The following is a 72089-nucleotide window of genomic DNA, read 5'->3' on the forward strand; positions in this document are numbered from 1 at the left end:
GGGCCACGGAAAATCCTCACTGGATGAGAGAAGAACACACTCAATACCCTCAAAAGGTTAATGTTTGGGCAGGGATTGTAGGAAACAATATCATTGGTCCCTTTTTCATTGAGGGCAACTTGAATGGCAACAATTATTTGGCACTACTTCAAAATGATGTCATTCCAACGTTGGCAAATTTATATCCTGATCCAGGAAACCCTCAAGTTCCAGCGAATACGATATGGTTTCAGCAGGATGGAGCACCACCACATTACCAACTTAATGTCCGGCAGTACCTCGATACAATATTTCACCATCGGTGGAAAGGGAGGCGAGGATCGATTGAATGGCCAGCCCAATCACCTGATCTTACATTATTAGATTTCTTTTTATGGGGATAAGTGAAGAGCCATGTGTACAAAACTAAACCTTCTGATTTAAATGACTTAAAAGAACGAATAACGCTTGCGATTAGGTCGATCACGCCTGTTATGTTAAATAATGTTAGAAGACAGTTTTATTTGAGATTAGGATGTTGTCAAGACGTTCGCGGTGAACATTTTGAACATCTACTTCATTAACATTCATAGTTATTTTTCGTGTTCTACATTTTTTTACGTTTTGCATTACATTTTAGTTTTTGATTGTATTGTAGCGAATTTCGGTAACCACATGATTTTAATTTATTTTATCTTAATTTATCTTAATAAACTTGAAAGTGACAACATTTTTAAATGGAGAATGAAAAGACCTTTCAAACGATATATCACAAGCCTATACTTCCTATTTTAAAAATTAGGGGTTGTACCTGTCATTCTAAGGGAGTTGAAGGTAGGGGTTGCATTTTCACGTTAAAGAATGTCAAGTTATAATTTAAATTTGACGTGTTTCGGGATTTTTTATAAATATGTACAGTAACCTAAATAATGAATTTATTCCATTTGGCTTTTACACACTGTATATATATATATATATATATATATATATATATATATATATATATATATATATACTGAAACCGTTGTAAAGAGGTTTCTTTGGGCCGCCTCTGACATGCAATAAAAAGAATAAAAAATCATTTCCAAGCACTTCCATCCACAAGAGCGGAATATTTACAAATAGCCCCTTTGACTGCCCTCACTGGATGGCATCTCTATCAAAACTGCCATAAAATGCGAGTGGAGTGCCAAACAAAAGAAAAAAAGGTCCAGTTCATAAAAACAGCGCATCACTATTATTCCTACCTTTCCGAAAACCTTTCCATCGTGTACCGCATTTGATATTCGAAAAAAATCTCCATTTCCATAACCTCGTAAGCGTTCAATGGCGTAGTTTGTATAGAGTTTTATTGTCCGGAAAACTGGCATTATATGGTTTCGCGTATTTATACGTCCGAATGCACAAGTCCGCAGTCATTGCCGTGGGTCTCTGACCGACCACGATTTTCAACATTTACATATTTCATAAAACTTTGCCGGAATCTAATCCCTTCCATTGTCACCGGTGTTGGTCGTGGAAATCGGGTTTGTTCTTTTGTTTTCATACTGGCCGCCGACTTGGTTATTTTACGTTACGAGAGGGTATTATTATTATTCATGGAGTTAGTTTTTGAAAATTTCACACGAGAAGGTTTTGACGAAGGTCAGGTGGAGGTTTTGGAGAAGAACATGATTTAGTATTTTATTTTATACTTACGTTTTATACTGTTTCATTTTGAATAATAAAGTCAAACCTTTCAGCTTTTCCCTCAATTCTCGATATATTATTGCTATTAAATTAATACGAAAGTTTCTTATGACAGAACAAACACTTTAAAATTAATTTGTACATTAAAAATGCAATAAATTTAAAATTAACTAACTAAATAAAGCATTTTTATGTATTTGCTACAGCATTTTATTGATTCTGTAAACCCAACAGTAAAAAAAGTTCTTTTAGTACTGGATAGCATACAACGCAGGCTAAACGCACACTTAAAGAATTAGGACACGCTTAGAGAATATTTAACCAATTTTAAGTGCTAGAGGGCACGGTGTAATAATGCTACAATTGCCTGGGCATACGACCCATCGCGTGCAGTCTTTGAATAGATCATTCGTTAAGCCTTTCAAAGGCTACTACACTCAATCAGTTAAAAAATCGCTTCGTTCTAACCCCAGATTATGTGTCACATTACTTCACGTAGCTGGTTTGATTTCTGCAGCTTATGGGAGAGCAGCATCTTCTTTAAAGATCATGACGTTTGTGCGGCTGAAAATTTAAATGACCATGAAGGCAGTGAAACTTGGGAAGACGGTGAAAATGAAGAGTCTAATGAGACAAACAAGGAACCACTTAGGTCTACCACAGGAGCTAATTTAGAGTACGAAATAATCTGGCCTGAACTACCTAGTCCTAAAGAGAGTTTAGCTACGACTACTTTACCTACTGGGCCTACTAATAAACTTCAGCAAGTCCAAAAATTAACATTTCAATTGATTCACTTTCCTCGATACCGAAGCCTCATCCAAAATCCAAAAAGGGAACAGCACAAATGGTAATGATTTTGACGGGAAGTCCCTAAATTCCTATAAAAATAAATTAGATATAGCTAAACAGCTACAGTTATTGCAGGAACAGATAAAAAATAAAAATGAAATTGGAGAAGGTTAAACCGATTAAACCGAAATCGTCCAAGAAACTTGTAAGTGCTCCATAAATAAAACTGAAACGTAAAACTAGTTTTAAAAAGAACAAAGAAGCTGTCAAGAAGAACTTAGCAAAAAGAATTGTGAAAATCCTACAGAGTCTGTTCTTTTAAATGCCGCATCAAGCTGAAATCAACCTGACGTTGTTATGGAGATGTATGTTGATGAATGGTTTTATTCAATTTGCGAGAAAAAAGAAATTAAGAACATAATCCAATGCACCCAATGCCTTTGTGCAGGAGGAAAATCTGGAACCCAAAATTTTCCTTGCTTTGAATATAAATAAAAATATTGTGTACGTTCAAACTGAATAATTTCTGATATTGGAAAATAAATTTTATTAAACAAAATATGATTAATGGTATTCACACTAAAATTTATTTTACTATACACTGATCCCCCTATATAGGTTAGTAGGTTACCACGGGTACAATTAAGGAAACCCATGGTACAATAGGTAGCGTAGGTGGCGTAGGGATGTGGCGACCCCACCGCCCAAAGGTGTTTTAACCTTTGCAGTCAGCCTAAGGTAGCAAGTAGATACTCTTCTACGACCCCGGTAGAAGACAGATCTGCTAAAGGGACGCAACCCTGCCTTAAGCAAGCCTTGACTTTCTCCACAGTCCCCTACCAAGGAGAAGTCATGTCCTAACCAAAAATTTCCATCAAATTCGTACATATCCATTACACATCCTAACCCACTACCAATACGCAATGGCCCGCGCGGTAGTGAAACGGCTAAACCCCCCTCCTCTATTCATGTATGCAAAATTCAGGAAACGAACGGCCCTCGGTGCCCGGCGACTCCACTACCTCCGACCAAGGTAGCGGTCGGAAGAAAGACGGAGTAGAGAGTGCTAAGAATCCCCGGGTTAAACTAGGCTACCATAGACGACAACCTATGCATATTGCTTCATATAATGTGAGAACAATGTCATCAGAGTCTAAATTGTTAGAAATGGAGGAAGAGCTAAAATCAATAAAGTGGGACGTAATGGGTCTCAGCGAAGTCAGCAGAAGAGGAGAAGAACAATATACTCTTAAATCTGGCCACCTATTCCATTTCAAGGGAGAAGACAATTCATCAAATGGTGGGGTTGGATTTATCGTACACAAACGACATGTACCAAACATATTAAAAATAGAAAGTGTAAGCTCGAGAGTTATCACTCTAATCTTAAAGTTAAGATAATCAAACGTGCGAACTAAGCCGCCGCATAGGACTCAATTGGGTGGCATTCGGCAAGCTAAGCTATGTTCTTAAATCAGAACTGCCTATGTGTCTTAAAAGAAAAGTCTTTAATCAGTGCGTGTTGCCAGTACTTACATATGGTGCAGAGACATTAACACTAACCAAGAAAGTAAGAAATAAAATTTGTGTTACCCAAAGAGCCATGGAACGATCGATGTTAGGCATTTCTCGAAGGGATCGGATCAAGAACAAGGAAATAAGACGGAGAACAGGAGTGACAGATGCCATAGAAAGAATTATGACCCTTAAGTGGAACTGGGCGGGGCACATAGCTAGAATGTCGGATAACAGATGGACATAGCGAATAATACAGTGGAGACCGAGACAAGAAGCATATCGAAGTAGAGGTCGTCCACCAACAAGATGATCTAACGACATAAAACGGATCGACAAAAATTGGATGCAAACAGCACAAAACAGAAATACGTGGAAAAGACTGAGGGAGATAGATCCGGGTTAAATGATGATGATGATGATGATGGTACAATAAAGACAACTGATTTTCTAAATTGTACCACTTGCAACCTACCAGGAAAACATACTTTTTTAACAGTAAAATCAATGATCAAGTTACAAAAATTATCGTGTGTATGTAGATGTTTACTATTTATCCTAAGACATCGTTCAGGTGAATATGACGTATATTATTCAAATTAAAAGTCAAAATATGTTAAGTGGTACAATATTGGCAACTCTCTCCTTTATTACATAAAATTTTGTTGTTAAAATTTTAATTCAATGTACCTGAAATAGTTTTTATATACTTCTTTTTGAGAACCTTTTTACTTGTTAACATTTAGAGTTTATCTAAAATTATCCCAAAACACGAAAACTTTAATGAGCAGTTGTTAGAGAAAGAAAATAAATTCAAATTCACCTACAAAAACTTCATGCACGTGCTGAAATAACTCTCAACTTTAATATTTCCTTTTAATTTAAAACTTGCTTGCGTGTTTTAGGTTCTCCATAGTTTTCCCCTTCACCTGCACCGGTTTTGTGGGACATTCGAGGTTGTTTCTCCCTCTGCTTTGTTGGTTCCTGAAGATTTTAAGAAGGCCATTACATTGCTGGTTATAGTATAGTTTTTTAGAGAAAGCCGTTTGCAAATGGCCGCGGAAAGTTTTCCACTTTTACGGGCTGTTTTCCGAGTTTAAATATTATGATACCTATAAAGTATGAGGACTAGTTGGGATAAGCATTTAGAAAATAAGTACCCAAGTAGACTGTATGTTTTGGTAATTTCAGGAAAGTTTTTATAACCCTGTTGTATAATGATCTTTATTGCTGCAGGCATAAAGATGAAATATTATTATTTTTTACACTGAACAAAAACGTTTACAGGAATTGTCGCATTTTCACATCAAACTACTCCTGAGCGGGGAGATATCGTTGATAAAGCGCACAAAGGTGCTAAAGTCGGTTTGCCATATTTACGCGGGTTTCGGATTAAAAATTTTATTGTAAGTACGCAGTTTTAATTACCTGCTCTTTGGGGAAATATCAACTGGTCAAATGAAATGAAAAATAATCCATAACTTTTTTTAATTAAATAATAATGGAAAATCTTTTATATAATTGACTGTATAATAAGGAGAATTACTTCATTAATGGAGTCTAATGTGGCTAATATAAACCTAATAATAATTTTATATTACACTTCACACAGAAAATATGGTCTATGTATTTGTTCCATGGAGAGAATTTCTAATGAAAAATAAAAAAATTTAACTTTCCAACAAAAATGAAAATCAGTCATTATCATCAAAAATATCATAATCGTCATCATCATTACTGTCATCACCATTAATTGTTATTATGATTGGACTTATTTCGTTTATTTTATTTTCACGAGTCCACCAATCTTCTATTAGTTTCTCGCACTTGAATATACAGTTGCACCACACTTCTGGAGTTACAATTGAAAGTGCCTTTCGCCAAGTTTCCCGAACTGCGTCGTCGCTATAACCGTTAGGCCCAATATGGTTGTCATAATATTGTTTTGCTATTCCCCATATATATTCGATGGGATTAAACTGGCAATGATACGGTGGCAGACGTAAAACTTGATGACCGTAACTTTCAATAATCTGATCCACAACAAAGGTTTTTGGTTTTGCGTGGATATTTGCCAAGCGTCATAATTCTGATTTAAAAATATGTTGTGTAAATGGTATATGTTCCTTTGTCAACCATTCTTTAATTTTATTAACAGTCCAAGATTTCGCGTTGTTGAACAGACATTACCGATTTTAAAGGACCGCCATTTTATTTTTCATCCGTAAAATACTTATGTACACTAAAAATTAGACTATCTACATCTAACACACGTCTAGGCATTTTTAAATATTTCCACCAAACATACAATGTCAACACTGGCAAAGAATCAATTCAACTGCAATATTGTAACAAATTTATACCTACCCTAATGTTATTTTAATGTATTTTAAAATATGACTATTAATGCAGTTTTTACCTAATTTTCTGGGAAGTCGTTTATTGCAACTGGTTATCAATGAGTCATTAGCATAATTTTGTTAATCCGAAACCCGCGTAAATATAGCGAACCGACTATAAGTGAAAAATCGTTAGTTCGCGTAGTTGTAAAAACAATGTTTATGATATCGTATAAAAAAAAAGGTTTGTTTTCAGCGATTTATTTGTTTTTGGTAAACTATACACAATTGTTTGATAATACGAGTTAAAAAAATTGGAATAAAATTCATCGCTATTTTAGAAAAAAACGTATTTTCAGAACAACAGTATCACTACAACTCATATGTGTTACTAGTTCTCTTCGGGAATAATTTTTTTATTGAGTAAATAAACAAGGTCTTTCTTATTTTTAAGAAATAGGAATAAGACCTATCTACAAGTGAAGAAGACATAGAAGATCTACAGATTGATGACAACGTAACAACCAAAGGAAAGGATAAATTCAAATACTTGGGGCTTATAATCACGAAAAAGTGCAACAACAGAGGAAGAAATTACACAAAGATTAGGACAAACAAGAACAGTAATCCGACAACTTAACTCAGTATGGTAGGATAGACACCTAAATATGAAGACAAAAACGCAGTTTTATAAAACATTAGTGTGAAGTATTATGACATATGGGGCTGAAAATTGGATCATAAACAAGAAAAACAGCAGTAAGATAGTAGTAACAGAGATGGAATGCTGCTGGAAGAAACGAGGGGAGAAATTCTTCGAATATCCCTAAGAATGTTCAAGAGAAAAACGCCCACCGTTCCATCCATCAGAATGGTCCTCTGCCCGACTGCTCAGCCCTGGGTTCGTTCCCTGTTCATTCTTTCCACTCGTTTCTTCCAGCAGTGTTGTTTTGCTTAACGTCCTGGTCTTAATAAGATTAAGACGTTACAAAATGGCGCCCCACGTTAGGCTGTCAAGATTCCAAATTTTTTTTCTCATTTTATTGACTTTTTTAATATTTTTTAGAAAAATACAGAAAAACCTTAGACTGAGAGCATAGCAACAAAGGTAAAATGAAAAAACAGTTAAAATAGGCTTTACCAAACTGACAATTAAAGGAAAAGTTTGAAAATAGAATATCATTTAAAATCAATGTTAGAAATATCAAAGAACTGGAACAGAGAGGAGAAACGGACGTAAAAGAAACAGACCAGACAAAGGAAAAAGACATGAATACGCATAATTCGGAAAGCAGAACTGTAACAGAAGATGCAAATAATGAAGATAAATTAGACTTCTACAAGCAACTAGAAGAGGCGATTCTGACACATATTGCCGGTACAGAATCCCGACATAAAAAATAACATAAGGTAACATGGATCCTTCTTAGCAAACGAGAAGTTAACCAGATAGATAATGTATTTATTAAAAAAAAAAAGGTTGAGACTAACATAAGATACCAGATTATACAAGGAAGCAAACGCTGACTCGGTTAGGCAAATGCAAACTGGACGAGGAAACCTACTGACCAACAGAACGGTTCAACTAACCGCGTATGCCGGTGATATCAATATTATGAGTAGAACATGAACAGAAGCACAGGAAACATACGCAGAGTTAAAACGTAAACAAAAAGGCTAGGTCTGGAAATTAACACAGAAAAAAACAAAAATAATCATACAGATGACATTGAAACGGTTGGAAAGTTTACATACCTGGAAGTAAAAATATATGCCGACGGATCAGAAGATGGAGAAATACGGAAGAGAATACCGTAGGCAAACAGAGCTTATTTTGCCCTCTCCCATATATTTCAGTCTAAAAATGTCCACCGAAATACAAAGATGAGAATCTATAAAACCTTAATTCGACCAATAGCATTGGTCCTATGGCAGTGAAGCATGGGTCCTGAAAGAAACATCCAAAAGCAAACTCGATACATTCGAAAGAAAAGTACTGATAGTCTAGGCGGGATCTGTTTTGGATTGGACATTTTCCATAGGAAGCTATTTTTTGCTGGAATCACTTCAGGATGTGCCCAATATCGATAATCATGATATGCGCCAGTCGCAAACCCTGTGCTAAATTTTTTATTTAACAAAATCTGAAAAAAATTGAAAATTTCTCATTTTTTTGCTCCTATTTTCGTTTGTAATTCGGAAAATATTGATCCTAGAGAAAAAATTATACGAAGTTAAAAGTTTCGTTATTAAATTTTACACAATATTTTGTTAGCTAGAAATTGAAAATTTAATGTTTATTGTTGAAAAAATAGCAATAATTGGAAAAAAAAGAACAAAAAAATGAAGTTTATCCTTTAAATGTTTTCGACTTTCTAAACTTGACCTACAAGCTCCATATTCCGCCTAGAAAAACCTTTTAATATGTTTAAAACGTACGCTAAATTTTGTTAAGATCGGTCGGATAGGTTTTGCATAATAATTTTGCAACCCAGCCTACTGAAAAAAAAATCGCAAATTTTCAAATTTATAGTAGGCCCTAAATAAGGCCCTCAGATAGATGCAAATTTTTTTACACATAAAAGAAGGCTCAAACTTTCAAACGCTTTTTGTAAAATTCAAAGCGGTTCACTAGGAGAGTCTAGAAATTTTTTTAAAGTTTTAAGCATTTTTTAGGCTTATAAACAAATTGAATAACTTTACGAACTTTAAACATATCAATTTCAAAATTTATACACTTAAAGAACATTAAAAGACGCTTCTTTAAAAAAAAAGATACATTCAGCTTACTAGTTGCCGAGATATTGAAAGTCAAAGTTGGCATACATTTGCCGTGTAACCATAAGTGATAGAGGGCTCGTTTTTAAACAAATACCCTCGTCTTGTCAAGTACTTTTTATATGAAAAGTTTTACGTAATGCGCTTTATGGCAACATCCATAAAAAAGAAAAATAAAAACCGTTTTCGCGTAAAATGTCGCTCGGAATGCATGAGAGGTGGTGGTGGGGGACATTCACTCGAAATGTGAATCGGCGAGTTCAAAATCATAGTGCGCGCGCTAAAATTGCATTACCTCGGCTTCTTGTTAACCAATTTTCCTCTTTTTTTTTGAGTCGATGTCTCGGACGACAAGGATTTTAAATATCATATTTTCAAATACCATTTTTAATTGCAAAATTGGGAAATTTGCAATAAACAATATGTTAAACAAGTAATTGCATTTTTTTTTCATGCATTTTTTTGAGCTTGCAATTTATACATTGAAGTAAATTGTTACTTTCAGTAAACAAATATGTATTTATAAATTGATAATAATTTTTTTTTAAGTATTTTTCTTTTTTTGGAAGGACAAGAATCTTCAGGTCTGACCTTGACCTTCAATATCTCGGCAACCAGTAAGCCGAATGTATCGTTTTTTTTTAAAGAAACGTCTTCTTACGAAAGCTCGTAAAGTTATTCAATTTGTTTATAAGCCTAAAAAATGTTTAAAACTTTAAAAAAATTTCCAGGCTCTCCTAGTGAACCGATTTGAATTTTACAAAAAGTGTTTGAAAGTTTGAGCCTTCTTTTATATGTAAAAAAAATTGCAACTATCTGAGGGCCTTATTTAGGGCCTACCATAAATTTGAAAATTTGCGATTTTTTTACAGTAGGCTGGATTGCAAAATTATTATGCAAAACCTATCCGACCGATCTTAACAAAATTTAGCACACGTTTTAAACATATTAAAAAGTTTTTCTAGGCGGAATATGGAGCTTGTAAGTCAAGTTTAGAAAGTCGAAAACATTTAAATGATAAACTTCATTTTTTGTACTTTTTTTTCCAATTATTGCTATTTTTTCAACAATAAACATTAAATTTTCAATTTCTAGCTAACAAAATATTGTGTAAAATTTAATAACGAAACTTTTAACTTCGTATAATTTTTTCTCTAGGATCAATATTTTCCGAATTACAAACGAAAATAGGAGCAAAAAAATGAGAAATTTTCAATTTTTTTCAGATTTTGTTAAATAAAAAATTTAGCACAGGGTTTGCGACTGGCGCATATCATGATTATCGATATTGGGCACATCCTGAAGTGATTCTAGCAAAAAATAGCTTCCTATGGAAAATGTCCATTATGGTCTGAATTTCTACAGATCCCGTCTAGTCTATGAGGTGAATACTAGGATCTGTGAGGGAAACCGAAATCTTCAAAAGTCGATACAATAACGAGCTTTATCACCTTTATAAGCAAGCACCATTAGAATACAAATATTGCAATGGGCTGGACATGTGATAAGAATGGTAGAGGATAGGCTAGAATACAGGGAAAGGGACCGGTTGGAAAGCCAAGAAAGCGCTGGGAAAACAGAGTTAAAAGGGTACAAGCCCGTATATGGAGAAGATCAGCCACAGACAAGCAAGAGTGGAGGCAAAAAATATAGGAGGCCAAGGCTCAATTTGAGCTGTAGTGCCGTAAAAGAAGAAGAAACGCTGACTCAGACCACATGTTAGTTATAACAAAATTAAAAATGAAAAGAATTAAAGATTTTGTCCACTTACGTTTGTATTATAAACTTTATTAGACAAATTAAGAAAAATATTTATCACACCAGAAAAAAACCGTTCAATAAAGCGTAGAACTGTTTTATTTCATTAAGAAGTATCACGGCGAATCCACAATCGTATATGTCTGTTCCGCAGATTAACTCTATCCAAAGCACCAAAGACAGACAAATTTATCATTCAGGTGAAATCCATTTTCGTCTCTTCATTAAAGTGACTTCCACGCCGCATATACAGCGGGATACGCAATAATATGAGATAAAAGGAAAACGAGACATGACCAAATTAGGAGATACATCAGCATTAAAATTAATGCAACATGTCGACCTGGCAGAAACACCACATCAAATTATTGTATTATTGTCGTGTAGGCCTTTGACATCCGGGATCAGTATATATTACGGCTGTTCGTTATTTCGGTTTTAAAGGATTTTACGGCTTCATTAGCTTAGTGTCACCAGTTAAGCTATAGCCAATAAAACCAGGTTATGATCTCACTATATACTATTTTAGTTTTTTCGCGATATACACTCATGGACAAAAATATCGAATATTTTGGAATTTTGAAATTTTTGTTTTTCAAAATAAATTCTGGTCAATCAGGTCATTTATTGTAAAATAGAGTATATTTTAATAATGTTTAATGAACAATTTTAAGTTTTTATGCCGAGAAAATTGTGAAAAAAATAAATGTTTAATATTAGGTAAATAAGGTTATTTTACTCTAAACTTAAATGATAATTTAAATTGCTTAAACAAGTAGTTTAAACTGAAAGAAGTGCATGAGCAGTAACGAGTATTCCTCCCTCTAGCTCTTATTACTGCTTGCATCTTTCGCAGCATGCTTGCAAGTAAATTTTGGACATATCCTTGGGAAATTGCATTCCATTCATCCTGTGCAGCAAGCCGAAGCTGCTCTATCGTATTTGGAATGGGATTTCTTTGTCGTATGCTGCGTTTTAGGTGATCCCACATGTGCTCTATTGGATTTAAATCCAGGCTAGACGGTGGCCAATCCAATCTTCGAATTTGGACCTCATCAAGATAATTACTCACTATGGCAGCGGCATGAGGTCGAGCATTATTGTGCATTAACGTGAATCTTTCATATCCAATGTAACCAACATATGACAAAACATGATCTTGCAGGATGTTTTAAATGTAAAAATCACCAGCCATCCGTCTCATCACTTCCACAAGTGCGGTACGTACCTCCCAAATAATACCTTCCCAAAGACTTATGCCATCAACTCCAAAACTAACAGTCTGGGCGAGACTGCAGCTGTAGACGTAGTTTTGACCATCTGGCTTCCATAATAGGATTCTGGTCTCATAAGTGAAAATAACGTTTTTCCAGTTGTCGATATTCCACTAAATATGTTTTCTTGCAAATTCCAAACGACGAGCTTTATGATTTTGGAGAAGAGGTGGAACTTTGGCGGGGCGTCTGGGCTTTAAGTTTGCTTCTTTTTATCTTCGTCTAACTGTTTGTGAACTCACATTAACTTGTCAAACATTTAATAGCTCATTTCTGAGGTGCATCGATGTCAATGAACGATTCCGTGTAGAATTAAGGACCAAAAACGGTCATCAATTGCGGTTGTGCACCTTGGGCGTCCTTGATCAGGACTTCGTACAAAATTTCCTGTTTCGCGGTACCTTTTTATAGTATTCGAAGCTATAGATTCAGTTCTGCTGAGACGTCGTGCGATACCTTTTTGTGCATATCCTTCCTCGTACAAAATTACAATATGTGCTATTTGGACTTCATCGCAGTGTCGAATTGGAGGGATACTTGTTTTAAACACAATATTTAATTAAACTTAATAAATTAAACTAAAAATAACCGAATAAGTATGATTTTTCCTTTACGTGAAGAAGTATTTTTATGATAAAATGTACGAATGACACTAACCACTGAATAAATGTCAAAATAAACATCAAAATAGTTCAAACCAGTGAGTACATCAGCCTACTTATATGAGTATTATCAGTAATCTAAAATTATTTTGAAATAATAGTGACTACAAAAAAAAATTGGAAAATTCCAAAATATTCGATATTTTTGTCCATGAGTGTATATTTTCATGAAACCATAGGCAAATAAAGAAGTTACGGAACAATATAAATTGCAATGCAATATTTTTCGATGACTATTTTCAAAGGTATTGCTTATTATTTTTTTTTTTTATTTAAAGTTAGAAAAATTTTTAAATCTTTTTTTTTTAATGCAGCGACCTACAGAAGTAACGAAATACTAAGTTTATTTTAAGTAAAATATAAAGCATTAGAATTATTTTTATTGTAAGTTCAATAACAAACTATAAAATAAAGAAAGAATTCCAAAATATTGCATAATGTAGCAACAAATAAAAATTAACATTTTTTTTTCCGAAATAAGATATTTTTCAAATCAAAATCATAAAATATTTCTGAAATATGGATAATAGAATCGAGTATATTCTCTTTGAGCTCAAATAACAGCTCTCATTCTTCCTGGCATAGACTGGAATTTTGCCTGACTACTCTTCTCAAATTGTCCCATAAATGCTCTATCCGGTTAAGACCTGGACTTCTAGGAGACCAGGTTAGTTACTGAAAACCAACATCTATAAAGATTTGCATTGCTATCCTGGCCATATTCGGCCGATCATTATCCTGAATTAGGAGAAAATATTCACCTACAAAATGCATATAAGTTAGTACATGTTCTTCCAGGCATTTCCTAATATACGTATCAGCATTAAGGCTACCTGCTCCTAACATAACAATATTTGTATGTGCTTCCAAAGAAATGCCGCCACCACCAAACTGTAATCTAAGAGTTGGAGCAAACCAACATTGGGCATAGCATTTTCCAGGCCTTATCTATACTGTTTGGCTGCCAACAGGTAAATATCTCGTAAAACGAGGTACGTCTGTAGACAAAACGTTTCTTCAATCTCTATATTCTAATCTGAATGGGCACGTACAGAATTTAAAGCGTTTACAGGACGCAAATTCCGGTGTCAGGTGAAACTATGGTACCATATGCATCTACCAATCTCCAAGGCAAAGCTGTGGCAGTAACTGTCCGCTCTCGAAGTACTTGATGTCTAAGAAATCGATCTTCCACGGCGTTTGTTGATCTTAGTCTTTCCTGTACTCTCCTTGGTCCTTTCCTTGGGTTTGAGTAAGAAGCAGTTTCTCGAAATCTTTGTATAACATCGTATATTGTGCTTCGCGGAACGCCAAGCATATCTGCGATATATCGAATGGAATACTCATCATTATGAAGAGCAAGTGCTTGAGCTACTGGATCTGACCTTATTAGAATTTTTATTCTTTGTTATTAAGAACACTTTTCTTTCCATAAAAAGTAACCAACATCCTCCAAAAAGGAACAAAATCAATTTAAAAAGCATTATTTTAAGTAAATGTTCGATTTATCGAGGGCACCTTAGCAAAAACTTTCTTCCAAGTCACAAAAAATAACACTTTTTAACTGTTTGGATATCTAATGGATAAAAGCAACTTATATTTTGATAAATATATTTAATTATTGTATAGGGTAAGTCAAAAAAACTAAAAGGATAAAACTATGACATTTCAAGTGTCCGGTTACTTTTGCGGGTCACTGAATTTATGGAAATAAAGTTTATGGTATATATTTTATATGGTGAAATTAGGGTAAGGGCTTATTTCCGATCTCTTTTATTAAGACCCTATTATCCTATTATCCACAAGAGTCAGCAAAGCCCCATAGTCTGAGGCCATCCCACTGTACGAGACGTGGTTTGACAAAAAGCCACAAGCTTTCTTAAAGGTATCTCTTTAACTGGTCAAGGTTTTGCCACCACTGGTAGTCTAGTGTTGGACACTGATAGGGAAAAGATTTTCTTTTCTCACCTTGAGTAATCCACTAATCCAACTAGATACGTCAACAATGGCCTGAAGACATCTTCTTCTTTAAGTACGATCTCCGTGACGAAGGTTGGCAATCATCATGGCTATTCTGACCTTCGAGACAAGAAGACACACTGGGTGCAATTGTAGGACTTCGACATTAAATTTGCTTGCTACATTAAGAGCCTAAGAGTCTTAGGACCCTCGCGATAGTAGTTCCTTGGGACTACCTCGGTCATTATTGAGTCAAAGGTGCAATATACCTACTATCGGTGTTCATTTTAAGTTAACGTTATTAGTTATTGCAGTGGCAGCTAGTCTATTTTTTATTTCAGACAAAACATTAACGGAGCATCCAAGACCAATCTTCTTCTTAGAGTGCCTGGTAATCATTCTGGCTAGGATGACTTTGTTGGTTACTATACGGAATAGCTGTATTGAGGTCTTTCTATACCATGCTCTCAGGTTAACAAATCAGGATATTCTTCTTCGTCCTGTGGCCCTTTTTTCTCCAAGGAAACTAGACAGTATAGACAGTGTGCCCAAGATAATCCAACTTACTCAGAAAAGTTTCTTTGTGATTTTGTGAAATTTCTTTGTGATGTTCTCCACATTTGAAAAACCCGTGCTATTAAATTTTAAACGATTATAAGTTATTGTTTGCATAAAATTCTGTTTAATCTGTTGTGATTTCTAAATATAATTCGCAACAAAAATTACTTTTAATGCGAATTTAATTTTGAAATTTTTATAATCCTTTACTCTCCTGTCACCAATAATAAAAAATCCAAACTTTTGAAAACTATGGTTATGATGACACGTCACCCCCTCTAACACTCTTCCTAAATATAGGTCATAAATAATTAAAATTAAATCCGACAATTATGCAAATCATTATTATTCGTATTAAAACTTTAATTATTTGATAATTTAAATTTGCAAACAAAAACTGATATACATATCAAATGTTTACATTACTGGATGAATCAAGGGTTAATGCAAAATCTAAACAAAATTAGTTTACATACGAACATAAAAACAGTTTATTATAAATACATATTGCATTTCTAATATTAATATTGTAGATAATTTAAACTCAATTTTGGTTTGTTTTTATATAACATTTTGTAATAACCTATATTTAGTAAAGAAAGCTAAGAAACCTTGTTTATGATCATTAGAAACTAATAAACAATCTTTTAAAATCGATTTTTTGTATCGAATGATCACTTTTGAGTCTACTCTTTATTTTATTCTTAATGTTTGCCTATTTACAGTTCAGTCTTGACTCATTCATCTAAACACTATTATTTCTAGTCGTATATTTAAAAGCACTACCAGGACAGATCCCCTATTTGATCCAACAGTATATAGCGAGTTTCTTACAGCTGTAGGCTGTAGGCCATATACTGTGCTGTAGCCGTTTGTCTCATCCTAGCTTAGGCCTCCCGTCTACTGGATCCGGAAAGTTGTGAAATCAGTTCGTCCAAATTCGGTGGAAAACCAATGAAACGTCCACTGGGCCCGTACCGTTCGTACGTTTTCGTCCGAATTCAGTCGATGCCGTATCCTATTCCAGCATATTTTGATATTATCTAATTGCGAAATGTCAACCTAATTGTGAACGGGTAATTTTGGTCATACAGGAGAGAAAATATCTGTGGGATCAACGTGAATCGAAGTATCATATGCGAAATGTACAAAAACAGTTGTGGAAGGAGGTTTCTACTGAAATGAAATTTACATTATATCGAAAAAACGTCATTGCATATTATTATATAGGTATCATTTCATTATGTATAATTCAATTATTATTGTTAGGCCCAGTTGTCAACTTATTTTTTGAAGTTTGAGGGATACAAAATGAAGTAAGTCTCTTACTTCACACGCTCTCAACGAGCATCTATTGTGACCTACAGAAATGAATCTGTTGTTCCTATTACTGGAAACATTATCCCTTACTTAAGGCTAAAATTATGCAAGCCCCTCTCTATCAATACTTATATTATGTAACAAACAGGTGATACGTGTAAACTCAGCGATGAAGGAAACAAAAGTAATGATTTGGGTGAAGAGTTAGCTGATGAAGGCGATCTACGTTTAACTTCTCAAACAAGTACAACTTCGTGGTCGCATGGTGAGAATGATGATAGTCATCTGCAAGCACCCACCACTTTCAGCGTCAAAAAATTGTTCATAAGACCACCTAAGAGGAAAAGATGCTCAAAAAACGAACTTTCCCCCTTTGATGAAAAACTCCTTGAAATTGAAATTAAAAAAAATATTAACTTTATTAAAGGCATTTTATACCAAAATTGAGAAGTATTAATGTTTTTTTTCATTGCTTGGAGTAATTGCGTTAAATCTGAATTATGTAGTTGATTTGTAAAATGCGATTATCTCGAAAACTGTTGAGTTTTAAAGTTATTAACAAGCATACCTTTTTTTTGTTAAAATAATGTATCTTTAATATTTTATATCACAAACATCGGTAACTTAAAGAGCAAAAAAGTTAAGTGTAAATGTATGCCACATCTGTGGCACATGTGGCGCCTCCTATCAGCTACATTAAAGCATGCATCAAATTATAATTTAAGATGTTCAATAGTACCCAGTTATGAATTTTGATACATAACTGTTCACAAACATAAAAGTTATAGCGAAAATTAAAATTTTAAATTTCCACTTTAACACCCTGTATCTTTCTTAATATCAACATTTTATTAAAGCAATTTGGCTTAAATCGTAATATTTTTAAGTGTAGAATCTACTGTTTCTTTTTGTACAATTACTTAAGGACCGCCCTGTATATAAACTCTTTTATCCAGTATGTCTTGATTGTGTTCAAAAATATTTTTCATTTTTTTTAAATTTTTTATACTCAGAATACTTTATAGAACATAGAACAAAAAATAAGATTTTTATTTCTCATTCTAACAATCTTCTAACAATCATCCAGGCATAAAAATCTAAACCAACTTTTTAGACTAGAAGTGGTAAACAAGAAGGAATTTTTGTAACGTTGAAAGAACACGAGGGAGAATCTTCTAGTAAATATCCAATAAACTAAAATTCTACTTTTATTTTGTATAGTGTATGTTTCCAGCTACTATTCATATAGCGGGATAGCTTTTATTTGCCACACTATCATAACTTTCTCTGACAAATAATTTAATCTTTTAAATACTGTGTTGACAATAGTGCAAACAGCACATCCCGTTCTGCCATAAAACCACCCAAATGGACGGCAAATACACATTTATTATACGACCCCTACGAACTATCACCTTCCTGTGTAGTTTACTTACATACAGGCAGATTAATAGCAAACAATATGGTCAAGGGTGGACTAAATGACCACCTTTATGGAATTAGAAATTTCGGAAGAGCCTCTGTTACAGGCAGTTAATGACATCCGCACAGAATCGGCTTAAGGAGTATTACAAATTGTAATACGTAGTTCTAAATTGGTAACAACAATAAACCTAAGGGACTGCAAGACGGTGGTTTTATTACATTTAACTAAATATTCAATTAAACAGTGTCAGTATAGATATCTATTTTGTTACGTAGGTTATATACACTAATAACTGAGGTGATGAACAAAAATAAATGAAATTAAGCCATAAACTAATCGCATGACAGCTGTTAAATTGCATACTTTGTTTACGTTTCAAATGTTGTGAGCTAGACGTTATATCCTTTGTATCATATGATCAATATTCTTCTTGTGGTATAAGAAGGCTCTTGGCAACATTTCACAAATAATTTGAAAACAGTTTTAAACAGAACTCACAGAAAAGCAGACTAGCACTTGTGATATATAAAACATATACCCTATAAAGGAATGTAGGGACACAGCGATCAAGAATCCACGAGATGCTTTCATAAAAAGGATCTCTACTGGAGACTGAAAGCTCCAACCCAAAGAGGTCCTCGGTTTGTTCTTCATCAAACTGGAAGCGAAACTGGTTTTGTGGCATTGGCCGAATTAACTTTCTTGGTCAAGAAGGAAACCGCTGATTACCACGACGAAATGGACGGAAATCTATATGAAGAATGGTTTGAGAAGATCTTAATTATAAACTTGCCGAAAGACAAAGAAAACGTTGTCATTTTGGATAACGCGTCATATCACTCTCGCAAAATTGATTTCTCGAAAAAATTGTGAAACAAAAGGCAAATAAAGGATTGGCTAATCGAAAATAACATTTTCTTCAACGAAGTTTACCTAAAAAGTGAATTACTGGATACCGAGGCCGCATTTAGAGACGAGTACGACAAGTACAAAATTAAAACAATTACGGAAAAATATGGCGTTAAGATTTTGAGACTGTCGCCTTACCATTGCGAGCTAAACCCATGGAGACGGTGTGGAATCAAGTCGACCCATATAATGAAGACTGTAGTAAGTCATTTAAGATAGTTTTGAGAAAATTATTTCACTGTAGTATAAACACTGGTGAGTAGTTTCTAAAATATCCAAAAATAAACTGTTAAAAACAAAACTTTTGTAGGTATGTTTATTTAAATGCAGTTCCCAAAATTTATCACCAAAAATTTATATTTTTTCTTAGTATATTTTGTTTTTTTATATGAGTTATTACATTTTTCGTCGGAACAATTTAGGAAAAAAATTACAGACAAACATTGAATTTCACAAAATAGGTTACATTTATTTCTACTCAAAGTCATCTTCTTCAGATTCGCTGGTACTAGAACTTTTAGAGTAATGATGTATATTCTACTTCGTCTGTGTTCCCTCCTTTGACCGTAAAGACAAATATGGTACAAACGCGATATTGAAGGTGGATCACCTCTGCAAAGCTCTAATAAACCTTTCAATTTCTTACTATCAACAGGTAGAGGAGAAGTATAAAGTTTCGGCAACTCAGTGGAATGAGTTTGAAGTTGACTACGCCTACTTTTTTCCAGACATAGAATTCTTGGATTTTCTGCAAATTCGTATTTAAATTGAACAGTATTAGGTTCTTCTGGTAGCCACGACAATTCCCACATTTTAATAATTTTTACTGGGTTAAAAGTCCATCTCCAGTTTTGATTTTTTATCATGTCAGAAAATTTTAGAAAGTATGCTTGGGACATTTCTTTTATTGTGTAGGGTTGACCAGTTACTTTGTAGCATTTGCAAATTCTTTGAAATATATATTGAAATATATTGAAATCCCCTCGTACGTATTAAAAGACGAAGTAATTTTTTTAATTCCTCTTCGAGTCGCCGAGTAAAATAAACCAGTTTTAGAGTTGTTTATATTTCCTTGGTATTTTCTTTGATCGAAACCACTTTTAGGATATTCTGTGTTTCAAATAAATATTCCAGTTTATACATTTTCTTTGAATGTTTTCTATTATAATGGGAAGGAACTAATGGAAACAATTTAATATGAGTTCTCACACTTTCCTTAATATATTCTGCAATTTTATTGGGTCTTACAGTATGGCGTCCACGCATATCCTTTTCTAAAGTGCCACCTGCTACAATTTTTTTCAAGGCAGTTGTACCCAGGTTTCCGATATATTCAACGTGTTTAAAAACATCGTTTTACAAATTTTTATTCTTTTATTATCAAGCAGAAAATTATATTCTCGAGAAAAATTGCACCTTGACTCAGTTTTCTTTACTACCTATTTATTTTCTCTTTGATGAACACATTTTGTGATTTTGTGATGCAAAGACTAACACTGCATTCTAACTGGCTTCTACAATAGTCCGAAACCGTTTTGAACTTTATTATAATCCATTTAGACTTTTAATTGAATTTTTTATTTAAATATACCAATTAGAACAGAAGTTTTTTACTTCGATATTCGAGTTTTCGTAATAAAATACTGCAAAATTATTTTTATTCATTTGGTAAGAACCGGTCCTGCATAGTATTCACATTTATTTTTGGAAAATGCGGCCCTCCAGTGATTTATCGGCTGTTGAGGTAGGGGTGTGCCCCTTTTAGGAAGGTTTACGCAGTAAAATCAAATTACAGTGATTGTTCTATTATTTATGTTGCAGACATGGAGACAACAGCTTCAGAAACATATGGCGCTGGACATTTTATCTGTAATGTATTGGAAATGGATAACATGCGTTAAAGAATACAGATTAGATCTTTCCTTGGCAATGTTATGCAGATCTGTCAGAAATGAACGAAATAAATCTTGTAATTTTAAATGATGATAGACTAGAATTTTTGTTCTTAGCGAAGTTTTTCTTTTAAAGATACACTGAGGTACCCCAAATTATAGTAGCTGTCCCTTAAAGAACGTTTGTCGAAGAAAATCACTAAAAATATTTGTTTCAATCTAAGATTATGAGGATATGAAACTGCGACGAAAGAACTAAAAGATATTCTTCTTGACAGAGTTATAGCCTTGTTTTCTCTATGTCCTTATTCCCAGTACCTGTGGATCTGTTTCCATATTGTCCAGGAAGCTTTTTTTCGCACTTTGCAATATTTCTGTCCCACGGGTCTTTAAGCATTGATTTCAGTTGTCTCATTGATTCGGATCTTTATCTCCTATCCTTAATGCATGCCCCACCCATCTTACTATGTTAATTTTAATTGTTTTTATGATATTTGCGACTATATTCTGTTTTTTCGGGACCCGTATGTTAAAGACTTGTCACACTGCAGTTAGTTAGCTTACTGTAAATCTTCCATTCACTCATGATACCAAATAGAGAATTCTAGAACCATCTACCAGCTTCGTTAGGTCTACTGGATGAGTACCACATTTTTTTGAAATCACTTGGCAATCTACAAAAAGTGTTTCCGCTATTCCTATATAATGCATATCAGTCATTTAAGATTTATTTGATTGTTCTGGATTCTCCACTACAAAGTTTGCAGGCTAAGTCTTCATAACAAAGTCGCATTTGTATGCAGGTATCCCTTCACTGGAGCATATCCAGTAAGAAAGCATGTTATGACTTTGAACTGATTGCTGCTTGTTCGAATAATAAATATTTTTCATTTGTTTAACAGGGTATGCTTTCTCTATGAGAGTTGTGTTGCCTTCCAATCCAGGTGGTTTTGGGCACTTGCACGGTCGGTCTGGATTGAAGGTTTTATAGCTGATGCTCTTTTGGTAATTGCATCAGCTCTTTCATTCCCACATATTCTACGTACTTCTTCTTCTTTAAGTGCCATCTCCGCGACGAAGGTTGGCAATCATCATGGCTATTCTGACCTTCGAGGCAGCTGCTCTGAATAATTGCCTTGAGCTACAACCAAACCACTCTCTCAGGTTCTTCAACCAGGAAACGCGTCTTCTTCCTACGCTTCTCCTACCCTCTACTTTTCCTTGAATTATGAGTCTCAAGATGTTGCTACGTACTACCTCTATATGTACTACCTATGGTTCCCTGAAGATGAACAGATGATATTCGACAGCGTGCCACGAAGCTAAGAATTTTACTGCATTGCTGTCCAAAGAGAATATTTTTGTTTAATCCTGGCCGGGAAACTTGCTTGAGATAAACCCCATGGGAAATTTCCTGGCATAAACCAAATTGCGTCTTAATATACAACTACTAAATATTATAATATTTCTACACACATTTTTTTATTAGCAAAAATAAATACCTTCGCTTATACCGTGTTTTTTTAACTGTATCTCCACATAAAAAATAAATGAGGACTTACACGAATTGTAAAACTAAGTTAAAAAAAATTTAATCAGTTTCATTAGAAAATACAGAAATTTACTGTTCGCAAATAAAAAAATAATTATTTAAAAAAAAAATTTCGATCCTGCCAGGATTCGAACCTGGAATCTTCTGATCCGTAGTCAGACGCGTTATCCGTTGCGCCACAGGACCTCTGTTTAAATGGTTTTAATGTTTGTATGTAGGTCAACGTCAGAGATATAAATATACACAAAAGTTGTTATTTTTAAAAACTTTGCATTTCACAATGTAATTACTTATTCAAGACGAAACTATAAATCTGGTTCACGAGTAATATGTTTAAAAGCGATGGAAAATACTTTAAACAATCTACTAAATAAAGAATTTGGCAGACAACTAGTTGAACTAATCGTGGAGACACTAACAGCAAAGAATATAGACGCATAATATGCGTATGCATATGCGTCTATAGTCGGTTCGCTATATTTACGCGGGTTTCGGATTAAAAATTTTATTGTAAGTACCCAGTTTTAATTAACTGCTCTTTGGGGAAATATCAACTGGACAAATGAAATGAAAAATAATCCATAACTTTTTTTAATTAAATAATAATGGAAAATCTTTTATATAATTGACAGTATAATAAGGAGAATTACTTCATTAATGGAGTCGAATGTGGCTAATATAAACCTAATAATAATTTTATATTACACTTCACACAGAAAATATGGTCTATGTATATTTGTTCCATGGAGAGAATTTCTAATGAAAAATAAAAAAATTTAACTTGCCAACAAAAATGAAAATCATTCATTATCATCAAAAATATCATAATCGTCATCATCATCACTGTCATCACCATTAATTGTTATTATGATTAGACTTATTTCGTTTATTTTATTTTCACGAGTCCACCAATCTTCTATTAGTTTCTCGCACTTGAATATACAGTTGCACCACACTTCTGGAGTTACAATTGAAAGTGCCTTTCGCCAAGTTTCCCGAACTGCATTAGGCCCAATATGATTGTCATAATATTGGTTTGCTATTCCCCATATATATTCGATGGGATTAAACTGGCAATGATACGGTGGCAGACGTAAAACTTGATGACCGTAACTTTCAATAATCTGATCCACAACAAAGGTTTTTGGTTTTGCGTGGATATTTGCCAAGCGTAATAATTCTGATTTTAAAATATGTTGTGTAAATGGTATCCTTTGTCAACCATTCTTTAATTTTATTAACAGTCCAAGAATTCGTTGGACTTTTGTTTAATACTTCAGAATGGTAAGGTGCATTGTCTAAAATAATTACGCTGGGGTCACTTAAACCTGGGAGAAGTTTTTCATGTAACCATTTAACAAACATTTCTGTGTTCATATTATTGTGATAGTCACTTGATTTTGATTTAGATGAAAATATTAAATCAGCACCTTCTATAAAAACCGATTTCCCTCCTGCATGTAAAATTATGTGTCGCTTCCCTTCTCCATCAGTATGTTTGATAGACTTTACGTTATCATCTTGCCATATTCTCTTGGTTGCACCCCTAGAAAATATCCATGTTTTGTCCAAATATATAAAATTTGCCCTTTTTTCTTTTAATTTAGAATATTTTCTTAGAAAGTTAATTCTTTTATGCCCAACAGAACTTCTTTCACAAAGGGCTTTTCTGTTATCCTTTTTTTGAAATTTGAAACCCAAATTATGTATCACTTGCCATAGACTTGTTCTGCCAATTTCGTCAAATTTTCTATCTTTTAATTCCGAGAGAATTGTATTTAAGGTCACATGTTCCTTGTTGGCTCGCATTCGATAAATGGTATCACGAATTTCAAATTTTTTTCCATCTGGAATATCTTTCGTTTTCAATGATAGGCGAGTTTTTCGCTGATCTTCTTTCGGCCGTTCATTATTGCGATTTTGTAATACTCCTCTTAGTTTGGTTTCACTAATTCCTAGAGCATCACATACGCGTTGTTGAACAGACATTACCGATTTTAAAGGACCGCCATTTTCTTTTTCATCCGTAAAATATTTATGTACACCACAAATTAGACTATCTACATCTAACACACGTCTAGGCATTTTTAAATATTTCCACCAAACATACAATGTCAACACTGGCAAAGAATCAATTCAACTGCAATATTGTAACAAATTTATACCTACCCTAATGTTATTTTAATGTATTTTAAAATATGACCATTAATGCAGTTTTTACCTAATTTTCTGGGAAGTCGTTTACTGCAACTGGTTATCAATGAGTCATTAGCATAATTTTGTTAATCCGAAACCCGCGTAAATATAGCGAACCGACTTTACAATTTTGCTAACAGCAATGGATAGTAAAATAAAAAAAAACGGCGAAATTACTAAAGTATTTTAAAAAATATTGGGTAAAGGGTATTTACACGATCCATTATCAAGTAGCGTACTTCCCTCTTCACTTTACTTTTACACAATATATGTACCTACGATACAATTTACACAATAGATCAGGATTCTGATTAGTGAGAGAAATATTCTAGGTAACATCCTCAGAAAATTGGAACACTACCTATTCGTGCGAATCCAAAACCCAGATAATATTCGTGTTATAACTCTGACTATTTCACTAGATTATTTAACTGATAAAAGGTCATATCAACGCCACGTTTCCTACTGACAAAACTTCTTCCTGCCCGTGATTTCTCAGCGACAAAATTATGACAGATCCGTCACAAAAGTGTCTGGTAACTCTATTGTTGTTAGTTTGACAAACGTCATTGAGGTGTAGATAGACAGATATAATGAATCCAGAAGAAAAATTAAGATTTGCATGCCAGTCAGGTGTAGAAATAAAAAAATTGGCTTCGGAAAATGTCCCATTGAACACACAGAGGTCCAGAAGCTGCTAAAACTCAAAAACAAGACCAAGACTGCAAGACCAAGACCGATTTTGGGCAACCCTAACAATATTTGTCCAAATAATACAAATTTGCCACTAAGTACAGCTAAATCACTAAATATTTTTAAATTGATCAGTCTTTATCTACTTAAGCGGAAAACACACATAAGCGATCACGACGCGATGGCGTTCACGATCGCGACCGCGATTCGACTCGTCTGAAACAAATAAGTGAATCCGCACATACTGGTCGCGACCTGCTGCCGATCAAAGAAATTTGTGCAGCAACTAAGGCACAGAGGGCACTCTAAGAAGAAGAAGATCGTTCGACCTGTTTAAGCCAGATTACAAGAATGTACGTATTAAAAATAAAATCGTTCTGTAGCATCAACTGGTTCCATAAAAGTTGATTGTTGTTTGCAGTAGCGCACCTAGAATTTGTCTCTGGGGTGGGGTTTTGGTTGGTCACCAAAATTTTTTTTTATGAGGTTACCTCCATTTTGAGTCCTTAAAATGTGTAAGTAACAGTGTCGGAATAGGGTCCGGGGGGGGGGGGTTTAACCTCCAACCCCCCCCTCGGTGCGCCACTGGTTGTTTGATGATAATATCAAAGAAGATAGACGCTTAAGCGTCTATCTTCTTTGATAATATTGTCTAATCTAAAATTTCATCAAATTTTCAAAATTCGTTCTAAAATCTGTAAAAAAACGATTCTCATCTCTCCGAAGTTCTGGGTTCAATTTATGAAATTCTCCTTGTTGTGTTTGCGCCTCAGGTTAATGTCATCTATCCAAACATCTCTTCTTTTTCTGCAAAATAAACTGCATAAATATCTGCATTTGTAAATGGAAAAAATAAAACGCCTACGAATACCTTTTATTAAATTTTTGCAGTGCTTCTTCTTGTAAGTCGCACATTTTATAAACTATATTTCTAACTGTATTTGAAATCGCAGGTCGCTGTCTTTCCAATGTGTTCGCTTTCTACAGAAATCGAGATCACCATCGCCATCGTGGTCGCTTAGATGTGTTTGTTCTTCGCTTTAAAGTGTTCAAAATCAACACAAGCGCTATTATAACAAAGCGAAGAATACAGACGCATATGCGTCTATATTCTTTGCTATTAACATAGAAAAAAGCTAGGTATAAATACTCATTATTTGGTTAAAACAGCCTCAGCAAAGACTAATCATACCTAATAATCGCATAATCGCAACTGAATAAAGTAAATTCTTTGTAAATATGTAGTATAATGTATTTAAATAATTCTTCCTTCCTTGTCGCACACACTTTATTGGATCGCTGTCGAACACAGCCCGGCTAGCTCAGTCGGTAGAGCATGAGACTCTTAATCTCAGGGTCGTGGGTTCGAGCCCCACGTTGGGCGAAACTTTTATTATTAATCGAATCTAATTTAATTTTTTGACTCATTCATATCGAGAATTCAGACTATTATACATTTTAAACTAAGTAGATGACGTTAAAGCAATATTGTCGATATTTTTGATTTACATTCCTGGGACGACTTTATTGGAAGATAGTTAATTAACTTTGACTTAGTGAATACCCGTCAGAAAAATCACAGTACTTATGTGATTCGTCTTTAAAAAGACAACAACATGCAATGCTGACAGTAAAATTCTCCTGTTAGTGATTCCAAAGTAAATCAAACGGAACAACCAAAAGAAAAACCTTGTCATCGACTACAATTCTGATATGACGAAGTATTAATTTGTAAAATTGAAATAACAATAATTATCCTGATTTGTGTGTTTTATTCACTGCGTAAAGCTTTTTTGCCGGCACTCTATGTTATTTTAAAACATAAATTATATATCCTATCTTTCATGTTATTATACTTGTAATTTTTTTTCTATTAATTTCCTCTTTTATGTGGGTAACCAGATCCTACTGCATTCTGCCGAAGAGACGCTTCTTTGACTTTCTTTTCTTTTTAAAATATTCTCAGAGCAATATTGGGAATTAAGCTTACTTCAAAAATATTTAAAGGAGAAAAAAGACATAACATTTTCGATTTATTTTATATTAAAAATTGTATTGTGATTTAAAATTATTTGTGAAAATACTCGTAGTTATTTTAAATTTTGATTTCGTAGATCAAATTTGCCCTCAGTAAACAAACGGTTAAGTTATAGACTATATTAAACTAAAAGTAACCGGGGGCGTAGCTCAGATGGTAGAGCGCTCGCTTAGCATGCGAGAGGTACCGGGATCGATGCCCGGCGCCTCCAAACTTTTTTTTATTAATTTAATTCGATTTACAAAACTTTTCGTAATAAATTTTTCAGAAGCCTTCACGATTAACTCTTCTACTTAATACAAATTTTAGATTTTGTATGTGCCTCAGATATTCTAATATATTTATAATTATTACATTATTCTTCGTTGCTACGATAACTTCTTTACGGAACCACAAAAAAACTGTTCTGAAGCTATTTTCTTATGACATTTTAAAGTAATTTCTATTTAAATGGGAATAAGCCGCAATTAAAGGTTAAGTGGACTTCAGAACTTCGAAGTAGAAATTGAAACGTCAATAAACTTACTTCTTTAACCTGTAATATTTCCCAGTAGCGCACCTAGAATTTGCCTCTGGGGGGGGGGGGGTTTGGTTGTTCACCAAAATTTTTTTTATGATTTTATAACGTTACCTCCATTTTGAGTCCTTAAAATGTGTAAGTAACAGCAAAGAATATAGACGCTTAAGCGTCTATCTTCTTTGGTAACAGTGTCGGAATAGGGTCCTGGGGGGGGGGGGGTTTAACCCCCCAACCCCCCCCCTCGGTGCGCCACTGATATTTCCATTTAAATAGTAAGTACATACACAAAAAACTAAATATCAATATGTTTATGGCGATTTTAATTAGTAATATTAAATTAAATTTCTTTAAAATTTGTGACAAGCTGGTGAAAATTTAAAAGAGTTTCCCAAAAAAGAAATTTGATGATTTTTAATTAAATGTGGAACATTGCAGAGTATTAAATATTATAAAGGTATTTCTCTATATTTATTGACGAATAATCAATATAAAACCAAATAAAACACTGGAGACAAGAGATAATTATTATTTATTTAACTGTAAAGTTTTTCAATCGTGTCATTTGGTAATATGGTTCTGAAGCTATTTTATTGTGTCATCTTTATATTATTGACTATATTTTGTAAATAAACCACTTTTTATATACCTAATTAATAGATTACTTAATAAAAGTTACACTTTATTCAGATTTAGTATACTTGCAATGTTCAAACAAGCCCGGCTAGCTCAGTCGGTAGAGCATGAGACTCTTAATCTCAGGGTCGTGGGTTCGAGCCCCACGTTGGGCGAAGTTTTTTTGTTTTTTTCTTACCTGAATTTGAAATTCAGATAAAATAATGTAAGTAGTAGTAGAATATAGTCCTGTGTTCCAGTAAAATTCATTCGCCCAACGTGGGGCTCGAACCCACGACCCTGAGATTAAGAGTCTCATGCTCTACCGACTGAGCTAGCCGGGCTGTGACATATATTTTTTTTTGGTTATCTCTGTGCCACATTAAAATAATGTGGCACAAACAATATAAAGTAATAATTTATATAAGGTATAAGATCTATAATAAGACTATAAGTTGCTTGTGTTGGATATCGAAGTAAAAAGGGAAACTAAACCAAAATATTGTAATGGACCACAAAAGTTCAATTTGTTGGATGTTTAAAGATGAGGACCAAGGTGTATTAACTTTTGGTAGTTAAGGAACTTCCTAAAACTACGTCGTAAAAAAATTGAACTGTTTAACATTTTTCAAAACTCCCATTTTCAGTGATTTTTTAGAAATTCAGTGTTCAGAAACTATAAAATTTTATTTCTTGCTAATATTAATTATTAAATTAGAGTCCGGATGTTTAAGCATAATGCTTTTCTTATGTTAAATAATAATAAATGCAGAAATATATATTTTTTAATATAAACGAAATGCAAAATGCAAATGCAAAAATCAGACATTTGGCACCACTTGTTTATGTTTTCTTTTACTGTTTAAATCTGTATGGCTTTTTTGAATTTTTGTGTTTATTTGATGCTTTTTTATAATATATTTTTATCATTTATGCGTCTACTACTTTCATGAGAATAAGTCACAATTGAAGCTTAAAATAAGTTCATTGACGTTTCAATTTGAACTTCGGAAATCGTTCTAAAAATACAAACATTAATAAATTAAACAAATTTTGTTTTTTTATTACTTGGTGAAAAACTCTTCTAACAATTAAATTTTATCTAAATCATTTATACTTGCAATTTAGGGATATATTATACATTTTAAAGTGGACGACTTTATAATGATATTTCCAATCTTTCTGAGCTGCGTTCCTGGGACGACTTTATTGAGAATATCCGTCAGAAAAATCATAGCATGAGATTCGTCTTTAAAAGAACAACCACATGCCATGATGACAGTAAAATTTTGCTGTTAGTGTTTCCATATTAAATCATGAGGAAAAAATCGGAGAAAAAACCTCATAACACTATCCCGACATGGTAAGTATTTAGTCTTACATTTAGTTTACTCTCAATAAACACCAAACTTCATACCACCATACCACTCTTACTTACACCAAACCAGATTTACTTAGCTCGGAACTACTCTCAACGTACAATGGGACTACGCTCAAGAGATTAGATCCAGAATTGAAATGGCACGGTCTACATTTATTAAGTTGAGATCCTTGCTGTGCTGCAGTGATCTCAGTTTGGGAACCAAGATGCGGATAGTGAGGTGCTACGTTCTTCCAGTGTTACTATATGGAGTTGAAGCCTGGACATTGACGCAAACCACTGAAAAACGAATCGAAGCCTTCGAGATGTGGATATACAAAAGGATACTAAAAATATCTTATGTGGACCATGTCACCAACGTTGAGGTCTTACAGCGCATGACAAAAGAAAAAGAAGTGCTTAATTTAATTAAACAACGTAAGCTTGAGTACCTCGGCCACGTGATGCGAAACGAAGAAAAATATCGAATTCTTCAACTCGTTATGCAGGGTAAAGTATTTGGCAGAAGAGGACCGGGACGCCGTCGTATCTCGTGGTTGAAAAATCTCCGACAATGGTTTGGGATGACCTCAGCGGAGCTGTTTCGCAGAGCAGTCAACAAAACCATGATAGCCTTGATGATCGCCATCCGGATCGGATAAGGCACTGAAGAAGAAAAAACACCAAACTCTGATTTTATATGTATGTTATTTAAAAAAACATAAATGATCTATCCTAGATATGTTACTGACTTACTAATAGTGATATTTTCCTTTTATCAACTTTCTCTTTTAATCCTACTGTCTCATTGACAACAACAGAAGTTGCTAAAATCATCAGACGACTAAAAAGAAACAGAGCACCAGAAACGAAAGACATCCATAACATCACACTCAATGAGCTACCGAAGACAACAGTGCAACTAAACTACATTTTCAGATTTTGCCTAGAAAAAGCGCATTTTCCGAACAACTGGAAACATGCAAAAATCATCCCTCTACTAAAACCAAGGAAGAACGGAAGAAGACCAGAAAACTCCAGCCCAATATTCCTCCTGGAGTCACTAGGAAACATTTTGGAAAAGATCATCTACAGAAGATTGATGAAGCAGGCGGAGAGAGGAAGAATAATTCAAGAGGACCAATTCGGATTCAGAAGAGGAAGAAACTTTGCACTACAGCTAGCACGAGTAATCAGTAATCAACAGTAATCAACAGAAATCAGAATACTGGAATCCATGACATCGAAAAGGCGTACGACACGGTCTGGGAGAAAGCCCTCATTCACAAGATGGACAGAGCTAGATTACCACATTGTTTAGGTAATACACGCGACTCATATTTAAATAATAGAACTTTTCAAGTTTCAGCTAACCAAAAGATGTCCAGAATGCAATGAGTTCAAGAAAGAATGCCTCAGGGCAGTATCCTAGCATCCATTTTATATAACATTTATGCTTCAAATTTACCAACAGATGCAAGAACAAATACAGCACTATATGCACACGATACGGCAATCTACACATCAGGAAAAGCGGATAGAAGGATCGTACAGACAATAGAAAACTACATGGAGAGAATTTTAGAATTCACGGACAATTGGAAAATCAAGATAAACGCTGAGACGACACAGTTCATCATCTTCACAGCAAACTAGCTCACCAGTTGTTGACCTCACGATGAGAGGAAACATCATATATTAGGACACATCAGTCGAATACCGAGGACTTTAATGTTCAAGAAACTAAGGTAAAAGCAACTATAGCTAAAAAACTAATACTTCCTTGTGCGATTCAGGACAAGTCCCCTAACGAAGGCCAAGATTCTATTATACCAGGCCTATGTTAGGTCGGTGATGTTATATGCAGTTCCAGTATGAGGTTCCACAGCAGACTACAACTGAAAAAAACTGGAAAGATCAGAAACGTTATGCTACAGACTAATCGACATGGAAAGACAGAGTATCAAATGCAACCATCCAGGAAAGGCTCCAGTACACACCACTAAAGGAAGTGGCTGAGAACGGGACAAGGTACTCCTTCCACCAAGTCACAAGAAGACTCCTGAAAACAAAAGATATCCTCGACAGAAATCGTATGTAGAGGATACAGAATCAAACATATTCTGATCGTCCATCTGATCAGTAATTAGCCAGGTGGTTGCCGTCGACGACCAATCAGAGAAGCACGTACGATGCCAAAAGAAGTACATACAGAAAAAGATGCCAAGGAGTCAACGACAGGAATAAAATACCCAAAGAGAATGCGGTTCAGAGAGTAGTTGGTGCAGATGCGGGAACTCAGAAGAAAGAAGACAAAAATGTTTAAGTTTGAAACATCTTAAGTTATACAGTAAATATTTTAATAATTATATAAACGTCAATAAACGACATTTTTATTTTAATTTATTTTATTTTTATTTATGCATATCAGTCCAAAGAAGTAAAAGAGGAGAACCAAAACAAACATAGTCAGGAGGAGTTCAAATGGCGATGTCGGCGAGAAATCTTCAGGCCTAAGTCTAGAAGGACAGATAACAAAGAAGTTAACAAGACAGATTGCTTGTTATGTATTATGTGATGATGATGTAATGTTAGTAGGTAGTAATGAAGGGAAAATAAAGCACAAACTAGAACAGCAGATTCTATATGATTGTACGACGATTTTATAAGGTTGGTTAAAAGAATATATGCCTTTTACTGATAGGATTTATCCTGATAAAACACTGTTTCCAATATATCAATAAAACAACACGATTTTAAATTATTTCCTAACGTTACCATAAAATCCCTGCAATAGTTTTGTAATTTTCATCATTAAATGATCATAAAACCACCGAGAGACAATAAAATTTTTAAAGCAAATAGATATTGCACATAAATTTTTACCGATTTCTCTCGGCATGATACTTTTCAGGATACAAACTAAGATTTTAATGTGAATGGGAAACTGAAAATAATTTCAGCAATGTCGTAACATCTTTCTGGTAAATTTAACCCAAGTGCCATCTGCAAAGCTGTCTTCTCGGATATTTTCTGCATTCCTTTATTTTTCACGTCAGCCTTTATCTATTTTACGTATTTAGTTCACGTTCTGTGATGATAATATTTGTAACAGGAGCAATAATGAAAAATATTTAGAATAGTAAAGCCAGTAGGGAAGAAATCCCAGTGGTTGGCTGTATACATAAAAAAGTAGTATACGACGAAGGTATATGTTAAAATATATTTATGTAAAAATATCCAAAACACATTATTTAAAATCCAACAAAACGCTTTCGGTACTGTCGAACCATCAGTGAGTCTTGATAAAACCGTGGGTGTAGTCACATTATGTATGACTGATAAAAAGATTGTTTGATCAAGCAACTTTGAGCTAACTGTGATATTTGAAAAGCTTTCTTAGTCTTTAAGAGAGGAATGGCAAGCTATGAATTAATGGTTTGTTTATAGTATACGATCACTGAATGTGAACAAGATAATATGTTTTGTAGAGTTATATAACAAAACTATTTCGTTCAATAAATAACTCACACAAAACAGAAAGCAAAACAATATACAATTGATGTGACAATTTTTAGATTGTTATATCAACAGTATTTTAAGCCAGGAATTTTTAATAAAACATTTCTAACTGTCGATTGTGACATGCAGTTATTAATAAGTAAAAGGCCATTTGTGTCAGTTATACAGATAAAATAGTAGGCTTTGAAAAAATGACATTTTTCATATTAGTAAACCGTAAACGGTAGGCTTTCAAAATGACAGCTTTCATATTTTTTCCCTTTTTAATCGGTCTGGTTGGCTTGTCTTTATAGTTAAAATGAAGAATTTTTCTGTAGAAGAGTTAACATAAATGATCTGGGTATTAGGAGAAAGTTTGAGAAATTGCTTACTTGCATCCAGAATATTATATTACGAGCGATATCCTGAATGGAGGAAGCCAAACGCAAAATTTTTGAAAAATTAATGGATCGGTTTTTGCACTGGGTCAGTTGTATATGAAAAAAATGAGAGAACCAAAACTATTCTGAGTGAAGAAAAGGATTATAATGTACTGATAGCTACTAATGAAGATCCCAACATCAGCACTCGTGAAATTTCACGTCAACATGACATTAATCAAACTTCAGCGGCAAAATACCTTCCTTAATATAAATTGCATCCTTACCGCATACAGTTACATCAATTATCAGATTAGTTTGTTGTCGATGGTCTCATCAGCAAGTGCAAAGAAACAGATTTTTTTTCTATGTGCATTTTGGAGATGAGGCTTCATTTCACAAAAATGGAACGATAAATCTGCATAATTTTCATTACTATGCATCAAGCAATCCCTATATTGTTAACACTCGTAGTCAAACTAAGTGGTCTATAAATGATTGGGGTGGTATTGTTGGCGAGTATGTCATTGGCCCATATTTTCTAAATAATCATTTGCCAATACTACTACAAAATGGGCTGCTTAATATTCGCCAATGAATGTGGTTTTTACACGACGGTGCTCCAGTTCACCACACTGCTCTTATTCACAATAATTTAAATAATAACTTTCCTAAGAGGTGGACAGGCAGAGGAGGATCAACTGTTTGGCCACCGCGATCACCGGAATTCTCCAAAATTTATTTTTTCATGTGGGGTTATATCAAAGACCTCGTATACCAGAAGCCTCCAACAACGCCAGATGATATGAAATATGAAAAATAGAATAAGAGAAGCTTTTAATAAAATTGACTTACAAATGTTAAGAAATGTGGCTCGGTCATTTGAATATCGGTTACAAACTTTTATAGACGTTGAAGGTGGACATTTTGAACATTTACTTTAGACTTATTTCCTTAATATTACATTAATTGTTACATTTGTAGCGTTTTAAATTTTATAATACGTTCCTGTTCGTTAATCTCGTCAGTATAAAGATTGCCATAAAATCTGTTTTTGACTTTTACGAAAATCCTTAATGCGTAAATAACGCTGGATATATTTTTTGTCTATGTGTACTTTCAAATCCCATAACCTTTTGTTACAAAGTCAGGTAGAACTCCGGTTTAAAAACTACGTGCTATTTTGTTAATTTGAATTATGTTATATCTATTTCGACAAGTTTTTTGTCGCCTAGAGGATTATATTTCATGATGCCCCCTAATATAAAAAAGAGTTTTTATTTGTCTTTGGTCGTTAAAACGCAATAAAGTGGACTATTTAAAAAGTTGTTTTTGTCGCTTAGAACGAGGGTCCGAGGGATATTGTTTGTTTAGGTTTTGTAAACACAAGGGGGAGAGTTATTTTATGGCGTGGAATTTGTAAAATTTAACGCAAAAAGGGGAGTCGACATTTAAGTTCCAAGCAGGGCAGACGTGCTAGAATGTGAGTCAAGCAAGAGATGTCAGAGTAGAAAGATGTTTGGGTAATTAGGAATCGCGAGTCGATTCAATTTTTTTGTGTTATGTCTTAAGACCGCTTAAAGTGATAATACTCTTTGCATAATGGCAGTTTAAAACAGAGTAATCACCATAAGATTTGTGCACCGGCACTGAAGAAATTTTGTAAAATGAGTATATAGGATGTCCCCGTCGTCAGCTTGATTCCTCCACCAAGTTCCTGTTTCAATCGTCCCTGCATATGGAAATGGTTTCCTTTTGTCCAAGTTGAGAGTTTTGTCCTTTGCAGCTCCAATCCCAGAGATAGTAGCAAGTTTTTTCTTTGAAGTTAAGTGAAACAAGTGAAATTAAGGTAACAATTAACATTTTAAATAATAAAGTAAAGACAGACTTTTTTTTGATAATTATTAATAATTGCTTTCATTAAAATTTAAAGGAATTGTAATATTTAATAAATTGTAAATTTTATGGTTTAACTTAGCTGTCATTTTAATTGTTTTTTTTTTAATTTAATGTTAACATATGACAGCTAGCTTTATTTGTTTCGATATTAATTTGTTTTGTTTGTAAACGGACACATGTAAGTTTTTTTTATTCTGTATTTGGCAACTATTTATATAGTATATTTTTTGTGCCATTTATATGTTTGATAACTGTTTGTATAAGGCAAAAATAAACGTTTGATTTGTTTCTCTGATCCTTTGTTTATTTTATTTTAGAAAATCTCCTAACCCTTGTATGTATTTTTGATTTTAGGGAAGAAGAAATTTTCTTTCTTTTTCCAGCTGGAAGTTTTCTTCGAAGCGGCGTCCAAATTAAAATAGCTAGAGGTAACCTTGCCTGCCATATCTTGTTTCATTTTGTCCAGGAGATTTATGTAAGTAACCCCTTTATTTCATTCATTGTGTAGATACCCCAATCCGACCCATTTATCTCAACTTATCCACGACCCCAGCTCTCCAGCAACCCCCTGAGTGCCGTGCGTATAGTAGCGTTTATTTTGCTTGCCCTATCTTCGCCCCCATAGTTTCTGTCCCCAATTTTCTACCCCATATTCTTACCCTGAGGTAGGCAAAATATTTTCGTTACACATTATATTCCCGAAGTTTGAAGAAAACTAAAAATATCTCGGAAAATAATGAGTTATAAAAAATCGTATGTTTACTATACCACGTAAACCGTGGTATAGTAAACAGATGGCCATTTTCCTGAATTCCAAACAGCAACACAGATAGAATGGATGATATGTAATCCTTTGGTACCTACTAACTGTAGTATTTCACCTGGTATTGAATCATTTAATGGGTATTTATTTCTTTTTAGCGATTTAATTGCATATTTGACTTCAGTGAGTAAGACAGTAGGTTCTCTAGGGTAGTCAGAAGGCCATTGATTTTCTGCTCGTACCTCGTTATTTTTGTATAGCTCGCCACAGTAGTTTCACAATGTTTCCAATACTTTGTCAGTATAGGTCTTTAGATTACCTTCCTTATCTATTACAGATCCCGTTTGAGATTTAAATTCTCTGGTAAGGAGTTTGATTTTCTGAAATAAATCCCTCGGTTCATTTCGACAGTCATGTTCCTCTATATCTCTGCATATTTGAGAGATGTAATGAGCTTTGTCTTTGCGGCACTGTTTTCTAATTTCTTTCGATAACCCTCTGTATTCATCGTTTCAGAAGAAGAATATGTAGTATCAAATATTTATGAAAGAAAAAAATCGTTAAACATATTGAAAAAAAAAATAGCTAATCTTAGTTACTCCTAACTTCTTACTTACCCCTGTAGGTTGTTAATTCTATTTAATAATGTCACGTATCGAGGTCTTTATACATAATTAAGAGAACTTTCGTGTCAAGTTTCTCTATTCTCCTAGCGGGGGAGTTCCATTATACTGCATCGTTGCTTCATTAAAGGCTTTCTTAACTTTAATGCGATATGTTTCAACAATGCATGTTTCTGATTCTAATTCTAATGCAGATTAAAATTCTGCTTCCAGGTACCAGAATGGAGCATTTATGCTAATTTTATAGTTCGAGTTGGCTTTGATAGGAGAGCGTGAAGAAACTGTTGTTACTGGGAATCAATTTGGTAGGTGTGGTTGGGTTTTATAAATTACTCACTGAAAATGACTTTATTATGACACTAAAGCATTCTTCCGTATATATATATATATATATATATATATATATATATATATATATATATATATATATTTTTATGAAATTAAAGCTCCTAAACAGTTTTTTTTTATATGAATAGTATGAACATAAAACAAAATGACAATATTGAATATACCACATATATATTTAACTCAAACAATTGTATTATTGTTGTTAATTTAATAGTTGAAACTAGATTCAACAATAAGAAAGAAACTAAAAGCAAAAATAAGCAGAATTCACAGACATGTAACAAACCAATAACGACTATATTGTATCACCAGATTTAATTAATGTTTTCAAAATAATTTTATTATTATTATAATTAAAACCAGTTGGTTTATTATAAACAAATTTAGCATAATAGAAATAAGATTCTTTTAATACGTGAGTTATTATAGCCACTGAGTTATAGTTGGTTGATAAACACTTTTCAATTAAAAAAAAACTATATATATATAAAATTAAACCAAAAACAATTGTTGATCATGAAATTGATTATGATTTAAACTTAAGTTATTGTTCGTTATATATATTATATTATTTATGTAAGAGATACTTACAGAATAAGCCAATATAGCCACAACATAAAGATACAAAAAGCAAATATCAAACCACTTCGGATCGAGTGAAAATAAAAACCATAAATTTGTATTTATTAATTAATTTCATTTTTTATTATAATCCAAATTCTAATATATAAAAGTCAATAGAATCTTCAACAGTCCTAAAACAGATAAAATATTTAAGTCATTTATTCACAAAGTAAGAAGTTTCAATTTGTTAGTAAACATACAGTTAACATGGATAGAGCTCGGAAAATAAAACGTGTTAGGAGGTGAAATAGGATATAGCTCATAAATAAGAGTTCAGAATGATATAATCTTTTATGGACAGGTAATCTGAAGACAATTCTCAGTGATTCAATATCAAAAGTGCTTTCAGATAGCTTTAAAATTAAATAAAAGCAAAATAAAAGCAACTAATTCATGTTAAAATTGGTGTATGTCAAATTTGTTAGTAACAATTTTAATATTTAAATTATCATTTGTTGTAGAAATTATATGTCAAAAGAAAGCTTAAATTCTCTAGTATTTGTTTCAATTCATTTCAAAAGTCAATATAGTTCTCAAGATTTAACAATTTATTAAAATTTAAAATATTTTTTATTTTAATCATAAATGTCAAAAATATACAAAAATCCTGTCAGATCTTTAAAAACATTGTCAAAATGCTTGGAGATCTGCTAAGCAATGAAAAATAAGAAGATAGAAAATCAATAGTTACGAAGGGGTCCAGAAAATTTTTTGATTTTTCAGCAGTCACATTTTTTCAAAAGTATTTTAAAAACCTTGAAAAAGTCCTGAATTATAACAAAGTATATTCAAATTACCTTGCCGATAAGAAAACCATCGTTTCTGATCAAATTTCAGCAGAGCCTGCAGATTAACATTACATTTTCCGATAAGGGAATTGTTAGCAGCCATCATAAAGAGATCAACAGTTACCAGAACGGTGAGTTTTTTCCACTCATTTGAATTCTCGCTGAATAAAGAGACCGTTTGGTGTTTATTTTTGACTGAAGATCATTTAAAATTCATTTTGGGTACTTATAAATATTTCTCAACCATTGGAGAGATAATTCTGATAGTTTGCACAGAGAACATTATTTTATATCACAATTTTGCGGCCCTAATCCATTAGAAGACGTCACTGAAAGATGCAATCTTTGTTATTGAAGATTTCCATAAAATTTTCAGAGAAGGGATTATCTGAAAGACGAAAGTGAACTTTAATAAAGTTAAACGCAAGTTTTGAAATTTCTTTAGAAATAATCTTACCTTTTTAAAACAGCCTATATCATTCTAAATCATCTTTGTGTTAAAAAAAAATTAATTTGAAGTCAAGTTCACAAAAATTTTATTATCGCTTTTGTAATATTAACCAAATATAATTCGCCGTTTCTTTTGCTTCCTAAAATCATTAAACAAAACAGTTAATCGATATTAAACTAAAAATTGAAGGATTATAAACCTTTGTTTTCGCTCTAAAAAGATAGTGAGTGAGGTTATAAATACTTTGACAAACAAACACGTATTAGAACAAGTATTTCTTGTTGCAACTTCACAAAGCACTAATTTCATATACTTACTTCAATATTGTATTACGTCATAAATCTAAATCCATTCATATTAGTGTTAAACGGTTAAGTATTGGCTTATTTATTGGAAGAATCTTAAATAATTTTTTTTATATATTATACAAGATATCGTTATGTAATATTTAATTGATCACTTGTGAATAATTCCACAGTACATTAAAAATAAAACTTGTGGTGATTTTTGCTTTATATAATTTTGTATTTCTTTATCAAGCACTACAGGTCACAGAACTCGCTTGAGTTAAGAGTCTGCATGTTCTAAGAAAAATAAGTAAAAATTCAAATTCAAAATACAGCACGTTTCTTTCTATACTTTAGATAAACAAACGAAATTTTCTTTTATCAATAATAGAAAAGATTCACTTTGCTTTATAAAAAAAAAAAGCAGTATCCTGTGAGATTTAGAGAATACAAGGTGAGTAGAATAAATGTTTGTCAAATTTTTTTTATATTTTCAGGCGTTCAATAAATTTTATTAAAAGCATTTCTAAATTTATCAATATTACAAATTAATCAACTTAAAAAAAAAAAAAAATTATTTTTATCTTCATAAAGCTAGCCGGTAAATAAGAGCAACTTGTAGTTTTCTTACATCGCATTCACATATCATAACAATATATATATATATATGTATATATATATATATATATATATATATATATATATATATATATATATATATATATATAAATATGTTTTGGATGGGTTGGAGTCAATAAAAGGGGCTATTATGTAACTATTTTTTATCTCGAGCTTTCAATTATTTTTTCAAGAGCTGCTAAAAAATACAAAATATATATTAGTGAATTCAGAGGTTTAATCGGTCATTCAGATTGGCAAATAAAAAAAGAAGTCAACTACTTCATAAGTTGATCGAAGACGTTTCGCTTTATATTTCTAAAGCTTCATCAGTTCTCTAAAATATAACAGATGACATAGAGTTTATAAGAAATACAGATGTTAATAGTTTATAATTATCAATGTTATTATATATCTACTGTAAACTTTACTCATTATTTAAAACTAACTTAACAAAAAACATTTGGCTTCATTTAGAGATGGTTCTCCACTGAAGACAAACAAAGCACTGATTTATTGCAATCTTTGCAAACAACGTGACGCAATACCGAAAAAGGGCCATATGTCACCAAATTCCAAGGTTTGAGACGATTATGAACTTCTACAGGGGTCATTGCATGATTAGTTGGACGGGTGCCGGCATTTCGTAGGGATAATTTGTTCATCAACAGCTAGATGTTCCTCCTCGGGAACCAGTAAAAGGCGTTGTTTAATCTTTTCTTATAGAGGTCGAATTACTATTATCACTAAAATGAAGGTGTTTCTTTATAATTCCCCATCTATTCCAGATCATAGATTCAAATACTTGTGGTTGACTTACAGTTGTGCTCCAGTAAAGTCTCGATAATGGTAATTTCACCAATGACATTAATATTACAGTTTCTATGAATTGCTCCATTTCGTTTTCGGTAACATTGGCAGGTTTGTTTATGTTATCCTGCAGAGCTTTTATTGTGGATTGTTCAACAATCATGGATATTAATTCTCACATTCTCACAAAAAGACATTTAAAAACGATTTGCTCATACATAAATACTACTAAATATATAATAACTATCCCTAAACGCTACAAGAGAATGCCGCTTTCCAATGCAGGCCTTATCGACGCATTAAAAACTGTTTATTATTTACCCGTCGTCTGCAGGGTAGTAATCCAAGCTAATGATACAGGTATGGATTTCTTTCGAATTGAAATATTTTTATACTACGTCTATGAAGTAATCAAAAGTAGAATAAAAATTTATTGACCATTTCGGTTTGAACTTCTTTTGGTCGTAAATATATATTACTTTATGGTTTCGGTTACTTAAATGTATTTTTTTTATATGATTATAATATATCATCTGTCGGCGTATGTCAGTGTTTTCACCGCAGTGTGATCTTCATATTTCGAACTAGAACTCAACGGGATTTTAATTAAGTAAGCATCACTCACCAAGAAAACAAAGATTTTTTTTTGCATTTTAATACAATTCTAATGTACCTACTGACATTGTGGTAGCCACACCGCATTGAGTAGCACTACCATTTGTCAGCGAATTGTTCTTAAGCCTCAGTTACTATAATCTGGGCCTGTCAGACCCAGAGAGCGCTCGGCAATACTCTCCCCACCTTACATAATTTTTGGCTGCGACTTTGCCTATTCTCAACTTCAACCTTCAACTTATTTAGTCTGAAATACGATAGTGAACAGTGCATAACTTTTGTTTGGAACTATCGACTTTTATAGACGTAGCTGGGTGTATTAGACCCACTTATAGCAATTACGTGATTTTTACAAAATTATTGTGTTTAAGGTAAATAATATTTTATAGTAGGTTAATTTAGTATATCCCAATTTATTTTATTTGAAATTTTTTTTATTTTTCGTTTTTTTTATTAATAATATAATATGTATTTTCTTATTTTCAGTTTAAAATGGCTCGTAATAAACCTCTTACCGTCGAAGATATTGATGCCTTATTTTAAAGTGAGGATTTTTGGGTTGATGATCAGGAAAATGTTGCGTCAACGTCAGCGTCGTCTTCAACAAATGTTTTAGTCGGTGCAGAGGAGATACAAGCAGGAGCCAATATCATCCAAATGGCCGATGGCATCGATCAAAGCGATAGCGACCATGAAATTTTTAGTGATCATGATTAGGTCAGTGATATCGACTGGAATCCATCAGAGGAAGAGCAGATTCAAACTTTATCAAGTGAAGAGACCGACCAATCTGAAAATCATGATGCAATGGATGAAGAAAAGGAAAGAAATTACTACTAAGGAAAGACAAAACAAAATGGTCAAAAATTCCTCCAAAAGGAAGTAAAGCTCTCAAAGAGAATATTGTGACAGTTCTACCTGGTTTAAATAGTGCCATTCGCGCTAACAGTGTTGACAGTATTATAGACACTTGGAAATTTCTGATTACTCCAGATACATTAGAAGAAGTAGTGCTTCGGACCAATGAAAGAATTGAAGTTATTAAACAGCAATACGGGACATTCAAACGAAATTCAAATTCCGGAAAGTTATTTTGTCCTGCTTTTTTACATTCTGTTGATATTGCAGAAATGGAAGCTTTTATTGGTTTGCTCTACATGCAAGGAGTATTTCAATCTAAACACAAGGATTTACGTTCAATGTAGACAACTGGTGGAACCTTTCGCGATCTATTTCGATGTACAATGACACTTCCAAGATTTTCCTTTATAATGTCGTGTCTCCTATTTGATGATGCTACTACAAGAACTGAGAGAAAAAAGCACTAAATTGGCCCCAATAATTAATATATTATAATAATTTGCACAAAATTGTTCCAACAACTACTCACCTGGATGATTTTTGACTATTGATGAAATGGTAGTTCCATTCAAATAACGATGTGGCTTCAGAATGTACATTCCGAATAAGCCAGCTAAATATGGCTTAAAAGCAAATTTTGGCGGATTCCAAGACGCATTATAAGTATAACGCAGAAATATACAGTGACAAAAACGAAAACCCAAAATCATCCTTCTCTCATCCTACCGAAGTGGTTTTACAAGTTACTCAACCAATTCATGGCACAAGACGTAATGTGACTGGCGATAACTTCGGAAGAAACGGCTCGTGAATTAAAAAAAGGATATTACTTATGTTGGCACAATTAAAAAAAATAAATGTCAAATTCCGCCAAAATTTCTAACTCAAAGAAAAATGCCAGTGGATTCTTCTTTGTTTGGATTCACTTCTGATGTTACCATTGTATCTTATGTACATAAGAAAGCCAGAAGTGTAATACTGATATCTACAATGCACCATGATAATGCTGTTGATGAGAAAACAAAAAAAACCCGACATCATTTTATTTTATAATTCGACAAAGGCCGGTGTGGATGCCTTGGATCAGAAATGCACCAATTATTCTGTAGCTCGAAGATCACAAAGATGGCCAATGACAGTGTTTTTGCTGTTCTAAATATTGCAGGTATTAACGTCAGAGTGTTATATCAGTTTATAAATAAAAAAATTCTATCCCTCGGGAAAAATTCCTAAAAAAATTAGCCCAAAGCTTGTACATTACACATATGAAGAGAAAAATATATAACTGCAATGTGTCCCGACATATTCGAGCTATTGCGTTAGATATTCTTGAAATTTTTAAGTGTTTCTGAGCCTCCTCGAACCAATGAGGATCGAAAAAGAAAGACATCCAGCCAAGAAAGACAGAAAAATGAACTATGTTTGCGCAGAGTGTAAAATGCTTGTATGTTTACAATGTTGTATTCAAGTATGCAAAAAATGCAAACAATAACTTCAATTTGTGTTTAAACCATTTATGGTACTTTATTTTGTAATCTTAGTTTATAAATAAACAAATTATCAAAAAAATTTTGTTTGTTTTCTTTATATAAAAAAATGGGTCTTATAGACCCACTTATACTACTTATGTTATTACCTTTGACTTATAGTAGTTAAGGGTTAAATATATTTCGCTCGTTTGAAAAATATGCCTTTTTATATAATGCAACAAGGTCAGTTTACATAACATTATAACGCTTGAACATATCAAGTTTAAAATTATTACGAATGTATTACAGTGTGCGTTATACTGACCTACTTTCAATTACAAGGAAAGTAAACATCTAAATTTAAACTATGTTATAAATTACTAATTAATTTAAGGGTTTCTCAGAAGAGATACTTACTTACTTTCCGTGTCCGGAACACCAACAGCTTTAAATTTTGTATTTCCAATGGTTGGCCTCATAGATGGCCCTGTCATTCGCTAAGAATAGGTCTTCTTTTGTGCAGGTCTCTCTCATCTCTGTGCATGATAGTAGATGGTGACTATTCTGAACCGTGCCACGGTCGCAGGTATCGTCCTCCTGGTATCCCCATTTCTTCAGGTTACTAGCACAACGTGAAGAGCCAGTTCTTAGTCTGTTTAGCGCTTTCCATGTGGGATATGACAAATTGTGTCCAGCGGCCAATTCCTCTGAAGGAGCAAAATGTGTAGTAGCTGACACTTGCCATAGGTGTATCCAGCGCGTCTTTGGCTCTTCGGGAAAATAGAAGAGATGAGTACATGATATCCGCATTGCAGCAGGAAAATATTGAATACGTAAATGATACAGATCAATAAAAAATTTGGAGAAGTGAGACCTTTGTCCAAGAGTGTATTTTAAATATTTCAAACCTATGGATTCAATTCGTCCATTGGAACATGTTAACCCCTATCTAAGCTTTACGTAATACTTCTGACATTGTCCTTTCATGATATCTTAAGCATTTCTCACAGGCAATACATTTCAAATAACTACTTTTTGTTGATATATTTGTCCTTTTAAAGTATTTATTGTTGGTTGCAATCTAATTTAAATAAATCGTGTCACTATGAATAATCCGGTCCTGCAAGGACAATCCACTGTTTGTTTGCATTGATATGGGGTTTTCAGTCCACGTTCATAGACGTCTGAGACTCTAAAGTGTGTACATAAACGACAGGCGATATTTGATATCTGTCACCGAAATAACTTTGTTTGATTTGTTAATGCATCATCGGTACAGGAAATTGACCTAAGCGACGTAACCACGTAAGAACATATGAATATCTTTTATTTTTATCGGGCAATGCGAGTTCAAGCTACGTTTAAGTAAATAGAGCAACAATGTCTTGCGATATTTGATAGCATTTAAAGCTCATCTTTATTTATTTTGGAAAATTAGTCATTTTGATCATCATATCTGTTGTATGGCATAATATTTGAATTAGGTAACTTAACTTTGATAAACCTCTGCATGGGTGATATCGAAATGAAGTCAGTCAAGATTATGTCGACAAAATGGAAAATTCCGATATACCTGGGAACATACTGTACTCCGAGATCAATCAGCGGCACATAATAAATCGGATCTCACACTAGTATATAAATTATCTAGACAAACAATAATACTTGCTAAAGCAATAATAACAATAATCTGCATGTTAAATACAAGAAGGAGATCACTATATGGAAAGGTCGTAAGATTAGAAGAAGATAGAGAATGCAAAGTGCTTCGACGATACAAAATACAGAATAGAGAACATCAAACATCCAGATTTGAGAGAAAATCTATATAACACCCTGTAAAAAACGGTACTCCTTGCGAACGTTCAGGTACATAAGAAAATTTTTGGAAGATCACTGGCAGTTTAAGAAGTAAATAAAACATCAAATAGAACACAAGTTTCACAACGCTTGAAATAGAATAGGACATTGGAAAGAAAAAGAGATAAATAATTTAAATAAACTTATAGTTGTTGATAGTTTTTCTCTGTCTATATTTTACTGATTTGGTCTCTATTTTCTAGTCTCTTTATTATTTATATTACAAAAAGTATATCTCAGATTTTTGTTAAAAAACTATTCCTATTATTTTTGACAAGACGCCATGTATCATACATCTATTCTCGATTACGGAAGCAAGTAATCCGATATGCGGTTTAGATAAACACAAAAACTCCTAAACTATCATTTAGGGAAGTTTTTACTGAGTGTGAAAAATTCCCTGACAAACCACCGAAACCAGACTAAACACAGGGGTGGGCCAGATTGATACTCGTTTTACTCAACATCTGTTCGATCATTAGTATACTTCTTTTTTCCTGTTCCCCTTCAGAAAAGTCATCAAGTTGATTGGCTTCTGAAGTGTGTCTTTAATCATAAAAATGTTTTTACAAAGTTTTACACGGCTTTTCTATTTTTACTTATACTTTGGTATCAAATTAATTAGAAGTGTTTTTGATTATTAATACTGATATAATGTTATTGGGAAAATGTCAAAGGCTTTTATAATGTAATTGCTCTTATATATTTTTTTAGTTTTGTCATGTTCAAATGATATTTCTTTATTTACAGAAGATGTGTATTAAATAACAAGACTAATGCTGTAAAATATTTTATTTTAATTTCATACATATTTTCCTATTATCATCTTCAATTTACGTCTCTCCTCGATTACTAAAAGGTCCATGTCAATCTTCTATTTTTTATCACCGTGTTAAAATTGTTTTTCTTGTGCGGCAAATTAGGTTCAGCTGAAATCAGCTCTTTCAGAATACGTGCCACTTATTGTATGAAATCTTGTTCACTTTAATACATATTGTACCATATTAAACAGATGGAAGTCGTACTATCCAAGATCCGGTAATTAATGCAGATTATCGATCGTTGATAGAAATATTTTAACAGTCAACCCCGGAATGAGCCAGCGTATTTGCCTACCACATTGGGTATCACTTGTAACAATATATAATTGCTTATAGGGGGTTGAAAGTGGAGACTGAGCAATTACTGGGCTGGAGATAGGGTAAGCAAACCGAAACGTTTGCGAACGGCCACTCTTGTTTTGGTTGCAGAGCTGGGTCGTAAGTAGGGGTCCATAAAGTAGGGACTGGAAGGGGTAACTACAAAGAAAGAAATAAAAAAACTTACAGAGATTTCCCGGGCAAGAAGGTTCCTAAACTATTTAAATTGGACGCCGTTTAAAAGAATTCTCTTGCTGGGTAGAAAAAAAGGTTTTTCTTTCCTAAAAAATTTTTAAAAGTTAAAAATCTTTTTAAAGCAAATAATTTTACAACTCCTGGTTTAGAAAAAAGCATTACATATTATTTCACACCAACAATTATTACAAATAATATTAACAAAATGTATCACAGTCACTTAATTTTTGTTAAAAACCATGTGGACCTCTCAAATTGTTGAAAACGTCGTTTTACAAATCCCTTACATAGGACACAGCGCAACAAGTCGGTGATGAACTCAACAAAAACTGCCAAATAGCATCTTGAGCCCAAATTCACCTCTCAACTTAAAAAAATTGCCGGCTTTGAACAAGTACACGCCGAAAGCTATTTCTTTCGAATCCAATTCTCAACTCTTACTATTACTACACTTCACTATTTTTTAAAGACAAAAAAAAACGAATAACAAAAAAAAACAATAACAAATTTGAAGAAAATCTGGACGTAACAACAAAACTGACTCCTATCGTGGCCCATTGTAAAGTGATGTCCCTTTCTCTTTCCCGCATAACTTTCTCACCAATCTAAGTGGAAATGTTTATATTTATTTGACGCGCAATATTAGGCGAAATCAAGATCAAAGCAATACCAATCTGTGTTGTTATATACAGACCAGAAATGTTTATATTATCAATCTCAGCGACGCAAAAGGGTTGAGAAATTTTTTCGATGTTTTAACATATACAAGGAGAAATCGAAATGCTACAAACTAGGGCCTTTAAAGTGATTGAACATTTTATAGATGATAACATTGTTTTTAATAAAAAAGAATTTTCTATATAGGGATATAAAGTTTTTAATTATTCTTTACTCTAACGGTTGGCACTTAGGTGGCAAAAATATAATCGATATGCTAGATAACTGTCCGGATGGGATGTTGCGTTGTCTAGGAATAAGAGAATTTATCTTTTTTGATGTTCCATTTTTTTGTCAAATTTGTGCAACCAATCTGTCATGATACCTCTGGTTATCCAGGTCTTTTTGTTGGAGTACCATTTAACATGAAGTTTTTTAACATAAAAATTTTTAAAACATCGAGGATTTTCACTTTTACCAATCGCCAAAGCTTTGTCTTTTTCCCCATTTAAATTTGGACACAAATACGGTCAGCCTTTCCTTAGCAGATTTACCACCAGAGCACTTTTCATTACGAAATGTAAAAGTTTTACTTGGTAAGGCTCGATAATACAGACTAGTCTCGTTAGCATTATAAATATCTTCGAGTAAATTGCTATTTAATAAATTTGACAGTTTTCTTTGCTACTCTGAAACGTCGTCAAGGTTAACATATACAGCTTCTCTAGAAATTGCTCTAAATTTACTATTATCCCCTAAGCAAAAATTTCAATAATTTCTTAAAAAAAAATGAAGACAAATTTTATCCGGAGTCGTTGTGAAGAGGGTCCGTTCTTCGGAGGTGTCTTCCTATTTACCCACATATGAAATGTTCGTAATGAAATAATTCCTATTCCGAGGCATAATCCTGTTTCTATGAGTTTTATGGCTTTAAAATTTATCAGTAGGGTGCTAACCTGGCTATAGACCCTCTCCTCCTTTATCCGGGTTTAGGACCGGCAACAGTCCTGTCGAGCTACTTGATCCACCCAACAGCAGGCGGAGTTACCAGAAATGAAGAACTTAATATAAATGTACAGGAAGTTCGGAAAATACTTGAAAACCTGAAGAACAGAAAAGCAGCAGGTAAAGACGAGATACCAAACGAGTTACTGAAATATTGTCGAGCAGCAATGACAGAACAATTAATAGCATTAATTAAAAAAAAATTTAAAACACAATAAAATACCGGAAGAATGAAGTACGAGCGAACTGATTCTACTATTCAAAAAAAGAGATGAAAAACAGTCAAATAACAGAGGTATAAACTTGATAAATACTACGCTAAAACTTACAACTAAAATTATACAAGTGCTAATAAATCAGAGGATAAGTTTAGCAGATGAACAGGGATTTCGTAGTGGAAAATTGTGTACAGATGCAATATTCGTTATAAAGCAAATTACTGAGAAATCACTAGAGTATAATAGACCAGCATTTCTGTGTCTGATTGACCTAAAGCAAGCGTTTGACAGAGTAAGACTCAAATATGTAATTTATCTTCTGTATAATAGAGAAGTTCCGCTAAATATTATAAAAACTATCGAAAACAACTACCAAAACAACAAAATGGAAGTCAGAATAGTTGGACCAGAATAGTCAGAATTTAAAGAACCTATAGAAATAGGCAGCGGAATAAGACAAGGGAATTCATTAAGCCCCATGCTGTTCAATTTGACCATGGATGAAATCATCAAAAGCGTTAACAAAGAAAGAGGATACAGAATGGGAAACAAAGAAATCAAAATACTCTGTTACGCAGATAACATCATATTGAGAGCCCAAGATGAAGACAGTCTGCAAAGATTGGTCCACAGATTTAACATAAGAGCAAAATAATTTAATATGACAATCTCATCTCAGAAAACTAAAACAATAGTAGTCAGCAAAAAACCAACCAGATATAAAATAGAAATTGATTGATTCAGTAATGAACAAGTAATGAAAATAAAATACTTGGGAATTACACTGTCTAGCTATGGAGACCTGGACAGAGAAGTGAAAGATAAGTACAAAAAGCAAATAGACTGGCAGAATGCCTTAATAACATTATATGGCAAAACAGACACAATAACACTAAGATGAAATCAAGAATTTATAAAGCCAAGTAAGACCAATAATGACATATGCCTCAGAAACAAGACCCGACATGTGCCACAACGCAAAGTCTACTGGAAACGACAGGGATGAGGGTACTGAGAAGAATTACAGGAAATACGCTGAGAGATAGAAAGAGAAGTGAAGACATTAGAAAACAATGTATCGTATAATACAGTGTATTAATGAATGGAGACAAAATAAAAAAAAAAGAAAGGTATTAATCTAGCAATAAACAAGCAGAATTTCTTATAAAGTGGAAGAAGAAGAAGAAGATGAAATATTCGGCTACCTAAAAACTGTCCGTTCAGCAGAGGTTTCCGTTGTGGAGAGGTGTCTGTTAACAAAATACAATTTTAAAAATTATGAATTTGATCGATTATGGATCCATTGGCAAAAAACTGGGCACGAAAAAAAGTCTCTATTATAGGTAGCAGAGCTTGCCCGTGTTGAATATGAAACGGATACAATTGATAATTCGTCAAAGAATTAATAAATCTTGATTATATAAGGTGGAAATACGTTTATACAGCAAATTCTTCTTATTTTACACGCAGAATTGCCCCCTGAAGTTTGTTGCACTTTTTACTAACACCCCGTATATTCCTTATAATCTCTATAAATAAAAAAAGAGTTTTCAAATGTACAAACAATTGAAAATCTTAATCTTCAAGGAATATCAATTCATTTTTACGCTACTTCGAAAGTTTCAAAGAGCCTGAGCACAAAAAATATGTAATTTACAGACGGCATCCGTTTACCGCGATATTTATTATCCTCGACGTACTTTATCAGCTACTTATTCACTGAATTTATTGCAATCATATGTTAACATTCTACGCAAGTGTTTACGCTAGCTACTGCTCATGTTGTTCAAGCAATCCGTGTAAACAAATTATTATGTAATTTATTACAGGATAAATGGTCCTAAACGAAGATGATTCGTAGGATGTTTGGTTTATTAACCCTTGCCTTAGCGGGATAGAAGCCGATATTCCCGCAGATCTGTTTTTCACTATTTGATGTTTCTATCATAAAGAGGATGTTAGTGAAATGTAACACGTGTATTTTGTTAGTTGTTTCTTGATTTTATGAAGAAGGTGGGAAAGGTAATTTAGAAATTTACGTCTGTTCAAGATAAATTCCCACGTTGTATAAAGGTGAGGGATGTTTTACTTAGATCGTTAACTTTAGAGAAGTGAAAAACTGGGTATTACGAGCGCGAGGCGAAAAGTTCTCACTGAAAACTTAGATGGCACTATATAAAGTACGTGTCGGTTAAAGGATAGCAATAAATGTTTGGAGCGGAATAAAAATACAAGTAAATAAAGAATATATGCAAGAATAAAACACCTCCACAAAATTTATTACAATTTAGGTACTATTTCACTAGAGATTATTTCACGAGATAATTAATGCACCATATCAACGAAACAATCTTTATTTATTTCACATAATGACGGTATTAGATTTTTGTTTTGATACAGGGCAGCGACAGCCGCTTATACGTATTTCGACCTCTTTAGGTCTTCTCAGAACGGTATAGCCACTGCTCTGAACCAATACAAAAATCTCTCCCGTCCTAGACAATAGTTATCAAAATAACTATATACGGACGTAACTACGCAATCTAGATATTTATTATTTCTAAATATACAAAACGGCAAGCAAAAAGCCATAGAAAAATAAATATTACTATCACTTGTATATTTGAAAATGATCTCTTTATATAGAGATCGAAACATCAGTAAATTAAACCTATGAATAAATATTTTATGGCTTATTCCCTACAGTCTCCTAAAAACACTTGATGCCAAAAAGCAAAAAGCGGAACTTACGCTAAAACGTCTTTTGACGTGACCCGTCCTTAAAGAGTTACACAATGAAATTTTTTTAAAACAAAGTTTCCACACCACCCCAGAGGTATGTCTTGTGGCGCGTTACTTTTTTTAAATGGGTGTTCGCCAAGAGCCATATTTACCCATTAAATAAAATGAACAAAACACGTAAACAATATAAAACAAAACAAAATAAAATCCTATAAAACAAAATAAAATTCTATAAAAACCAAATAAAACTAATTTTTGATGCAACAAAACACTGTACTATTCTATTTAAACACAAACACTATACACACTTACTATGTTCTTCTCGTTTTTTTTTGTTTTTGGTTTTTTATGCTGATGTTCCTACTAAACTATTAGAAAATATTATTCGCTGTCTAAATCTGAAGATACAGTGCTGCTATCGCTGTCATTATCTTCACCTGGTGTAATTATAATTGGCTCTAGTAAAACTTCGACATGAGTGTCAAGTTCCCACATACGATGTTCTTCTTTAATTATGTGGCCTATACATTTAGCCCATTTCTCTGGAGTTACATGGAGTATTGCTTGAATCAAAAGTTCCTTAACTTTGTTTAATTTGAACGTTTTGTTATTGCGTGCTACTTCTCCTTTCACTTGCGCCCAGATAAGTTCAATGGGATTAAGTTCGCAATGATAAGGTGGTAGACGCAGAACTTTGACACCATAATCTTTTGCAGTTTCATCCACAGCATATTTATGATATTCACTTTTCCTTAACCGTGCAATGTCAAGTAGCTGAATTTTGAGCATTGATTCTTCGTATGCAATCCCCTTTTCTGTAAGCCATTGTTGAATTCTCCCTTTTCGCCATGCCATCGTCGGTAATTGTTCTAGTCTGCGGCTATCATATGGCGCATTGTCCATACCAACCACAGACCAAGGTTACAATTTTGGTAGGATTCTCTTAAACCAGCGCTCAAATACTTCGGAAGTCATTTCTTCATGATAATCACCTATTTTTTTCGACTCAAATTGAAGCAAACCATCATCAATGAACCCTGTATATCACTTCCTATATGGGTGATGATTAAACGCCGTCCCTTTCCTGATGGAGCTTTTAATCCTGTAGACCAGCCTTCTATAAATGCTTCGCGTTTACTTGTGACATTTAAATCTTGCCAAACTTTTCCAACTGTATGGTCTTCGTTAATCCAGGTTTCATCCAAATAATAGATTTTGCGTCCAGTGCTGCGAATTTTGCGTATTTCTTCTAAATATTTTCTTCTCCACAGAATAATTTCATTTTTTTCTAATAGCATACTTTTTCTGTTGCGTTTTACATATCGAAAGTTCATTTCGCATGGTCCTGATTAAGACTCTACGAGATATCTTGGGTAAGGTGTCATCGTTTTCGAGCCCTTGAGAAATTTTTTTCAGTGTTGGAATTTCACTCCGAAAATAAAATGAATGAATTTTTCGACGTATATTATTCCTTGTCTCGTCATCCAAACCAATGCTTTTCCTACCTCTGGTTTTACCTTTTTCATGCTCTTTATTTTCCGATGTATTTTTAAGTACACAATAAATACAGCTAATGGATACTTTTGTTAAACTACTACAAATGTTGACCGCTTGGCTAACATTTAATGCCATTTTTCTGCCGACAATTCCTTCATAAACGTTTCGTATCTCTTCGGACGTTAACATTTTTCGTCTCTTTTGCGGCTTTTCATTTTTGGAATCAACATCAGAATTTTGCTGTCTTCTATTTTAACAACTCGGTTTTTCATCCATTGTATTTCAATAATCACAGAATATAACTAAAAATTAACTATAAACCAAAACTTCAATAAAACTCAAACCAAATAATCACAGAATATAACTAAAAATTTACTATAAAACGACAAACTATAACACTCTTATTATCAATAACACGTTTTATCAATACTACAATACAGTATTGACAACAATAAGTTTACAAACTTATCACATAAAATATACTCACAAAATGCAACACATGCACTACCCATAGAAACGCCAATGTAAATGAACCATCGTTGATTTCTTGATCGGCATTTCTTCGGCAATAAAATAATAAAAACCAGTTTTACGGCTATGTCTGGGTCGGAATTGTAAATCGGAGTTTCCTCGCTAATTCCAAAGTTGCCAAACGATTGAAAAATAATGTTTAAAAATATCGATTTTTATTTTATAAATTTAAATATGTAACGAAACGGAACATATAAATAAAATTTATTCCATTACAATTTTGTGCTTAATTTTTACTATTGAAAAAATCATGTTTTTTTGGTATTTTTATGACAATAATAATCGCTGCGTGGAAGAATACAGGTTTTCTGTGACCATAATTACTACTTGAGAACAATAATTGTCTACACTGTACGACAACTTTTGGTCAAGTCTACTAAAGAGAAGCACAAATAAATATACTAAGTTATATATTCTGTAATTTCTTATGAGAAAACGCAAATTGCAATTGAGAAAACGGGTAGTTTTCGAGGGTCGCTGTGTACATTTAAATTTGAGGATATTCGGCATTTAAACTATGAAATCACTCTTCTAAATTGAGAATTTATAGTATAGTGGAAACAGATGACATCTGAAAATAGTTACTGCAAACAATGCTCAAAAAATAAGCAAAACTCGTTGTAATTATACAATTATTTATTTTCCACCATTTATTTTTAAAATAAGTATAGACTATTTAATTTTCTTGATAAACGTTGAGTAGCGTCATTTCAAGACAGCCTGAAATCGATTATTACTAGGCCATCGCCAAAGGAGTGTTTAAGTCTCGTATATTTATTCAATTCACGATTACATTCAACAGTTGGTAAGATCTAAAGATCTCGATATTCAAATCGGCCGATGTATCTGAGACTTTCAGTGGGCAATAGCCGAGACATCTCTATAGACATTTCATTAGATTGAATATCACACCATCAATAAAGCCATTACCATAAACAATGGAACAAAAGAAGGTCGCAGCAGCGAAGTACAGTGGCGGATGCGATCGATATTTTATTAGTCAGTTTAACTAGCGTTAGTTCACAAAAGACATTTATTTAGATATTCTGAGATTTATTGATGGTAGCTACTTGATACAAAAATTGTTTAATAATTACGTAGCCTAACTGGAAAGTACAAGCGTTTTTCGACAAAAACCTTTTATTTTTCCATTCTCGTACTCGCTTAACGACACATTTATTTAAAGGTTAATTCCAAAATTAGTTGGAAGCACGTCAAGTGTCAATTACTACTCACGTAGCAATTGACAATTAGTAAAAGATAAAAACTTAAAACAGTACTTGGAACACAAAATAATGTAGACTTAAAGAATGACATACAACAAACAATACTGGCAGATACGCGAAAGTCATGAAAAAAGCATCTAATGAGGTAATTGGGATGATTAAGTGATTGTTAAGAAAACGAAATTAATATTGGTTTGACAAGAAATGAGCTGACAGAACACGAAAGAAAAATCAAGTATACCTTAACCATAACCATAAAGAGCAGCAACAAGGTAATCACAAGAGTACAAAATACTGAGGAAATAAGAGAAAAAGATACACAGACAAACGAAAACAGAACTAACAAAAAGATAAACGCAAAAACTTAAAACTCTTAACAACAGGTCAAAGACGAGAAAATTTTATCAAAACTAAACAAAATGCGAAAGAGTTCATATTTAGACTCACTATGTCTAACTAAAAATGTAGAAATTGGTTACAAATACCAGGTCAATGGCGTGTCTAAGTTCTAGCCCCCGTATTCAAAAAAGGAAAACTAATGGAAAATGCCAATTACTAATGCATTACCCTGCTTAATGTAATATATAAGATTTTGTCAAATGTGATGTACTAAAGACTTTGGTAGTTTATTTTTTATTTTTAAATGCATATTTACAATCTACTCATAAACAGTACATTTAGTACACTGGACAGTTCTCCATTTTCACCTATGTAACCAGATCTTCTGGTCAAGTCTTCTTTAGTCTTTTTGCCTCCATTGATAACTGATATAATTCATCGATAATTTGGCTGTGGTGCGTTGAATTACGAATTTTGTCGTTGTTGGCTTGAAGTGATATGATATCTTTTACGGTTGGTACTCCTAGGTCATCGTGAATGGTTGCATTGCTCACATTTCAACAAGGGGCGTTAACTATCATACGCAGTGTTTTTGATTCGAAAGGATACAAAATTTTTGTGTTTGAAGGCCTGGTACAGACCCAGAGTTCTACGCCGTAAGTCCATATTGGTTCAAGTATGACTTTGTAAAGCAGTATTTTGTTCTCCAATGATAGTTGTGACTTTCTGTCAAGTAACCAATTCATTTGTTTTAATTTTATTATTGAGCTAAGTTGTTTTGGCGTTATTGTGTTGTTTCCATGTGTAAGCTTTTGGTCCAAATGCAATCCAAGATATTTCACAACATCTCTAGCAGGAATGGGGACATTGTTTAGACTTGTGGACTAGTACGTCCACACAATCACACAAACGATTACTCCAAAGAAATCAAAGTTCGAATAGAGAAAGCACGTACAAACTTCAATAAAATGAGAAAGGTACTTTGTGCAAGAGAATTGAAATTGGACTTGAGAGTTAGGCTGGCAAGGTGCTATATTTTCTCGACTCTGCTTTATGGGATAGAAGCATGGACACTTAACGCGTCGACTGCTAAAAAGTTGGAAGCATTTGAAATGTGGGTGTATAGAAGAATCTTGAAGATATCATGGACCGAGCATGTAACAAACAACGAAGTCATGAGAAGAATCAACAAAAGAATGGAAGTATTGGAAACCATCAAGACACGAAAGCTGCAATACCTGGGGCAAGTTATGCGTAATGAGAGATACAACCTACTTCAATTGATTATACAAGGGAAAATCCAGGGCAAGAGAAGTGTAGGAAGAAGAAGAATCTCATGGTTGCGTAACTTGAGGGAATGGTACGGATGCACATCAATTGAACTATTCAGAGCAGCAGCATCTAAGATCAGAATAGCCATGATGATTGCCAACCTCCGTCGCGGAGATGGCACGTGAAGAAGAAGACTAGTACGTCTTCTTGTTGTAAATGTGATTTGGGCTGATTTTTCGTTATTGACTTTATTTTTCCATTTAGTCAACCAATTCTTTAATGTATGCAAGTAATTTTGCAGCTTTTTAGACGCTATATCTGTGTGTTTGTTTGAAACTAAAACGGCTGTATCATCGGCAAAAGTCGCCACTGTGACGTTATCTGTAATAAGTATGTCAGCAGTAAAGATTAGGTACAGAAAGAGACCGAGGATAGTTCCCTGAGGAACTCCAGATTGGATTAAGTAATTGGTTGAGAAATCATTATTGCTTTTTACTTGGAACGAACGTTCGTTAATGTAGGACTTCAGGATAAGGTAAATGTTACTGGGCTGTAAAGATTTTAATTTATATAGCAAACCGTTGTACCAGACTTTATCAAAAGTCTACTGAATATCGAGAAATACTGAGGTACACATAGTCTTTTCTTCCAACCTTGTCTTGATTTTATTTACTACTTTATCACACTGTTGGATTGTTCTCGAGTGGTACAGTTTTTCTTATTCTATTTTAGTTGCTCTCCATATAAAGTGGTGATCTGAAAAGAAATTGTTAATATAAAAATTAAAGGTGTATTTTCGAGCTTTATATAGCGCTGACGTTAGCTGGTGTGTTAGTCTATTCAGCTGTGTCTTACCCAGTGAATTTCGAGAACTTTGTCATTTTGCACGCGCTCTTCTTTTTTCGGTTAGAATTTGTTTAATATGTAATGGCACATTATTGCCTTCAGGATTACCCTTTTTACTTATAGAAGTACATTCCCAACCAGCGTTTTGTATTACAGCCGTTAGCTTTTGTACTGCAAATTCCACCTCATCAGATTCTTTGATTCGGTGATCTAACGTTATATTCTGGTTAATGGTGTTTTTAAATTGTTCCCAGTTGGTTTTTTTGTTAGATAGTCTTAATGGCTGTTGATTTCATATTATAGTTGTGCATAATGTTATTATTATGGCACTGTGGTCCGAACTTAAGTCAACACTAGGCCCTATTTTTGAATCCGTATTAGGTAAACCTGTAAATATTGCAAAGTCTAGAAGATCCGGAATTTTGTTGTTATCTGCTGGCCAGTATATTGGTTGTCCTGTGTTGTCCTTTTCTTTTTCAAATAATTTTAAGTAAAGTCATTCTTCTTTGCAGTTCAGCAGTTTGGTTGTCCCTGGCAATTTCAAGAAAAAATTGATATGTTTTGAATTGATATAAAATTGATATTTGAGTCAAGTAGCCTATTAATTATCACTGCCACTCCAAGCCCTGATAAGGGGGACGGATTAAAGGGTGACGATAATACGACATGAAAACGGTTATTAATGAACGTGGAAATAGAATATAATAGGATTGAAACTCTGGAAAAAACATCCTGGGCCAACAAATACTAAGAGGTTATCTTGAGAATAGAAAAACAAAATAGACTTCTGCGGCATTTCAGAGAATAAAAAAATAGACTTTTTTTCTTCTTCTTGTGCCCTGATCGATTATTGTTCCTTGGTTATCAAATTGGCTATACTAATCATACAATCATGTTTTGCATAGAAGAGAAAGCCGAGGTGATGAAAAACACAGTTGATAAGGAGTGTACACTGAATTATTACTGAGACGAGACCAAGAAAATAGACTTTTTCAAAGAAGTGGAAAAAACAGATTTAGAAACGAAAGAAGAAGAACAAATAATACAGCATCTCGAGAAATAAAAAGTTCGCCAAGGAAGGGCTCTGAAGTATGTTCTATTAAAAGCAGTTGTACATTTAATAAACATAGAAAACGTAATACTATGATACAGGCTCTTCCTAAACCGAAGAAAGAAAGCCCATGTAATCATGATACCGAAGCCAGGAAAGAAACACATATTTTCGCTAAATTACGCGCCTATTAGCTTACTTTCAGCAGTCAGCAAGATAGTAGAGCAAATCATCCAAACCAGACACTAATCAGAGACAGACAAGCTAGGATTAATCTCAGAAGGAAAATTTGGATTCAGAACTCAACATTCCAGCGAACTACAAGTACCCAGACTTAACAGAGTACATAGCAACTGGATTCAACGACAAATAATATACAGGAGCAGCGTTCCCGGATGTAGGCAAAGCTTTACATGAATTGATGTATGGACAATGTATGTAAGCAAAGTTTTACATGGACAGAGTGTGGCATGAAGGATCATTCTGAAAATTACTGTAACATTTGTACTCGAATTAAGTTCTAGTTCTAGTTCAGAAACAACTCTACTGAGGAGTATTAATAAAATAAAGTATACTAAGTGACATAGAAATCCGAACACCCAGTTTAAATGATTTTATTTTAATAAAATTTTGTATAAGTACTTAATGAAGCATAATAAGTAAATGATTAAAATTTCAAAATGATCGCATTGCTTTAAAGCCCTTTTACCTTTAATAATGTGTGGATGCACCCCGATGTGTTAAGCATTCTCCAACGCGCCTAGGCATGCTTTTGATCAGGTGGTCAATATCCTCTTGTGGTATCTCATTCCAGGCAACCACCAACAGGCAACCACCAACTCCTCTCGAAGTGTTTGTAGAGTCTGAGGAGGACGTTGCAAATTGAGCAATCTCCTACCCATCATATCCCACACGTGCTCAATTGGGGATAAGTCGGGAGATCTTGGTGGCCATGCTAACAATGTGACATCATTATGTTGAAAGAAGTCTATTGTGACTCTTACAACATGTGGTCGGGCATTATCTTGTTGGAAAGTTGGATTTGCCAGGGTGTCAAGATAGGGTAAAAGGTGGGGTTAGAACTTCTTGGATATAACGTTGCGCGTTCATGTTACCTCTAATAAAGATTAAAGGTGACCTGAAACCATAAGCTATAGCACCCCAAACCATAACTCCAACAGTGTGATGAACATGTCTTTCAACAAAATACTGTGGATTCCTCCTTTCACCACGTCGCCTTCTAACCCTCGCTCGACCATCGTGCATGCCTAAACAAAATCGAGATTCGTCACTAAAAACAATACTGTTCCAATCCTGATTCCAGAGTGACCGTTCTCTGCACCACTGAAGACGATTACGGCGGTGTTCTGGAGTTAAAGGGAGGACCCAGTGTGGTCGGTATGAAAACAGGCCAAAACTTCTCATTCGTCGGTAAACACTTCGCATGCCAATAGGTCTTCCGTGTTCTGCAAACCATTCATTTGCAATGGAGCTGGTAGTGGAGAAACGGTCTCTTAAGGCCAATAATCTTAGGCGGCGATCTTCACGGTCTGTTGTTCTACGGCGGCGTCCAGTGCTCCTTGCTCTTTGCGTACGGCCTTCTTGAAGCCATGGTCAGGTCTCCGTACTCTAGGCATCGTAACCAATCGTAAAGAATGTCAAGAACCACAATCCGCCAAATTTGGATCTTTACTGCTGCTGAAATATTCATTTTTAGATTGTTAGTGAATTTAAAAACAAAAAGTATAAAAACCGGAATCTCCAACTGATAAGATCTCTCACCTGTTTTTTTCAGTAAGATAAATAAATTACACCAAATTTTATTGAAATAAAATCATTTAAACTGGGTGTTTGGATTTCTATGTCACTTAGTCTATTATAACATATCAATAAAAAAATACAATAAAAGAAATTGACAAAAGTTACAGGCTGATGACAGGTTAAAAAAAAACTGTTGGTAGGCCGAAAAAAAGTTTGCTGAATTTAAAAGAAAAACGAATTGAAAGTAAAAGTGATTGAAGATAAACATTTTTAAATTTAGTTCTTTGGTAATGGTGTCATCATCTTACAACTTAAGGTAAGGGAACCACCCAACGGAACTCCTCTGTTCTTCGTCTAACTGCAGAGTCGGCGGGTCTACTTCACCTTAAATTCGACATAATTCAAGCTCTTTAAATTCATTCACCTGGATTATAATGCGAACTGTAAATTGACTTGTCAACTCGGCTAGAATTTCTATAAATTCTCACATTCCTTTCAATTTTTCTTTGGTGGTTAAAAGTGACAAGCCGACCATTATGCGGCGTAACACTCCGAGGAGCATTTACAAAAGGAAAAGAAACTTTTGCTAATAGTCTGTGTTTAAGGGACATTTGTAAGAACAGCTGTTAATGTTGTTGTATAATGTAGAACTGTTGCGGGAATTTGTATTGCGGCTTTTGAATAGTTTGGTTTTTGATGTTCTGTGGTGATGTTACAATAAAGTTTTTTAATTATTGAATGGAACAAAATTTACGAAGACAATGTTTTTAGCTTTAGATCAGAAAGTGCTTTATTTATTTATTTATTTATTTTCTTAATCCAGTATTCCTGTATAATACAATCAATTTATAGTAAAAGTTTAGAGAATGGATGGTTTAAATACAAGCGGAGTCATATTATTTTCGTTTACGCCGTGTACAATCGTTTTTTCTACTATTCTTCTTCTAGTTTAGTTTTATAGAACTTCCCCTTCATTTATTTTGGCTATCTGCAAAATGTTTTTATTTCTTAAGCAAAATGTAATGAATTTTTGGAAAAAAACGGTAAAACTTTTTTTATAGGTTCATTTTTTTTATTTTGTGTTTTTTATCAAAACTATATTTTTAATTTTTTTCAGATTATTCCGTATGATGTGCCATCTTAAAAAATCCGAAGTTTATCCGTTTATCTCCAAAAAAAGTTGAGTTCTTTAAAAAAATGCATTTTTAGGTTATGTACACTCAATCTAGGGGCAATAAAAACTAGACAAAAAGTTTTGTAAAAGCCTTAACTATGCGTTTGAATTTTTTGAAATTTTTAAATTGATTACAACCTACCAAAGAAAAAAAAACGAAAAAATAACGTTTTCGGGTTAAAGGGAGGGAGCTGGCGGGCTAAAATTATGCTGACTTATTTTTTAATTACATAAAACGTAGAAAAAGAAAAATAAATCCCAAGAAATATGAATAACCCCGCAAAACCCATAAAAACCTTGAAATAAACATGGTTTTCTGGGGTATAAATGCGTTTCTCCGAATTTTTGAATGTCCTAAAGGTCTCGTTAAATTTAAAATATACACAGTGGCGGAGCCATGGGGGGTCACGAGGTCATGATCACCCCAAAACAAAATTAAATATCAAGTTAATAATCCTAAAAAAAAAATAATTTAAAACCCATTAACCCTATAAGCAGGAAGTCAAGAGTTGAAATGATTCAAACTCATTTATTCTACGGGTAAGTGTAGAATTATACGGAAGCCTTTTTAAATTGCTCTTTAAAAAAAATGCTCCACGAATTCAGAGTTACGCGATTTTCAAATTTTGTCAATTCGTCATTTGAGTACCAGATGCTCGTATAGTTTCTCGTCAAACCTGTCGTCAAAACCAATCTGCTAACTCTTGCGAAGAATATTTCCGAAGATCTATTTATTTACCCCTTTTAGACAATATCTTATCTGATTTAGAAGAACGACTTTCACCGAAAGTTATGAATCTACCTATTTAATCTTCAAGTTGTTTTACCTAAAACTGATAACACACCAGATAAAAATTGTTGACACCAGGATATTATTAAACTAACTACTTACTGCATATTTCACAGTAGAACAAGAGTTTTCACTGTGGATTCAAAAGTGGAAAAGAGTCGTGCAAAATAATGGAAAACTTCCTGATTGTATTTTAGAAGTATTAGAAAACTGCAATATTCATATGTATCCAAATATCAGAATAGTTCTGTAAATGTTAATTACATTGCCAGTCAGTGCAGCAACAACAGAGCGTTCTACGCTTAAGCGTCTAAAGACTTGGCTTAGAAATAGAACTTCTGCGGAAAGGTTAACTGGTGTAGCACTCATCAATGTGCATCCTGAAGTTTCTCTAGATGTTGATGCAATCATAGAGCGATTTCCTAAATCGGATAGGCGAAAAGAATACATTTTTATAAAATTATATAATATTTACTTTTCTTATAGTATTTTTAATCACTGAACTTTTATTTACCACTCGTTGCCGGCTATTGCTGACAATTCGTGAGAAAAATTTCAATACCAAGTACAAAACTATTTCACTCAATTATAGCCTAATATGCCTAATTATAGAAATAACAATTTCATTATGTTTTTTGTTGAATACTACTACTACTTGTCGGTTTATAACGTTCTCCGCCATTTTCCGACTTCCAATCGCCACTTAGTCCGGTTATTCCATAGGTCTTCTTCTATGGCCCTCTCTCTCAGTTCTTTATTTATTGTCTACTTTGCCAACTTTTTCTCGGTCTACCTCGTTTTTTCTCTCCTTCTGGTTGCCATTTTAATATTTCTTTTGGTATTCGTTGTTCATCCATTCTTTGTATGTGTCCGAACCAGATAACTTGTTTTGTTGTTAGGTCATCTGTAATTGTTCGTTTGATTCCAATTATTTCTTTAATGCGTCTGTTGGTAATCCTTTCTCTTCTAGATATTCCTGCAGCTCTTCTCCAAAAATCAATTTCCGTCGCTTTCAGTTGAATTTCATTTTTTGTTGAATAAATTAATTTAAATAAAATGCTGTTTACATTTATTCTTAAGGTTTCTTCTTCATTACGGAAGGGTGTCTATAACTACAGCAAGTTGCTCTCTTTCTTGAGCTGTTCTTAGTGTCGAATCTGTGTCCATGCCTGTCCAGTCTCTTACATTCTTCGGTCAGGAGCATTTTTTTCTTCCTGGACCTCTTTTTCCTTCTACTTTCCCTTTCATTATGAGTCGTAGAAAGTTATATTTTTCTTCTCTGTAAATATGTCCTAGATAACTCGTTTTTCTGTTGTTTACAATATTTAGGAGTTCTCTCTCAGTCCTTATTCTTCTCAGCACCTCGTTATTGGTCACGTGCTCAGTCCACGAAATCTTCAGCGTTCTTCGAAAAACACACATTTCAAAGGCTTCAATACGCCTCATACTTGTAATTCTGAAAGTCCATGTTTCCACTCCGTATAGAAATAAGGAATAAATGAATGTTTTTACAAATTGATATCGGATATCCAACGATAAGATAGAGTTTATTAGGAATGTTAAATACATTCATTAATGTTTACACTTACATGGAATTATTGCATTTAAATTACTTAACTTTGGTTTATACTTATTTATCCTTGGTGTGTTCTTGATTTTGTAGCTATAGGATAGGTGGGTTTAAATTAATTGTCTTTAAAATATCTTGTTTAAATTAACAGTCCTTGATTTTTCAGTATTTATATTTTAATAACTTTCCTTTGGTTTAATAGTCTTGTACACTTGATTTTACTGTCATAGAGCACGTGGGTTTAAATTATTTTTTTTTTGTTTAAGATTAAGACCCCTTAATGTTGTACCCTTCTTTACACCCGTAAGGTATTAGGGTTTTAATAACTTCTCATTGGTTTAATATATCGCCTAAAATAATTATTCAGAAAATGGTTCCCTTAGATGAGGCACAAATCATATCAATCGTTAAGATGCGAAAATCTAAATCCTATATCAAAATCACCCTTAAGACCCATGCCCCCCCTGACAAAAAGTTTCTGGATCCCCCACTGAATATACATAACTTATAACAAAATCTTGATTTGATCTATTTTGTCTATAAAATGAAGAAAATCCCCCAAAACCTCTAAAAAAACAGTTTTTCAAATTTTTTTAGATGGAGCATCATACGGAAAAATCTAAAAAAAATTTGGAGGTACAGTTTTTAATCCAATACACAAATTAAAAAAATTGGATCTACAACCACCTCTAAAAAAAAAGTTACACGTTTTTTTCGAAAAAAATTTATTTTTACATTCATTTTATTGCATTTATAAATTTTTTTTTGAATTTCCTAAAGCCCTCATTTAATTTAAAATATATATTACTATCAAAAACCTGTATTTAATATTATTAAGGAAGATGTCTTATAAATTGAAGAAAATCCCCCAAAACCCATAAAAAACAGTTCTTCGAATTTTTGAAGATGGCGCACTATACGGAAAAATCTGAAAAAGATCAGAAATATAATTTTTGATCCGATGCACACACTAAAAAAAATCAATCAGCTTAAAAAAAGTTATACGCTTTTCAAAAAAAAAAATGCAATTTCTTGTTATGTTGACTCCTACACCTACGATTTTATAAAAAATTTTTGTAAAAGTCTCAGCTATAAGTGTAAATTTTTTGAAATTTTTAAATTTATTGCATTACACCTAAAAAAAAACGAAAAATTGACAACACACTATTAACACCATTAATGTCATTAACCCACCTCATCTGTGGTCTTCCTCTTGGTCGTTTACTTTCGTAAGGTCTCCAATATTGTATTGTAGTATTCCAACGTTGGTCTTTTTGTGTAGCAGTGTGGCCCGCGAAGCTCCATTTAAGTTTGGCAATTTTTGTTGCTATGTCCTCGACTTTTGTTTTGGATCTTACTCAGTTGTTCCTCTTTTTATCTGACAGTCGTTTACCTAACATTGCTATTTCCATTGTTCTTTCTGTTGTGGCTAGTTTATTCATGTAGGCCTTGGTTAGGGTTCAGGTTTGACATCTATATGTCATGATAGGAAGGATGCATTGGTTAAACACTTTGCTCCTCAAGTATTGGGGTATTTTGCGGTTCTTAAGTATCCAACTAAGTTTTCCAAATCCTGCTTATGCTAGTCTTGCTCTTCTAGTAATTTCCGCACTTTGGTTCTCTTTGTCAAGTCTCAGGAATTGACCTAGATAGATAATATATATTCCTGGATTTGTTCTATCTCACTGCCATTTATAGTTATACGTCTGGAGTCATCTGTGTTTGTCCATATTGTCTAAAGACAGTAAATGGGTGACATTTATAAAAGTCGGAATTTTAAGATCTGATATTTTTGAATACAGCTGATCGGTTTTATACTGTCTTATGTTTATCACACTTGAAAAGGATATGGTTGGTGTCACATTATGATATACTATCGTTGCATGAGCATACTCCAGAATGGACAATATTTAACTTAGCCCAGTAAGCTGGATGTACATCAAATGAACTTTTCAGAGCAGCCGTCTCAAAAGTCCGAATAGCTATGATGATTGCCGACCTCCGCCGCGGAGATGGCACTTGAAGAAGAAGAAGAAGTAAGCTGGGAATGCGCCGTGATTAACTTTTATCAATTAAAAGCAAAAATTAAAAGATGTTTTATAGTGAATACCTTTTTTTATTTGAAGAGTTGACTTTTTTATTTATATTTACTGGTTATATTTAAATTTGACCAATAAAAATTTCTGTATTATTATTATTGCTAATATCTGTCATGATACAGTAAGATCTTTCGATCTTACTGTATGGTGTGGAGGCCTGGACGCTGACGGAGACGCTCACGAGAAAACTAGAAGCATTCGAAATGTGGGTGTACCGACGCATTCTTTGTATATCCTGGACCGAACATGTCACCAACATAGAGGTAATCCAAAGAATCGGAAAGGAGAAAGAAATCGTGAATACAATTAAACAAAGAAAGCTTGAATATCTAGGCCACATATTGAGACACGATAAGTACCGTCTACTGCAATTGATTGTTCAGGGAAAAATAGACAGTAAGCGAGGGCCAGGCAGGAGAAGACACTCATGGCTCCAAAATCGGAGGAAGTGGTTCGGGCTCACATCGGTCGAGCTATTCAGAAGCGCCGCAAACAAGATCAGAATTGCCATGTTAATAGCCAACGTTCGCAACGGACAGGGCACTTGAAGAAGAAGAATATCTGTCAATATAGTACAAGTAAATTTCTGATATTTGAACTATTTCTAATAATAATAAAAGTCAATTTTTACGATTACTGGATGTTGTAGTTACTGGTTTTTATAGTACCTAACCTATAAAGCTTTAGCAGTATACAAAAGGAGACTAGATTTACTAAAACTAAAACAAGACCAAAATGTATTCCTACTAAAACAGTATTTTTGACTTCAAACTTTTTCCCAAGCAGCCTAATAGAAAATGTATCAGTTATACAGGTGTATTCTAAAAGCAATATTGATATCTCTTACTTTTTTGGGGCCCCAATATTTATCTAAAAAACATGTTTTATATAAAAAAAATATTATAATAATAGATGTTACCTACCGTAGATATTATATCCATCCATGTTGATCGATCGTGACAGCAGAAATGACATAAATTAATCGATCTAATTAAATTCGGGTGTCAGTGAAGTATGGTCGGTCCATCAAAGCTATCTCGATGGCCATCTGATCACCGTACCATCGGTCAACTCATTAAGCATTGAGGAAATCAACCAGTGGCATCTCTCTTAACAGATGACTTGGTTCTTATTAATAATGAAGGGTCATACAGGGAGATGTGGCTCGGTAGCGGGTTATCAGATACATGCAGGACAGAAATCAATATATAATGCGGGAAGGAATGTTTAATTTACGTTTTAGAAGAATTTAATTAGTTGGTGGATGGGGTTTCTGAATTTTAAAGTCAGATTAGTTCAAAGTATACATGTTTATATATAATATATAGCTATAACACCCTTCAAATTATGGATGCTCCCAACAAATCTTTTAAAATTGTTAATTTGTATTGAAATTGTAAAATTTTATAAAATTAAAAGAAGGAGTTAATGGAAATAATTTGGACATTTTGCCTATTGTCCCAGATTTACTTATAACATCCAAATATCTTTTTAGTGATTATGTAACCTTATCGTGGGCCTGACAATTAGCTGGAAATTGTAGATCTGGAAACCGGTGGTAGAAGGTACAGTAAAACTAATTGTGAGTTGTCTTTTATTTTCTCATTTATTTTCTATTTTATTACCTTCATATATATTTAATTTGATTAGAATATTAGCTGCTTTCCACATTTGAACGTAAAAATCGACAAATTACGGTTCTCCATCTAATCTCTGAAATATCCCACATATTTCGTGAATTATTATCGCCCTGTATACATAACAAAAGTATTACAAACGTCAAGTTTCGTTCAAAATAAACGTTATCAAAATGCACCAACGAGCGACTTGTTGATTCAGCTTTTAAAAGTCAACAAGTTTTATTGAAATTAATTCAAAAAGTATTATGAGCTTGTTTGCTTACGAAATTCACGAGGTTCTCCTAGTTTGAATTCGACAAATATCTGTGAAGTGGTCCTTTTCCGGTGTGGTAACTACACTTAGAGGCGGCCTGGGACGTTGAGATCACAAAAGGACAAATTTATGGTCGGGTGTATAGCTTACCTGACCTTTTTTGATATTATTTCCGTAATTTGATTCAACAAAGGAATCTTTCGTGTCAAATAGAACACTCGAGATAGATAAGTTACGATAAGATTAGTTCTTCTGTATATTTTTCTAAGGTTGGTTTGATTTTGGTAGAAATCTACAATATTAATGTATTGAGTAGATATTTTCTTGACTAAAGTAAAAATAAATAAAGTTAATGCCCGTTTTACTTATATCGAATGGGCAACCATGTTTTGAATCTTTTTATTAATAAACAATTTCTTTTCCATCTGACGTGGTATTCTTGGACTGATTTAATTTCTTCCTGGTTTTTCTCATTGGGCTCCTGTATTCAAAACTCACTCCACTCGCCAATGTTTATTCATTCTCTACTGACTAAAGGAAAGTATATAGTCTACTTAATTTTTAGATGTTTTGTCGGTACTGATCCAAGTCCATTTACATTGATTTATTTCTTAAGCAAGTTGTTTAAGTAAAAAAATTTTTGTTGTTAAATTATCTATATATTTCTCCTCTATTAATCCTGTTGTAGTGTCCAAAGACGTTACTATAATAATGGGGGACTTCAATGCCAAAGTAGGAAAAGGTAGACAGGGAAACATTGTAGGGAATTTTGGACTTTGTCAACGTAATGACAGAGGAGACCGTTTTGTAGAATTCTACGTAGAGAACAATCTTTGTGTGACAAATATATTCTTCAAACTAGCTAAGCGTCGTTTATATACTTGGAAGTCACCAGCAGATACTAAAAAAAAGATCATAAGAAATCAGATCGATTATATAACAATTAACGAGAGGTACCGAAATTCAATCAAAATAACTATAGTTTATTTTTATGAACGAGAGAGTAATTAGCATAATTTTAACTGGTAGCTCCGACCACTCCATGGGCGTGCTCAAGATTAATTGAAAAATTACTTTGAATAATTGTAAAAAATAAATGAATTATTTCAGTGTTATAAAGTGTTATGTGTATGTAAACAAAAGTGACCTCTTTTATCACACACTATATTAGAACTGACTGGCCTACATTAAAAAGGGTTTTAAAAAATTCACATTTTTTTTAATTTTTAAAAATTACAAAAGAGAAAAAGAGTTTTTAAAACCGTCTAAGGTATGTTAAATAGATGAATAAAAATATTAATATAAAACTTACAGCTACTTGTTACAAATCCAAATCAGATTCAGAAGATGAACTTTCAGAACCAAGATTTATAATAACTGGCTCGATCATTTTATCAGTAATATTGTCCAGCTTCCACATTTTTTCCTCTTCTTTAATAGTGTGATTTACTGCCTTTTCCCAGTTTTCAGGTTTTACATTATTTACGGCCTCCAAAAACAACTGTTTAACATCATGAATTTTAAAAGTGGTATTTTTTCTTGAAACTTCACTCTTTATCTGTGCCCATACCAGTTCAATCGGGTTTAATTCACAATGATATGGTGGGGATCTAAGTACTGTCATTCCACGATTTTTGGTAATTTCATCAATTTCGTATTTTTTAAATTTTTCTTTATGAAGGGCACACAACGAATAAAGTTCCTTTCTTATAAATCCGGGATGGTACGTAATATTTTTTGAACTCAGCCAATTCTGCAAGTCTTTTTTTTAACCACTTGGTTGTGGGCAGTCCTTCTATAAGTCTGGAGTGATAACTTGCATTATCCATTACTATTACACAGTTCTTAGGAAGAAGATCTATCATTTGTTCGAACCATTCTTAAAAGACATCAGCGTTCATGTCTTCATGGTAGTCACCGGTACGAGTTGATTCAAAAGTTAATAAACCACCAACAAAACCGTCTGAACTGCCAATGTGTACTATTATCAGCCTACGTCCCTTTCCTGATGGTGGGTTTAAACCAGTAGATAAGTTATTTACAAAAGCGTGCCTTTGACTTGTAACAGTTTCATCCTGCCAAAATTTATTTGGTGTATGACCCTCGTTGATCCATGTTTCATCAAGATAAAATATTTTTCTTTTTTGGTTTCTCATTTCCTTTATGGTTCTTAGAAAATGTCTTCTCCATATGACAATATCGCTTCTTTCTAATAAAATAGACTTTCTGGGATTCTTTTTCCAGCGGAAGCCTATTTCTTTTAAAAGTTTCCATAACGTACTTCGACTCATTTCTGGGTAATCCTTATCATCTCGAACTGAGACAAGAACTTTATCCAATGTTGGAAATTCTTGTCTAAAGAAGAATTCATGCACTTTCCGTCGAAGTCCTTCTTTAAAATGATATTCTATTTGAAATTTTGGTTTCCCTGGAGCATTACGTGGCATTTGAAAACTACCACATTTTTCTTCTTTAATAACTCTGTAAATCGTAGATTTCCCAACACCAAGTGTACTGCTAACTAACTCAACGGTCTCATCAACACTTTCACATAAACGTTTGTCTGTAAATGATTTAAAACAATTAAATATTAATGTTTTTTCATTAACTGTTAGAGGACCAATTTTTCGGCGTTTACACGGCACTTCCAAATTTTCCATAACACTAGTATACACAATAAACTGCACCTTGCAACTGAAGTACCTACTTTTAGTGAACTGTTAAGAATTTTGAATACGCCACTTGGACCTTCCTATATACAAAATGGAAAAACCCACTATCACATTTTCTGTGGAATAAGTTTAGAAGGTAATTATCTAGTCAATTACTGTCGTAGATTCCTGGAATTAAAGAATTAAATGTTTGATTGTTGAAACCCTTACTTCGTGGAATGCACTCATTTCAGATAAAATAAAACGTTTTATTTTATCTAAAGAATTAAACTTTATTTTGCAAATAGGCAAAGAATTAAACTTTATTTTGCAAATAGATAAAATAAAACGTTTTATTTTATCTAAAGAATTAAACTTTATTTTGCAAATAGGTAGGTACTTATTAAACTTTTATTGGTTATATATAACCAATAAAATAAACATCTTACATTTCTTGCAAATTCATTAGTACCTGTTAACCTCCATCACTCCGACACTGGCAACCTTATTTAGGGATTAGTAACCCTCACAACTATTGTATTCTATTCTGCTCCAACCTTTATACCTGGTGGTCATACTCAATTTAAAATTGTTTTCCTATATACTTCTGTAAACTTGTTGACAAATATCTGTTTTTCATTGAGTCACCCGTATCAACAGTTTAGGGATTTGCATACATAATTTATTGTTTTATTACTCTCTCATACATAAAAATACACTATAAAACACTACCTAGAGCCGATGTCCCCTCAGATCATAACTTATTAATCAGTGACATAAAACTCAAACTTAAAATAGTAAAACGCCAACAAGCGACTAACCGAATAAACACTGACTGTATTCAAAATAATAGTCATGAAATTACACAAGAGATAAAAAAGACGTTCGAAAAATCGAAAGAAACACATAACGTCGAAGACCACTGGAATCATGTCAAAAGCATTATGCAAGAAGCAACTAAAAAGTATAAAACTATTAATAATCGCAAACAACAATGGATGACTGATGAAATATTGGGACTAATGGAAAGCAGGCGAAAACAGAAAAATAAAAACACTGAAGAATACAATAAAATTCATAAAGAAATAAGAAGGAAAATTCGGGATGCAAAGGAAAAATGGCACAGCAACAAATGTCTTGAAATAGAAGAACTGCAGAAAAAGAATGACACGTTTAATATGTACGAAAAGGTGAAAGTATGATGTTTGCAATTAATCTCGAAAGAGACAAATATTTACTCGTTATTGTTTTATATAAATAAAAAATTGCAGAATTTATAACCAAATATAATCAAAATGTACTTTTTAAAAGCTTTTTTTTTATATATTTGAAGCATACAATATAATATGCAGTATAAAAACATCCCAACACTGCCAAACCGAAATATTTTGTTCCATGGTTGACATTTGCGGCTAAGTTCAGCTTGAACTTTCGTTAAAGTTAACCAAAATATTGCTGATGGAATGGTCATTCCGAAAATGTTCTGTTGTAGTCCGATAGGGTTTTTATATTATTATTATACCTTTTATAAAGGATTTTTTAAATAAAATTTTTTTAATTTAAAAATATTTTGTATGACATTTGATTTTATTTCTAATATAATTTGATTACATTTTATTTTAACTGCCGCTCTAACTTGTATTACAGGAATAGTGCAAGAATATTGTCTCAAGTGTACCATTTTTCATGCTAAATAATTCGACCTCATGCTTTTG

General features: G+C 33.3%; 5 non-coding genes across 5 annotated transcripts; 3 read left to right on the plus strand and 2 right to left on the minus strand.

The window, feature by feature from the left end:
• Window positions 1–22515: 22515 nt before the first annotated feature.
• Window positions 22516–22588, minus strand: TRNAR-ACG (transfer RNA arginine (anticodon ACG)). Its single transcript has one exon. It is a non-coding gene; the product is annotated as a tRNA-Arg (tRNA).
• A 4014-nt stretch (window positions 22589–26602) lies between these two features.
• On the plus strand, window positions 26603–26675 carry TRNAK-CUU (transfer RNA lysine (anticodon CUU)). Its single transcript has one exon. It is a non-coding gene; the product is annotated as a tRNA-Lys (tRNA).
• A 792-nt stretch (window positions 26676–27467) lies between these two features.
• On the plus strand, window positions 27468–27540 carry TRNAA-AGC (transfer RNA alanine (anticodon AGC)). Its single transcript has one exon. It is a non-coding gene; the product is annotated as a tRNA-Ala (tRNA).
• A 1024-nt stretch (window positions 27541–28564) lies between these two features.
• Window positions 28565–28637, plus strand: TRNAK-CUU (transfer RNA lysine (anticodon CUU)). Its single transcript has one exon. It is a non-coding gene; the product is annotated as a tRNA-Lys (tRNA).
• Window positions 28638–28732: 95 nt separating this feature from the next.
• TRNAK-CUU (transfer RNA lysine (anticodon CUU)) lies at window positions 28733–28805 on the minus strand. Its single transcript has one exon. It is a non-coding gene; the product is annotated as a tRNA-Lys (tRNA).
• Window positions 28806–72089: the final 43284 nt, after the last annotated feature.

The sequence above is a fragment of the Diabrotica undecimpunctata genome, chromosome 6, assembly GCF_040954645.1.
Source record: "Diabrotica undecimpunctata isolate CICGRU chromosome 6, icDiaUnde3, whole genome shotgun sequence".
In the NCBI taxonomy this organism is placed as follows: domain Eukaryota; kingdom Metazoa; phylum Arthropoda; class Insecta; order Coleoptera; family Chrysomelidae; genus Diabrotica; species Diabrotica undecimpunctata.